Source organism: Podarcis raffonei, chromosome 3 (genome assembly GCF_027172205.1).
Source record: "Podarcis raffonei isolate rPodRaf1 chromosome 3, rPodRaf1.pri, whole genome shotgun sequence".
In the NCBI taxonomy this organism is placed as follows: domain Eukaryota; kingdom Metazoa; phylum Chordata; class Lepidosauria; order Squamata; family Lacertidae; genus Podarcis; species Podarcis raffonei.
In genome coordinates, this window is record NC_070604.1 from 5,189,581 (window position 1) to 5,261,050 (window position 71,470).

The 71,470-nt window shown below is 43.4% G+C and overlaps 3 protein-coding genes across 3 annotated transcripts in view; all 3 read left to right on the plus strand.

Annotated features, from left to right (window-relative positions):
* Positions 1-3,626: 3,626 nt before the first annotated feature.
* On the plus strand, positions 3,627-18,328 carry LOC128409893 (cytochrome P450 2K6-like). Its single transcript, XM_053380415.1, has 9 exons — positions 3,627-3,866; positions 4,776-4,938; positions 5,867-6,016; positions 6,937-7,097; positions 7,637-7,810; positions 10,387-10,534; positions 13,724-13,908; positions 16,628-16,769; positions 17,148-18,328. Exons 1-9 carry the CDS (start codon positions 3,684-3,686, stop codon positions 17,333-17,335), a joined length of 1,494 nt encoding a protein of 497 aa, XP_053236390.1. The 5' UTR covers positions 3,627-3,683; the 3' UTR covers positions 17,336-18,328.
* Positions 18,329-24,260: 5,932 nt separating this feature from the next.
* Positions 24,261-48,520, plus strand: LOC128409892 (cytochrome P450 2K6-like). The gene is made up of 9 exons (XM_053380414.1): positions 24,261-24,580; positions 26,530-26,692; positions 27,518-27,667; positions 28,056-28,216; positions 31,581-31,754; positions 40,587-40,734; positions 46,603-46,787; positions 47,140-47,281; positions 47,651-48,520. The coding sequence occupies exons 1-9, from the start codon at positions 24,398-24,400 to the stop codon at positions 47,836-47,838; spliced, it is 1,494 nt and encodes a 497-aa protein (XP_053236389.1). The 5' UTR covers positions 24,261-24,397; the 3' UTR covers positions 47,839-48,520.
* Positions 48,521-55,804: 7,284 nt separating this feature from the next.
* Positions 55,805-71,470, plus strand: part of LOC128409902 (cytochrome P450 2K6-like) — a 21,081-nt gene continuing 5,415 nt past the window's right edge. Inside the window, exons 1-6 of the mRNA XM_053380428.1 lie at positions 55,805-56,067; positions 57,918-58,080; positions 60,256-60,405; positions 60,928-61,088; positions 61,499-61,672; positions 62,752-62,899. Coding sequence (XP_053236403.1) covers positions 55,885-56,067; positions 57,918-58,080; positions 60,256-60,405; positions 60,928-61,088; positions 61,499-61,672; positions 62,752-62,899 — 979 coding nt within the window. The 5' untranslated portion in view covers positions 55,805-55,884. The remainder of the gene's footprint in view (positions 56,068-57,917; positions 58,081-60,255; positions 60,406-60,927; positions 61,089-61,498; positions 61,673-62,751; positions 62,900-71,470) is intronic.

A 71,470-nucleotide genomic window follows, 5' to 3' on the forward strand; every position in this document is an offset into this window, starting at 1 on the left:
CTCTGCTGATCATTAGCAAGATTTCAGTTGGGTATCATGGCAATGACTCACAGGCTCCTTTCAGAAGAAGGGTGGAATGTGATTTTTGTGGTTTGGTTTGGTTTGGTTTGGTTTAGCAAGCCTGTCCAGCCACACAGAAAAGCATGAGGGACAGATTGAGCCCTGGAAGTAAAAAGACAGGTTTGTTGTATGATACAGATGCATATTTTAGAAAGGGGCAAATAACTCCAAATGGCTCAAAAAGAGAACCAAGCAAGATGCTACAGAAAAATGCAGATTCCACTGAAGGGAATGTGAACAGGAGTGAACATGGACCACTGGTACCAAACTGTATGGGAAACAGTCTTACTCTAAAAGCTAACCAGCAAACGGAAACTCTCACAGCGACAAATAAAAGAGGATGCCTTCACCCCGGTGTGGCTCACCTTTATTCTACACACAGCCCAACAAGACAACAACGGGAACCCACCAACAAATGAAACCTACTGAGTCAGTAGAAAAAGAACCTACCCACATGATGCTGCCACAAAAACTACCCCCCTTCTCCCCCCCCGGCTTTCCCCCTCAACCTTTTACTGTGTACAACAGCTAGGGTTGCCATAGTTCCAAAAGTGAACATCTGGGGGGGCAAAGTTTTGTGCAAAATTGTTGAGCTTTTCCTGAGGGGAAATTGCCAAAAATGACACTGCTGGCACAGGTTGCCATATGTTGGGATTTTCCTGGACATTTCAGTGTTTTTCACCCGGACGCTGTTTCCAATGGCTATGTCCGGGAAATTCTGGACGTATGGCAACCCTAGCAGCACTGAAGCTTTGCATCGAATACAGCTGATCTGTAAAAAGGACTTTATAATCCGAAAATGGAGACAATGTTTGTACTTCTGTAACCCAAGAAAACCTTTAAGAAAAAAATTAAAAAGAAAAAGAAAAATGCAGATTCTACTCCATCACATCATTGAGCTGGTTGATGTGGCAACATCTTTGTGAGGGGTTCAATGGGAGAAATTCAGGAAATACTGGTGCACTTTCTTTTTTTCTTTTTAATTAATTTTTATTAAAGATTTTCTTGTTTTAAAAAAGTACATACCGTATTTTCCGGCGTATAAGACGACTGGGCATATAAGACGACCCCCCAACTTTTCCAGTTAAAAAATAGAGTTTGGGATATACTTGGCGTATAAGACGACCCCTCTTCCAACGCACACCAAATAAAAATTTAAAAAACAGTCTCCAGTCTGGCTCAGAAATCCGCTCCACTTCCCAGCGGCCGGGGGCTTCTGGGGCCAATTTTCAAGCGTATTTCTACTTCATCTAGAGAGCTTGGTGTCCTCTGATTTAATTTGCTGTCGTTTTATCCTTTGGTGGGGAGTTACTGCAGGAGCTGCTGCTGTAGCCGGCGTATAAGACGACCCCTGACTTTTGAGAAGATTTTCCAGGGTTAAAAAGTAGTCTTATACACCAGAAAATACAGTATCTTGTCTCTTTTTTCAGGTTGTACAGTCTTTCTTACAAATCAGTTACATTTGTTGTGAGACATTAGTGTTGACTACAGTATAAGGTTGGGGAAGAAGTGAGGGCAGAGGAGGTGTGGGGTGGTGAGGCTTATATTCTTCTGTATAGTGTATGTGTGGGGTTTCCTGTCAGTGTCAACTGAGCAGGTTCTCTATTAATTTATTACATTTCCTTGGTAGTGAGAGGGATTGGGGGAGACCAGGGCGTGGTTGATTCTCTGTGGTTGGTTGCAGTGGGGTTTGTTTGCATTTGTTTGGGGGGGGGATTGTTGGGTTAGGTAAGCCAGATTGATCCGTATGCTGTCAGTGGATTCTTGTTATTGTTGGGCTGTGTATGTGATAAAGGGGAACCATACTGGGGTGAAGGCATCCTCTTCAATTTGTCCCTGTGTCAGTTTCAGTTTACAGTGGAACCTCTGGTTACAAACACCTTGGGTTACAAACACTTTGGGTTACAGACTCCACTAACCCGGAAGTAGTTCCTCGGGTTAAGAACGTTACCTCAGGATGAGAACAGAAATCGCGCGCCAGCAGCGCGGCGGCAGCGGGAGGCCCCATTAGCTAAAGTGGTACCTCAGGTTAAGAACAGTTTCAGGTTAAGAACGGACCTCCAGAACGAATTAAGTTCGTAACCAGAGTACCACTGTATTAGTTAGCTTTTTTAGGAAAGCCATTTCCCATACAATTTGATACTATTGGTTCATGTTTACTCCTTACAGGTCTCTCCAGTGTCTGGCTATAAGGCTTCTGGCTGCTGAGAGTAGGTGGGTTATAAGCTCTGTATAATGTGAGTGGCCATTATGATCTTGGAAGATGTTCAGTAGGGCCAGTTCTGGGGTGAGTTCTAATATCTGTTTAGTTATTTTGCATATCTCTTGTAGGACTGCTGTCTAGTAGGGTTGGATTGGAGGGCATTCCCACCACATGTGGAGGTATGTGCTTGTGGAGGTGCAGCCTCTCCAACATCTTGGTGAGGTTCCTGGGTGTATCAGTGCCAGTTTCCATGGTGTGAAGTACCACCTGTATTGTAGGTGAGTTCCAGAGTTCCATTCTTTTGGCTGATATGGTCTTAAAGGGAGGTTTAGACCATATTCTAGTGCATTGGGTAGTGTTAATTTCATAGCCTATGTTGTGCTCCCATTGTTCTTTGATTGCGTCAAGGGGTTTGTGGGATTTTGGAGCAATATTTTGTATATTGTGGTTACCATCCCTTTGTTGTGTCCCTCTGCTGCCAGAAGAAAGTTTTCGAAGGAGGTCAAGGGCCTAATAGCTGCTAATTTTACTGCTGGGTTGTTTAAGAAGGCATGTAGTTGTTGGTGTGTTAGCCAAGGTATTTAGGTGTCCCCTAGTTTGTCTTGGATTTCATGTCTTGGTATGGGTTTGTTGTTTTCATAGAAGTCTCTTAGACAGTGTAGGCCTTTGGCTTGTCAGGTTTTCATCTGGAGGTTTTTTCTTCTTTTCTGTTGGGCTCTGGAGGCCGCCAGGCCTTGGAACTCTGCTGGGCTGTTGATGAGATCCTTCAGGTCCCAGTGGGAAGGCCACTGGGGAGACTGGAAGGTGCAGCCTCCCTGGTTGTCGTGTTGGGCCCCGTGCTAACCTACTGGTCACAGCAGCGGCAGTGGCCGAGTTGGCAGTGTGGGCACCAGCCAGGCAGCGCCATTGGTGCTTGTGGTCCTCAGAGGCTCCATACTGCTGTGGCGCTTGCCATCTTGCCTCACTGGAAGTCCACACTGGTGCACTTTCAAACATCCGTCCCTAAATGCAGTTCAACTATTACTCCAAAGAATTTCACAATGCTGCCCTTTACTCCCATTATAACAGATTAATTTTACAGATAATCCTGAGTGACAGGTCTGCGGCCAGATTCAAGAGGGTTTGAATCTGTTCTGGAAAGCATTAGTTTGTGGAAGTGGGCAGTACCCCCTTGAGTAAATATTAAACTGCAAGGCAAATCATCCAAGATACAGCTTTGAATAGTTGTGGAGGAGAAGAAAAAATTAAGAGACAAAGCAGGACACTTTCAGTTTTAGTGGGTGGTTTAATGACTCGCTAGAGACAGTACCTAGCATAATATATATGCTGCTCAATGCAATTGCAATACATTGTCCTCGACCAAACTGCACTGTAGCTTTCATTATAACCACTACCCCAAATAATTGCTTGCTGAAACGAAATGGATTGGATGGAGCCGATTCCAGCGTTGTTCCTCTTTATCCTTATGGTTTACTTTGTTTTGAAACTGGGCGCTTTCTGGAACAAGAGCTCCCAAAATCTTCCACCAGGACCGAGGCCTTTACCTCTCATTGGGAATCTCCACATCATTGATCGCAAGAGGCCTTACAGAACCATGTTAAAGGTAAAGATTCCAGTTCTTCCCATGGCAAGGCTAAAGGATACTGGGGCAGCCCAATCAGATGAGCGGAGTAGAAAATTAGTATTATTATTATTAATAATAACATCAATAATAGAATACATTTTGTTCTTTTAGAGCCTATAAATCTTATCTCCCCTTTGTGTGCTATAGAACCTCCTCTTACCTTTCCCAGTAAATAGTCATAGGAGCTAGTTGCAATTTATAACTGGTAATTTGAACAAGATGACTGGGGGTGCCTGGTGTCGAATCACGTTTGACTCTGCCTCCATTTTCAAGGATGTAAAAGTGCCGGTGCAAAGCTTGCCCAGCCCAACCTCCTTCTTGAGCCTATCTTTCTAAACTAGGTTTGAGAGGTGCCATTAAAGGTATAATCACTTTTATCCTTACAACTGCCTATTTTGTTCTGGTTTCCTGATCATTCCTAGCAAATATTTGTGCTGCTGCACCACAACTGAACTGGGTGAAAGGGCTGAGCTGCTGTATTTGCTGCCACAGCTATTAGTAGCAAATGTCTTTAATGCCATTGAGGAATAGTCAATGCTCTTTTAGCTTTACCATTATGTTATTTGGATTCTGTTTTGCATGGTGATTTACAAAGATACAAAAAGGGAATTCATTCCACAAAATTACTATTCTTAAGTCGTATGTTTTCAGCTCGGTCCAAGGCACAATGACATGGAAGTAATTTCTACAGAGTTCAATAGTAGTTATTGAAAAAAAGCTGAAAAAAAATAGTAAAACTTTGCTACTAGATTCTGTGGAATGTATAAAAGAGTCTTTTCTCTTAGGTAAATGTGCAAGCTAATGCAGTCAGTTCTGTCAGAGATTATTTACATTAATATATTCTTTGGGTATACTCTGTTTCCCATTTTTTCTTCTGTTGAATTCCAGTTGTCAAAGCAATATGGCCCTGTCTTCAGCATCCAAATGGGACCCCAGAAAACTGTGGTGTTGGCAGGATATGAGACAGTAAAGGAGGCTCTGGTTAATCAGGCGGACGCATTTGCAGACAGGCCCATCGTTCCATTATTTCAAGGGCTTGCACAAGACTTCGGTGAGGCACTTCCCTTTTTATTGAAACTGGTAATGTGAATTGTGAATAATTGTCAGGCTTCAGGGAATTCGCTTCCTCCCCCCATGGCAGTAGATAAGCAGAACAAAGGAAACAGAGTCTTCTTACCAGTTAGAATTCTTCAATAATCACAGCAAGGGAGAACAAATGCCTCCCGCTAGAATGGAGGTGCTCCCAATTAAGGATCCCCCCTCCCCCTGCCATCCCTATCCATCCACATCACTTCTACATCTCATACCCTGAGCATGTAGTTGCTGTGCTTTCTGTTCGGAGACTTTCTGAGCCCTCCTAGATCGAGGGGAGGAGGATGTTATCCAACGACTGTGAATGTGTAAACCCTCTCTCTTCCAGTGTTTCTTCTCCTAGCTCCATCCAGTATTTCCCAGCTTTTGCCTTCTCAGCTAGGCCCCTCTGCAAACCACCGATCTAAATCTATACTGTCCTCCTGCTCCTGGGGAGATTCAGGGTGAGGGGGAAGAGTCAGCTCCCACCATGCCTCCTCATTGTAGTTCTCCTCAGCATGATACCTGCCAATAATTGTCCCATGGAAAAGTAATGCCACACACCGAGTGGAAACTGACTAACCATTTTCTGGTCCAGCCTATACAGAGAGGAAACATGAAGGAGGCATAATGTCCGCCCATGGATTACAAAGTATCAAGCTGAGTGCCGCTGGGATCCCTGACATGTACAAACAATCCTCTACTCTGTCCTCTCTATCTATGTGTTCTCAGGTCATGCTCTGATGGCACATCTACCAGCTACTTTGTCAAAGCTCAGAAGTCTGAGTCTGAATGGGAGAATAGCTGGGACCCATTCTCAGTTCCGTGGAAGAAATGCAGAACATAATTTATTGATATTTTTGTACAATGGCCATGCAGACATGAAACCTTTCTTCTCATCTCTTCAGGTATAGTTCTGTCTAATGGTGAGAACTGGAAAGTGATGCGGCGGTTTGCTGTAAGCACATTACGGGACTACGGAATGGGAAAGAGGTCCATCGAGGATAGAATTGTTGAGGAATGCAGTGTCCTGATAAAGAAATTTGAATCTTACGAAGGTGGGTTGTTTTCCTCTGATGCATAGCTACACTACCATAGTATCGTGTTACATATTCCTAACTTCCAGAAGCACAGATCCCAGTGTGCCTCCAGGGGTGAAGTCAAACCACTGCATAAGCATAGCACTTTAAAGGTGCTTAGAGTGTTGTGTTCCACAGGGCTCATCCACATATCCTCTTCTCCTGTTGCTTTCCCTTGGGAAAAACCACGCTGTTGAGCAATTTGGGCTTTCTCCAGTTGCCATTGGTTCTGATCTACTGCTAAAGAGTGGTTTTCCCCTTGGAAAGGAATGGGGAAGGGGGAGAAATGCTTCAACCATACCTAGAAAAAACAAAAAAAAATTTCCCTTCCAGTAGCACCTTAAAGACCAACTAAGTTAGTTCTTGGTATGAGCTTTCGTGTGCATGCACACTTCTTCAGTTTTCTTCAGCATCTGAAGAAGTGTGCATGCACACGAAAGCTCATACCAAGAACTAACTTAGTTGGTCTTTAAGGTGCTACTGGAAGGAAAAAAAATTTTTTGTTTTGACTATGGCAGACCAACACGGCTACCTATCTGTAACATACCTAGAAAGCGTGTGTGAAGTGGAAGTGTGGATGAGCCCATACTTATCGCTAACTCCAGAACTACAGTTCCCAGGGTTGGTTCCTTGTGGAGACGTAATCGGTCTGTTCCTGTAGTGTGTAAATTATACTCCAATAGCTGCTGTGACTTCCAAGCCCCTTTAAGCATTTCTTAGCCCAGCTCTGGCCACATCCAGCAGCACTTAGGATCAGTTTCTTTGATAAAGGAGGTCTACACATAGGTAAGCTGCCAGTAGGGATTTAAGGCAACAAAGAGCAGACTTAAAAACAATGCCCTTTCCATACTTGGAATTTCAACAGAATATTTTTGTTTAACTGTCATATTCATGTATAGGAAACCCGACTGAGACCACCACAATTATGAATGCAGCTGTTGCCAATATAATAGTGTCCATACTACTAGGCAAGCGATTTGATTATGAAGATCCCACATACATAAGACTTCTGAAGTTGGTCAATGAAAATATCCGGCTTTTCGGAAGCTCTTCAGTCACGGTATTCTATTTTTCCATTTAAAACAAACAAACAGTTGATGCAAAGTATAACAGTATATGCAAAGTGGGCAGGGCAACCTGTTTATTGTATATTGTTCAGGTTTCACCACAAAACACAGAATATTGGTCTCTTGAGAAACTTGGTGATGATTCAAAATATTTAGAAAACTCACATGGCACAGACATCCCATAACTATAATAAAGTCTCTTTTGCGCACACCCTTTCTTGTCTCACTGCCATCGGGACTCCAAGGACAAGGAAAAACAAGTGATAGTTGGTTCCATGATGGCTCAGAAGGGGCCTCCAAGGGCAGATCTCCCTCTCTGAAGGCGAACCTCCAGAGGAGAACTGCCATAGCCTACTATTCTGGGCTTGCACATAAATTATGCTATGCTGAGTTACCCCATCCCCCATTCCAAATGCCATTCAAGAGCTTTGTGTTGTATTTGGGCAATCATGCTTTGAGAGACCCAGCTGAGAGAACTGTACTGAGCTTTCCTAATGTCTCTTTTCCTTTTTTCACATGTTTATCCTTTCAGCTGTATAACATGTTTCCTGCTCTTGGTTTTCTTCTGGGGGCTCCTAAGACTTTCAATCAAAACAGAGATGAGCTGTTTGCCTTCATAAATGCCACCTTCATAAAACACCTCAGAGATCTGGATGAAAATGACCAGAGGAGCTTTATTGACTCATTTCTTATCCAACAACAAGAGGTAATGGAGTCTTTTAAGTTGGCCCAGAATAAGCGTTGACATTTTCAATTCGTGTTTGCAAGTGAATGCATAAGAAGTAGTCAGGAAGTCTTATTGCAGAAGGGACCAACATGGCATACTTCCTACCGTTTCCCAATAGTCAGCCATTGTTAATGTGTTACAGAAGTTGCCTCTGCAGGGGCAAAGGTTGGGTGCTCACCAACATTTCTGAGAAAAATCCCCTGATCAAGAAAACAGGCCCAATGGGCGTATATGAATTTCCAGGGGTTGAATTATGTCAGACTGACCATCAGATGCTGGAGCTTCTGCCAAGAGAGATAATTATGCAGTGATAAGAGGTAATGGTTGCCAGACTCCCTTTTGATACAAGGGGGATGGGAAAATGCCTCATGTGCTGAGAAGAAGGCGTTTTTCACACTGGAGGAGATAGGAAACTTTGAGGGTGGGGAGGCATCTCAGAGCAAGGAAAAAACATTGGCCCATGCACTGACCAATCAGCCTTAAATTATGGCTTCATTTCTTTTAAGCATTACTAAGATTGGAAATTAATATGAATTGGAGTTTCTGTTTACCAATTAATTAGTACCCAGAAAAGGAAACAGGTGGTTGGGTGACGACAGAGTTCTAAATAACAGGTTGGAAATTATTTTTAAAGGGTTGGAAAAGTTATAAGATATATAGGTCTGAATTTGCTTTTAATTTTCAATCTACACTGTCTGTAGGGTTAAGGTATAAGTGATAAAGAGCTTAGAATTATAATCCTCCCCCCTTCTTTTTGTTTTCTCTTTTAAAAAATTCTCCTCTTTTTTGGTTTCTAGCTTGTCCTGCTGCAAATACATGGCAGTCTGAGGCTGAGCCTCTTTTAGATAGGCAGGGAGGCCATTTGGGAGAGTAGGTGTTTGTACAATGGGGGAAAATGGTAGAAAGTAGAATTATTGGGTGCTAAGATCCAATTTTGGGGCAAATACTGTTTCATGAGAGAACTCTAGCAGAGATTTAAAAATCACAAAATATGCAGCAAAGTAATAGTGGAAATATAAGTTGTTGAAAAGCATCTTTTAACATACGTATCAAATAAAGGTTCTAAACAGCTAAGAAGTTTTAATGTTATTTCACTCTTCTTTTGATCCTCTGCCTCACTTGTGAATCTGCTGGTTGTAATGTGAAACTGCATGGCTGCGCCTTTGTGAGAGAGAAATGCTAGGAATGTATCCCTGATAAGCAAGGACTGTGTGGATCTTAGAAAAGTGCTCAGTATGGCGAATATCCTGAAAAACACACCACTGTTGGTTGGTGCCGTACGGCAACTATTGAATGAAAAATTGGAAGAACTCCTTCTTCTCTTCACTCCCCTCTGACTCCCAGCAGGACAGGCAGCTATTACAACCAGCAACTCTATTTGTGTTACAGGTGTTGAAAAGTGAGGCTGAAGGTAGTTGCTATCTCCAAAATATGGAGGGCACCACATTGTCTATCTCAGTTTAATGAAACAGTTCCAGATGAATATGTGGTATTTCTGAGTCATTTTTCCAGTTTAAACTATGAGTAAATACATTAAAGATCTTATGAGATGTTCAGCTGAGAACGATATATGTCAGCAAAAAGCAACACTTTATGGGAACCCTGATTTCAGATCTCCACAAGTGTTCACCAGAAATGCTGACTTCCATGTATGTAATCATATAATACTGTTGCAGGTTTATGGGGTCAGTCTGCATGATGCCTGAGTACGTTCCAAATTGTGGGGATCTTGTACCCAGTAAGGGTTAATTATAATGGAATTGAATCTATTATTGAATCAGTCAGACAAGTTTCTTTGTGAGATGAGGGCCATATACGTGTCATGTAAATACTACCACTAGTTCATTTGTCTAAACCAGGCATAGGCAAAGTCCGCCCCTCCAGATGTTTGGGACTACAATTTCCATCATCCCTAGCTAACAGGACCAGTGGTCAGGGATGATGGGAATTGTAGTCCCAAACATCTGGAGGGCTGGACTTTGCCTATGCCTGGTCTAAACCAGGGGTTATCAACCTGGTCCCTACCATCCACTAGTGGGCGTTTCAGCATTCTAGGTGGACGGTAGGGGTTCTACAGCACAAGCTGAATCCTCCTTTCATTGAACACTGGTGGGCGGTAAGAAAATTTTACCATCAGGAAAGATGCATTAGTGGGCAGTAGTTATAAAAAGGTTGACTACCACAGGTCTAAACAAAGGCATTTGGCTGAAGAGTTAAGCACCACTATGAGTATCAAAGAAGAAGGAGCTGGATTGCCAAGCTTCCCCAACCTCCTCTCTTAGCTGGTAGATGGAGAGCAACAGCTGTGACTATGCAGAAGCAAGACATTTTGGGGTCTTGATGCTGAGCACCTCCATCTTAGGCTCGGGTTGTATATATGTGTAAATAAACCCTACACCATCATCATCGCATAGTCTGGAAACCTGGAATCTCTCACTGCTCAGCAAGCAGCAATACTTTGATCATCAGGCCCTGTCAGGTATTCATTTTTATCTCTGCATATGAAATTTTCTCACTCCATTCGTTTTAACCCATTCATACTCTTTGCAACCCAGGAGGAGAAGAAGAACAAGACGAATGGATACTTCCACAACGAAAACTTAAAAACTGTTGTGGCCAACTTAATAGCTGCTGGCATGGAGACCATTTCTACCACACTGCGCTGGGGACTGTTTCTAATGATGAAATATCCTGAAATTCAGAGTGAGTGCTTTTAATTGGATTGGCTCCCATTATTCTGAGATATCTTAATTCCAGTTATATGTAACTATTAGAGAGAGAAAATGTTTATAATTTGCATATGTGTGTGTGTGTGTGTGTGTGTGTGTGTATGTATAACAACTATTGTTCAGTCATAAGTTTAACATTTCAACCTGGACTGCCTTCTCCCTCTTTCTGTGGTACTTTACATTTCATATTCTTGCATACTCCAAATTATCTCAACATATTATTTTAGATATATATTCCTGTATATATCCCATATATACTTTGAGACTGCAGGTTTTTACATTAATCCTGCCAACGTCTTAATCTGTTTGCAGTTTGTTTGTGAATATTTAATAAACCATTTCCATTCCTTTCTTCTTCTTCTTTTTTAAAAAAGTTATCTTCTGGTTTTTTAAACATCTTAAACATCTTTTTTATTTTATTATATATCATTTCCCAGTAAGTTTTAACCTTATTACAAGGCCACCACATATGAAAAACGGTACCTTCTTTCTCTTTAGATTTCCAGCACATGTTCAATTTGGGTTTATACATTTAGCCAATCTACTACGTGTTAAGTACCATCTATATAACGCTTTCTCTTAAAGTATAACATTATGTAAATTTTATATCCATGTTCAATAGACTTTCCCATCCATCCATTTCTATATTATTACCAATAACTATTGTTCAGAGTATCATTGAAGATTTCACTTGTTCATCCTTTGTCTCCCATTCCAATAATATCTTATACATTTTAGATATCGCTTTAACATTACAGTTTAACAGGTCTCTTTCTAAGTGTGATGTTTCATCCCCAACCCCCTGCTATATATCCTTTTAAAATACTTCATTCAAATGTTGATATTGTAATCATGTTGTTAACATCTCTGATAAATCATTATTTTAATTTCAATTCTCCACCTTCTCCACTTAAATTTGTATGTTGCCCAATTTTCCATCATGTTTTTCTTTTTCACCGCTATGGGTTCTAAAGGTGAAAGCCATAGTGGTGTTTTGGTCCCCAACAGGTTTTTATACTGATCCCATACTCTATAATTCCCCCCCCCCCAATTATATGGTTTGCATTTTTAAAATTAATTTTAATTGAATTTCTGTTTTATAATAGTTAATATTATGATTGTATGGTTTGTAAAACCTTTATGCACTTTCACCTTTTCATACCACAAATAAATGTGCCAACCAAAAATGATATCATGACCTTCCAAATCTAAAATATGTGGATTCTTCAATAACAACCATTCCTTCAACCAGTACAGACAAGGTGCTTCATAATATTACCTCTTTTAATACAGTTTTCAACCCATTAGCTAATTTGTCTGCAAACAGTTTAGAATCTTTATTCAACAACAAAATAGGTTGATAGCTCTTAACCAGCTTTGGATCTCTATTTTGCTTATGAATCAAAGTTATGCATGCACTCTTCCAGGATTTGGGTAACTTTCCTGCATTCAAAGATGTATTCATAATATCTTTTAAACGATGTATTAAGTAATCCTTTATTTTTTTATATTATATTGATGAAAGTCCATAAGGTCAGGGTGCCTTCCCTAATTTACCGTTTAAAATTGCTTGCTGTAATTCCATCATTGTGACAGGTCCATTAACAAATGACATTTTATCTTTTGGTATCTTAGGTAGTCTGCTGTCTTCTAAATATCTACCCACTTCTTCTAAATTACCTCATATTAGCTCAATATAGTTCTGTATAAAAACCTCACAAATTGATTTCTTATTTCTTTCAGATTTTGCACAACTCTACCTCCTACATTTATTCTATTAATGCAGGTTTTTTTCTTTTTTATTCTTTATTTGCCAAGTTAATAGTTTTCATGGCTTGTTAGCCTGTTGAAATTGTTTCTGTTTAAATATTTAATTTTCCAGTATTTCTTCGTTTATTATAATTGAATATTGCATTTGCAACATATTGATATCCTGTTTCACTATCTCTTTTCAATGGGAATTTATTAATTCTTTCCCTTTCCCTTTTATTTCTTGTAAAATTTCTTGTTTTTTCTGCTCTCTAATATTTCTTTGCCATGCACGTTGCTATGTAACCCCCACCACCACCACATTACTACTTTACTGGCATCCCATACCACCTTTGAATCTATCTCTTGGTTCAAATTAATTTCAAAATAAGCCTATAATTTTTTTGTCCCCTTTTTCTAATATTACTTGATCATTTAATAAATTTTCATTTAGTCTCCATCTCATCGGGAAACTTGTCCCTGTTCTTAATTCCACTATTATAGAGTTGTAGTCTCATAATGTTCTTGATAGAATTTCTGCCCTCTTTACTTTAGTATACAAATCTTTAGAAGCCTCCTGTCCCAATCTAGGGAGGCTACACCATTCATACCGCCCATCAAAATAATCTTTTCATTCAAATTTTCAAATAATATTTCTTCTAGCCTCTTTTAAAAATCTGGTTTTTTTCCTCATTAGGTGCATACACACCAATTAATAATACTTTTTCTCCATGTGATGGTATCTAAGTTATCAATATTCTTCCTTGTTGGTCTTTGAATAATTGTTTTGGGTCCAACCCTGGTTTTATACACATTACAACTCCTCTCTTTTTTGTTACATCAGAAGTTACAAAGTCCTTTCCCAACCTTTTATTTAAGTTTTATTTATCCAAGTTTAACTTCTTTACATGTTCAATTTTATTCCCTTTAGTCTTATTATTTAGCCTATTTACATTCCAAGTTAGAATTTTCAAAGCCATCTTGTTCCATATTTATTTCTCTTTCGCCTCCACCTCAGTTGAATCTTCCTCTTCCTGTCCAAATGCTCTTTCTCTAGCTAACTTTCCACCATATTTTCTCCAAAATCTGTATGGCTCAGTAGGATCACGAAATATTTGGTTTTTACCATTATATGTAAAAGATACCACTTCAGGATATTCCCAGCAGTGATATTTTAATAATCATCCTGGATGCATATCTCTCCATCAGTATATCAAGTTATTGGCTAAAATGTTTGTCCTATTTAAAAAATACCCGTGTCACATTCTAGAGATTAAGTATGTGAGCCTAGGGAATTGGAGAACCAGTTTATTCCAGTTCTATGCTGGAGAGATTAGTATTTTGAGAGACAAAAGCCGAATCAAAGAGATAATCTTGGCAGAAAAATTAATGCTTTTCTTTTAATTTCCCCCAGTAAAGGTCCAAGAAGAAATTGCAAAGGTTGTTGGATCTTCCCAGCCAAGGATTGAACACCGAACAAAAATGCCTTATACAGATGCTGTGGTCCATGAGATCCAGAGGTTTGCCAATATTAACCCAACCAACCTGCCACATGCCACGGCTACAGATGTTACCCTTAATGGCTACTTCATTCCAAAGGTGATCCATTTCATTGAACTGCTGCCCACTAGTTACAATATATTTTAAGGCTTTCCTGGGAGTAAGCCCCTTGGACTTCAGTGTGGCTGACATCTGTGCAGACTTGTATAGGATTGCACTGTAAGCAAGCAACCTACCCTTTGGAAACTATCAGGCATCAGCTTCAACCCATTAAACACATCTCAGTGGGAAGGAGCACAAGGTTGGAAAAGAAACCTTTTCTGGTGGGAGATAATAATAATAATAATAATAATAATAATAATAATAATAATAATAATAATAATAAAAATAAAAATAAAAATAAAAATAAAAATAAAAATAAAAATAAAATTATTTCTACCCCGCCCATCTGGCTGGGTTTCCCCAGCCACTCTGGGCGGCTTCCATAGAAACCAAATATACACTAAAATATCATAGATTAAAAACTTCCCTGAATAGGGCTGCCTTCAGATGTCTTCTGAATGTCAGGTAGTTGTTTATCGCTTTGACATCTGATGGGAGGGTGTTCCACAGGGTGGGCGCCACTACCGAGAAGGCCCTCTGCCTGGTTCCCTGTAGCTTTGCTTCTCGCAATGAGGGAACCGCCAGAAGGCCCTCAGTGCTAGACCTCAGTGTCTGGGCAGAACGATGGGGGTGGAGACACTCCTTCAGGTATACTGGGCCGAGGCCGTTTCGGGCTTTAAAGGTCAACACCAGCACTTTGAATTGTGCTCAGAAACGTACTGGGAGCCAATGTAGGTCTTTCAAGACCGGTGTTATGTGGTCTCGGTGGCCACCCCCAGTCACCAGTCTAGCTGCTGCATTCTGGATTAGTTGTAGTTTCCGAGTCACCTTCAAAGGTAGCCCCACGTAGAGCGCATTGCAGTAGTCCAAGCGGGAGATAACTAGAGCATGCACCACTCTGGCAAGACAGTCTGCTGGCAGTCTGCGGGCGGGCAGGGTCTCAGCCTGTGTAGCAGATGGAGCTGGTAGACAGCTGCCCTGGACAAAGAATAGACCTGTGCCTTCATGGGCAGCTGTGAGTCCAAAATGACTCCCAGGCTGCGCACATGGTCCTTCAGGGGCACAGTTACCCTATTCAGGACCAGGGAGTCCTCCACACCAGCCCGCCCCCTGTCCCCCCAAAACAGTACTTCTGTCTTGTCAGGATTCAACTTCAATCCATTAGCCGCCATCCATCCTCCAACCGCCTCCACGCACTCACACAGGACCTTCACCGCCTTCACTGGTTCTGATTTGAAAGAGAGGTAGAGCTGGGTATCATCTGCATATTGATGGACACCCAGTCCAAACCCCCTGATGATCTCTCCCAGCGGCTTCATATAGATGTTAAAAAGCATGGGGGAGAGGACGGAACCCTGAGGCACCCCACAAGTGAGGGCCCAGGGGTCTGAACACGCATCCCCCAACACCACTTTCTGAACACAGCCCAGGAGGAAGGAGCGAAACCACTGTATAACAGTGCCCCCAGCTCCCAGCCCCTCTAGACGGTCCAGAAGGTCGATTGTATCAAAGGCCGCTGAGAGATCTAGCAGAACTAGGAAACAACTCTCACCTTTGTCCCTAGCTCGCCGGAGATCATTAACCAGTGCGACCAAGGCAGTTTCAGTCCCATGATGAGGCCTGAATCCTGATTGGAAGGGATCCAAATGGTCCGCATCCTCCAGGCGTGCCTGAAGTTGTTCAGCAACCACGCGCTCAATCACCTTGCCCAAGAATGGAAGATTTGAGACTGGGCGATAGTTGGCCATACTGGCCGGGTCTAAAGATGGTTTTTTAAGAAGCAGTTTAATGACCGCCTCTTTCAGCGGATCTGGGAATGTTCCCTCACAGACCTGGGTTGCTGTGCGTAAGAGAAACCTGGTGGGCAAGTAGCGGCAAGAACAGGCCCATCTGCTTCCTCCAACCAGGTCTCTGTCACACATGCCAAGTCAAATCCTCCATCCACAATCAGGTCGTGGATGGCAGTGGTTTTATTCATCATTGACCTGGCATTACCCAGCAACCCCTTCAGGTCATGTGGGTTTCCCCTGTTGATTCCAGTATCCATCCGGTCAAGGCCAGACCCGGAGGCAGGGATAGTCCTCAAACAACGACTAAACCTGCCTCCTCGGTAATGACATGGTCTGGTCTTAGCGTAACTCCGCCTCCTGCCCATGATCACCAAGATCGGAGGTCCCAGTGCTTCCCCCCCTGTGGAACTTGTCCCAGCCATCGTGTTGGCTGGGGCCCCACTCCCAGGCAGCCCTGATCCCGCCCCTTAAAAACAAAACACAAACTATACAGAACCAATAAAAGAACAAAAAACAAGAACAGAACAATTATACTAAAATTAATCCCCAACCAAATATCCATCCCACCCACCCACCCCCAACAAAGGAAAAAGGGAAATAAAGAAATAAAAATTTAAATTGCCACCGACTGCTTGAGGACATTTTAAAACACATAAACCACTGGGAACAGGGAAGCAATGGCAGAACACTTCCCACACTTCCCCAAAAGTTTGTTCCAAATAAGGGCTTGGGCCAGTTGAAAAAGGCCCTGGAAGAGCAGGCCCTGCAGTCCTCCCCACTGCCGATTGTCCATGACTTATATGTTAAAGTTTTTCGAACTAAAGACATTTCTCAGAGGAACTCAAATCTCATTTCTCCTGCACTGAATATTTATTGTACTAGAGACATATGTTTATTTTTAAATAACTCTTGCTTTGCCTTTGCAGGGGACATACATCATAACATTGCTGTCCTCTGTGCTGCATGATGAATCTCAATGGGAGAAACCACATAAATTCTATCCTGAGCATTTTCTCAACTCTGAAGGAAAATTCATAAAGAGAGATGCTTTCATGCCTTTCTCTGCAGGTAACTTTTTTTTTTACTTTTGTGTATACCTGCATAGTGTGTGCTTAGTCAATGGGATTTTTACATGCTGGGATGTAACCTATTGTGTAAAGGTAAGAATCACATCAGTTGCTGTGGCCATTTCTGGCACCAGATCTGGCCACCATTGGTGTGCGGCCCCTGGAATGCTGCTCACCAGGGAATGTGGCCCTCAGGCTGAGAAAGGTTTTCCACCCCTGGTTTTCAGCATTGCAGGATGGCTCGTATTGGCAGCTCATAATTCTTTTAAGATGGGCACCGTGAGCTGTTATTTTATCTCTGCATTTTAATCTGCTTTAAAGTATTTGTGATGATGCTATTGAGCAACTGCTAAACCCTGCTGCCTGTGTGTCCTTACAGGTCGGAGAGCATGTTTAGGTGAGACTCTTGCCAAAATGGAGCTCTTCCTCTTCTTCACAAGTCTGCTGCAGAGATTCACCTTCCAGCCACCCCCTGGAACATCTCAAGAAGACCTGGATCTTACTCCTGCTGTTGGGGTTATAACACCACCCATGCCCCACCAGCTCTGCGCTCTACCACATTCCTAAGGTTCACAAGTTCCTGGCTTGCTTATCCTACCTGTATGTGCAATGCGAGCCTTTTTTTAAACACTCCTATTCAACAGGGGTGTTTTGATTGAGTAGCCTAGTGGTGGAATTGGTGCATGCTTTGTCACAAACCTGAAGTGTTCCCCTTTACCTGCCATACTGCCGAATCCCGTGAAACTAGCATTGGAGCATCTCTTACTTAAAACCTGGCCCTGAGTTCTTATGACACTTGGGGCATAGAGATCAACCAACAAATCTGGTTGCATGTATTCCCATGTTAAGGTATACCTTCAAATATCTTGAAGCATCATATTCCCAGGTAGAATGCAGAGAATTGTGACCAAGACGATAAAGGGTCTGGAAACCATGCCTTATGCTGAAGTTGAGGAAGTTGGGTATATTAGCTTCTGTGGCTCCAATGTAGTCAAGTCAAGTAACCTTTATTGGCATTACATAAGAACATTCAGAATACATTCAGAATAGATAGGCCAGTGTGATCTCGTTGCCACCCCAATGGCATAGTCACCCACCAAAGGGCAGAAGAGGTGAGCAATCCGCCTCATCTCTGTGGGTTTCCAGCAAGGGCAGGATCCTGTAGCATACTTCCGAAACAAAAAATCAAATAGAGGAACTTAGCTACTGTCTTGGTGAGCTCCTGGTCTCTCCCCTGTAATAAGAAGCGCATAACCTCCGTCCTCTGGTTTCCATGTTGGAATACATAGATGGTCTAGAAACTGTTGGCGGAGATCATCATACATTTTACATTTAAGGGCCATGTGAGCTAGAGTTTCCACCAGGTGGGCATCGCATGGGCAGATCCTATCTCCTTCTGCCAAACCTGCAAACCTACCCCAAGGGAGGTTAGAAGGATTAGAATTGAACCTAGCCAGTGAAAAGGCCCTTCTTTCTTGCGCATTAAATGAAAATTGTAAATAATTAAGATTAAATTCCTGCACCCAAGAGAGTTGAAAATAAAGAGGGGAGCATGTTTTTCCCCCAACTGAGATTAGTTGCTGGCGATCCCACAGCCTAGTTTTTAACATGGTCTTTGCAACTGGGAAAGCCACAGAGACCAGGAGATCCTCTGAAAGCCCGAGTTGCCGTATCTTTGTGCAAAACAGTTGTAGCCCTGCGGAAGGGAAGGAGTCAGACAGAACTTCACTGAGTAATGTATCTTTGTCTGAAAAACAGATGCTTAGCCAGCATAAAAGAAAACTTGTCCAGGCAACTGTCTCTAGCTTATGTTGGCCTCCCTCAAAACACAGGGCTGCGTAAGGTACGCATCGTGGGACAGCGAAGATCTTAAATAGAAAGGCTGCCTGCACTCTTTCCGCTGACTGGGAAAACCCTGACATCCAGATTGGAATTCCATAGAGCAGTTGAGCTCTGGCTTTAGCATTAAAAGCCTTGAGGGCTGAAGGGATGTGTTGGTTACCTCTTGTTGCAAAGAAGCGCAATATGGCCCGCATGGACAGCTTGCTGGCGTTTACTGCCCCTGTGCAGTGTGAAGACCACTGGAGCCTGTGATGGAAAGTGATCCCCAAGTAGTTGAATTCAAATATCTCCTGGATGTGTTTCCCACCAAAAAACCCAAGTATATCTCTTATGAGAATTCCTGAAAACCATTATTTTGCTTTTGTCAAAATTCATACTCATTTTCATACTAGACAGTCAATACAGGCACTTAACAAATGCTTTAAGCCAATTCTAGCCCATCACCTCCTGGCAAATAGAAGGGGAAGAAATGGAGGCAGTTAGAGATTTTATTTTTTGGGGCTCCGTGATCACTGCAGATGGAGACAGCAGTTACGAAATTAAAAGACACCTGCTCCTCGGGAGAAAGGCGATGGCAAACCTAGACAGCATCTTAAAAAGCAGAGACATCACCTTGCCAACAAAGGTCCGTATATTTAAAGCCATGGTTTTCCCAGTAGTGATGTATGGAAGTGCGAGCTGGACCATCAAGAAGGCTGATCGCCGAAGAATTGATGCTTTTGAATTATGGTGTTGGAGGAGACTCTTGAGAGTCCCATGGATTGCAAGAAGATCAAACGTATCCATTCTTAAGGAAATCAGCCCTGAGTGCTCACTGGAAGGACAGATTGAAGTTGAGGCTCCAATACTTTGGCCACCTCATGAGAAGAGAAGACTCCCTGGAAAAGACCCTGAAGTTGGGAAAGATGGAGGGCACAAGGAGAAGGGGACGACAGAGGACAAGATGGTTGGACAGTGTTCTCGAAGCTACAAACATGAGCCTGACCAAACTGCGGGAGGCGGTGGAAGACAGGAGTGCCTGGTGTGCTCTGGTCCATGGGGTCACGAAGAGTCGGACACGACTAAACGACTAAACAACAACAACAACAGTCTGTGAGAGCAGAATCATATCATGTGCATATAGGAGAATGGGAATTTTTGATGCATTGAGTTTTGGGCTGTGAGCATCCACCAGTTTTAGTAATGGGGCAAGGTCATTTAAGAAGAGATTAAAAAGAGAGGGAGCAAGAACACATCCCTGTTTCACACCTCAATTTATAGCAACAGGGTCTGACACCTCATCCCCTGGAGTTATTATTATACGACAGGTATTATTTGAGTAAAGCTTTTTAATCAGGTAAAGTAACCTGGGGTCTAAGCCCAGTGTCTCCAGTTTGGACCATAACAGTCCTCTGTCGACTGAGTCAAAAGCAGCCTTAAGATCTAAAAAGGCCACAAATAGTCCTTCTTTATGGTGTCGCATGTACTTGGTGGCTAAATGGGATAACACTATACAGATACGTAAAGTGGATTTCCCTGGCCTAAACCCTGCCTGCTCTGGGCCTATGATGTTGTTTAGGTCAAGCCACACAGTTAATTTGGATAATAGATGTTTTGCATACAATTCCCCAATATTTGACAATAGGCTTATTGGTCGATAGTTGGAAGGTAACTTTTTGTCCTGCTTTTTAAAGATTGGGATAATTATGTAATTCTGCCATGAATTAGGCAGAATTCCAGTTTTGTCCACCACAGTGAATAGTTCCGCTAGTATCGGAGCTCACCAGTCTGGCTTGGCTTTAACTAGTTCAGACAGGATGGCTCCAATGTATTTGGATCCTGTAGAAGACAAGGCTATACAATTCTGTATATAACTACCCCATTGGCAGACATAAAGACATACCCACCCACAGATTTATAGTTTTTTACACCCCCAGCCCATTCAGTGTCCATGTAACCTACCAGTTCAGGATCACTGTAAGTTGGCAACTTTAATTTACAGTTCATTATACCATTTAGATGTCTGACAACTCTCTTGATAGCTGTCCAGTCGTGTTCAGTAGGAACTTTCACTTTTCTGCTTAGAATAATCACTGCATTTGGTATAACCAACCTGCATGTCATGGTCAGGTATAAAAGTATTGCTGATCTGTAGTTGTTGTTGTCAGGCAATGGCTTTGTTTCCTCCTGGTTCTTTAAAAAGTCTGTAGTAATAGATGGGTTTGCCTTTGGCATCTCCATGCTGTCAATTAGTTAAGTGACTTTCTGTTTCTGGCTTAGAATAAAACAGCCATCTTCTCTCTGTATCTGGACTAGCTACTGCTCTGAGAGGGAAGAGGGAGCTAATCCCTTTCACATTGGAGTCAGTGGAAGTCACCAGGTGCTCACCAGGAAATAGAAAAAATGCCCGCTTTGAATCTCTCTTCTCTCTTAAGAAAATCTAGCCACACCCACTATAATACTTTGAATTTTGTCTTCACTGGGCCCCATAACCTTTGTAGGAATGGATTTAGGCACTATGAGAGGATGTACGGTTTAGTTATTGTCCTTCCTTCTTCACATTGTTGCATGTCATATGCTCTAATGTATACAAAGATATAGCCTAATGCCATCATGTTAAACAGTTTCAAGATGAAAATGAATAAAAACTATGCTAAAAAGAAAAATATGTGTGAGTGTTTCAATGGGAGAAAGTTCAGGAAATACTGGACACAATGCAGTCATACCTAATTAAAGTGGAATAATTTTATCTGCAAATGATTTCACAATGCTGCTCTCTACTCCGAGTGTAACAAACAAACTAAGTTTACAGGTAATCCTGAATTATGAGTTCTCCGCCTTCAAGAGCATTTGGATCTGTTCTGGAACATAGCTGTCAACTTGCAGATTTGAAAATAAGGGACCAGCAGCCTTGAAAATAAGGGATCAGCAGCCAAAATAAGGGATTTTAGTCAACCAGCAGCCAAACAAAGCCTCAAGCGGTGGTTCCCACAGCGCAGCAACCCAGCCAAGGGGATGCAGCAAGGAAAACCACCGTCACCTCTCCGCTGGGAAGCGCTGAGCAAAGGCGAGTCTCCAGGCAACGCGGCCGATTTGATCGGCACAAAGCATGCAAGCTACACCCCCCAGTCGTTCTTAGACTCCTTATTGGGTGAGCAACGCAGCCAAGCAACACAGTTGGAGCCTCCCTCCTCCCTGGCCGGCAGGGAGGGAGGGAAAGGAGCTACTTCCTTTGAAACCCGGGAAATTTAAGGGACATCATCAATAAGGGACAACAGCTGGACACAGCGCTGGAATAAGGGACTTTCCCACCAAATAAGGGACGGTTGACAGCTATGTTCTGGGAAGCATTAGTTTCTGCAAGTAAGCACCACTCACTTGAGTATACATTAAACTGAAATGCAAATCATCCAATGTACAGCATTGAATAGTTGTGAAGAAAAAAAAAATTAGAGGGATGGTTTAATGATTCGCTAGAAACATTATGTAAGGCTGCTCATTGCAGTTGGTAGACACTGTTGTTGACCAAACTGCACTGTAGCTTTGTTGTTTTTGAAGAAGTCTTTTATACAGTGTTAGCCTTTGGGTCGCCAGGTTTTTATATGGAGGTCTTTGGTATTTTTCTGTTTGGCTCCGGAGGCCTCCAAGTCTTGGAGCTCTGCTCAGGGGCGGAGCAAGGGGGTGCATTGGGGGCGGGCCACACCGGGTGACATCCTGAGGGAGGGTGACACTCTGCATGCGTATCCCCACCTGTGACTCCCAAGCCTACGCCTGTCAGGGCCGCTGGCAAAGTGGCAAAGCTCCCCCCTTCCCCCGGCTCACTGTAGGCTTGGGAGTCATGGGCGGGTTGCCCTGTCATCCAGGACAGGCTTTGCTCCACAGATCGCCTGCTTGCCTGAGGCAACTGATCAAAGTCTGTATTCTTGATCAAGGCTTATATTTTTTGATCAAGGTTGTATCTTAAAAATTAGCTTAAATTCACAAATGTTTCTTTCGAGGCAGGAAACCAATAGGCAGCTGGCAAGCTCTTGGGCAGAGGGCCCCTCTGGTTTATTGCGGTCATAAAAAGGCTGAGGTCACTGACCCTACATATTACAGAATACAATCAAGCTGCAATTAAGTTGGTAAATAGTAGGAATTATTGTGCCTCCCATTAGAGACTTGAGCCACATTTTCATAAGGTTAAAAGGGCAAATAGAAACAGCAGCTGGACTAGGCAAAGCAGCTCTCTGAAACTGCTTTGAAGCTTTAGAGAACTTAGAATTTAGCTTAGCTTTTACTAAGTTCCCTTTCTTCTAAAAAAACTATATATGTTATGAAATATATTGGCTTAAATGTAATTATGCAAAGGATTTAGAATGTAAGAAATGTTAGATTCTTATGTTAGATTCTTATTTCATAGAATCATAGAATCATAAAGTTGGAAGAGACCACAAGGGCCATCGAGTCCAAACCCCTGCCGAGCAGGAAACACCATCAGAGCACTCCTGACATATGGTTGTCGAGTCTCTGCTTAAAGACCTCCAAAGAAGGAGATCTTTCATAGATGGTGTGTGAGGAGATGAACCCAAGATCTCTGTTTAAGATAAAATTAGAACCATTAGCCATCTGTTTTGCAGGGAATAGGGCAAGAGGGGCCAAAGGTTATCTGGTAATTAAGGTGCCTGGTCGAGGTAAATGTAAGATATATGACTACTTATTTGCCATTTATAAATAGAAGAAAATATAGCTCTCTGTCTCCCATAAAAGGTAACAGGAAATGGGTGTATCTTTTATGATTGGTTCTAGCAAACAGCCAATAGGAATTTCAACCAGGCTGATTGGATAGAGGCAGCCAAAGGAGGAGCAAGGGGGCTGGGCTGAGGGAATATAAGTGCTGGCCATCAGGGCTGGAAGGGCAGAGCTTTGGTAACCATATACCACTGTGCCTCTCATTTATTTGTCTGACAAATAAAATATTATTTTAATTTCTCTATTGCTGCGTTGAATATTTCATTCCAGCTAAGTGTTAACCACAAGCAGGGTGCTACATGCCCGCTTGGTGCTTCGCTTCCTTCCTGCTTGGGCTGTGAGGGGCGGGCCAGGGTGGGGCGTCGCTGGGCCACGAGAAGCGCCCCCTCCCATCCACCCACCAGCTGGTGGCCGGCCTCCTTCCCTCGCCCCTTCCTGGCTCTTCTGCACACACGGAGCAAGAACCACCCCCTCGCGCCTGTAAAACAGGCTCTCTCTAACATTCCAGAGAAACCAAAAAGAAAAGTCACTGTTTTGAGCTCGTCCCTTTTATGGATACAACGATTAGTTTTAGCTACAACCATTGGGGATTGCACCAGCAGGGTAGAAAAATGCATTTGCAATGCTTTGTTCTGATGCGTGGCCTCGCCTTTAATGAAATAATGCGCCCCCCCTGCCAGCCATGGTGGCGATGCTGGGACCAGCCAGGCAGCGCCATTGGTGCTTGTGGTCCTCAGGAGCTCCATGCTGCTGTGGCGCTTGCCATCCTGCCTCTCCAGAAGTCCATACTGCTGCACTTTCAGAAATCCATCCCTGAATGCAGTTCAATGATTACTCCAAAGAATTTCACAATGCTGCCCTTTACTCCCCTTATAACAGATTAATATTACACAAAATCTGGGTGACAGGTCTGCATCCAGGTTCAAGAGAGTTTAATAATGGTTTAATGATTAGCTTGAGACAGTACCTAGCATAATATATATGCTGCTCACTGCAGTTGCAAGACATTGTCCTCGACCAAACTGCACTGTAGCTTTCATTATAACCACTGCAAAAAAAATTGCTTGCTGAAACAAAATGGATTGGATGGAGCCGATTCCAGCATTGTTCCTCTTTATCCTTATGATTTCCTTTGTTTTGAAACTGGGCACTTTCTGGAACAAGAGCTCCCAAAATCTTCCACCAGGACCAAGGCCTTTACCTCTCATTGGGAATCTCCACATCATGGATCGCAAGAGGCCTCACAGAACCATGTTAAAGGTAAAGATTCCAGTTCTTCCCATGGCAAGGCTAAAGGATACTGGGGCAGCCCAATCAGATGAGCGGAGTAGAAAATTAGTATTATTATTATTAATATCAATAATGCATTACATTTTGTTCTTTTAGAGCCTATAAATCTCATCTCCCCTTTGTGTGCTACAGAACCGCCTCTTATCTTTCCCAATCATAGGACCTGGTTGCATTTTATAACTGGTAATTTGAATAAGGTGTCTGGTGTCTAATCCCGTTTGACTCTGCCTCCATTTTCAAGGGTGCAAAAGTGCCAATGCAAACCTTGCCCAGCCCAGCCTCCTCCTTCAGCCTATCTTTCTAAACTAGATTTGAGAGGTGCCATTAAAGGTATAATCACTTTTATCCTTACAACTGCCTAATTTGTTCTGGTTTTCTTATTATGCCTAGCAAATATTTGTTCTGCCCCAACTGAATAATAATAATAACTAGAGCCAGGGCTTTCTCGGCTGCGGCTCCAATCTGGTGGAACGCTCTGTCACAAGAGACTAGGGCCCTGTGTGACCTGACATCTTTCCGCAGGGCCTGCAAGACAGAGTTGTTCCACCAGGCCTTTGGTCAGGGCACAGCCTGACTCCCTCCTCTGGCAACCTGCACAGAATTTTGCTTAACGGTTGCCATTAATTTGATTTTAATTAATTTTTATAATGAAATGTTTTTAGAATGTTGGATTATTTGATTGTTTGATTATTTGATTGTTGTTAGCCGCCCTGAGCCCGGCTTCGGCTGGGGAGGGCGGGATATAAATAAAATTTATTATTGTTGTTGTTGTTGTTGTTGTTTTGTTGTTGTTGTTGTTGTTATTATTTATACCCTGCCCATCTGGCTGGGTTTCCCCGGCCACCCAACAGACTAAGAATATGATAAAACATCAAACGTTAAAAACCTCCCTTAAAAGGACTGCCTTCAGGTGTCTTCTAAAAATCAGATAGTTGTTTATTGCCTTGACATCTGATGGGATGGCGTTCCACAGGGCAGGTGCCACTACTGAGAAGGCACTGTCTGGTCCCCTGTAACCTCACTTCTCACAGTGAGGGAACCACCATAAGGCCCTGAGCCCTGGACCTGAGTGTCCAGGCTGAACAGGAGTATGTGGAGACGCTCCTTCAGGTATACAGGTGACCTTTAAAGGTCAGCATCAACACTTTGAATAGTGCTTGGAAATGTACTGGGACCCAACGTAGGTCTTTCAGAACCAGTGGTATATTGTCTCGGCAGCCACTCCCAGTCACCAGTGTAGCTACTGCATTCTGGATTTGTTGCAGTTTCCGGGTCACCTTCAAAAGTAGTCCCACATAGAGCACATTGCAGTAGTACAAGCAGGAGATAACTAGAGCATGCACCTCTCTGGCAAGACAGTCTGCTGGCAGATAGGGTCTCAGCCTGCGTACCAGACAGCTGCGTTGACACAGAATTGACCTGCGCCTCCATGGACAGCTGTGAGTCCAAAATGACTCCAAGGCTGCACACCTGGTCCTTCAGGGGCACAGTTACACCATTCAGGACCAGGAGTCCTCCACACCTGCCTGCCTCCTGTCCCCCCAAAACAGTACTTCTGTCTTGTCAGGATTCAACCGCCATCTGTCAGCCACCATCCATCCTCCAACCGCCCCCCGACACTCACACAGGACTTTCACCACCTTCAATGGTTTTTATTTAAAAGACAGGTAGAGCTGGATTATCTCAGTCTCATGATGAGGCTTGAATCCCAAATGGAAGGGATCCGAATGGTCTGCATCCTCTAGACGTTCCTGGAGTTGTTCAGCAACCACCCGCTCAATCACCTTGCCCAAGAATGGAAGATTTGAGACTGGGTGGTAGTTAATGCAGTCTTGGTTCTGTCAGAGAGGATTTTCATTAATATATTCTTTGGGTATGCCAGAACTCTGTTTCTCACTTTTTCTTCTGTTGAATTCCAGCTGTCAAAGCAGTATGGCCCTGTCTTGGGCATCCAAATGGGACCCCAGAAAACTGTGGTGTTGACAGGATATGAGACAGTAAAGGAGGCTCTGGTTAATCAGGCGGACGCATTTGCTGACAGGCCCATCGTTCCATTATTTCAAGAGGTTGCAGAAGGCTTTGGTGAGGCACCTCCCTTTCTATTGGAACTGGTAATGCTTGCAAACACACACTGCTCCCACCAGGTGAACACAATCTGTTCCCAAGAAATGGTTTGTAAGAGGAGTGTTTGCAAAGCAAGTCATCGAAATCCATTGTTTCCTGTGGGGGAAAATCCTTGTGAATTTTTCAACCCACCTCAGTGCCTTTGACATTGACAGAGTATCTGCAGGCATTAGGCTGAGAATGTGTCACAAAAAGTGTAACCTGTGGATTTCTGCAGATCAAGCTAAAATGTTAAAAAGACTGGACCAGGTCAGCCTTTTTTGGTCTTGACTTTCAGTGGATAAGTGGCGCTCTGTTGAATAAACAAAAATGGAGACCAGTTAAAGCAAACCTTTCCCATTCCCGCTTTCTTCCCAACAGTCATATTGTAGAGCTGGGGGAGAATGAGACAGGAGGATTGTGAATAATAGTCACACAGCACAGTAATGCCACACACCAAGGGGAAACTGACTGACCATTTTCTGCCCCAGCCTATATAGAGACGAAAAATGAAGGAGGCATAATGGAATACAAAGTAACAAGCAGAGTTCTGATGGGATCCCTGACATGTAAAAACCAACCTTCACTCTAGCCTACACTTTTTAATGGAAAATATTGATCAATGGGTTCTCAGGTCATGCTCTGATGACACAGCTGCCAGCTACTTTGTCAAAGCTCAGAAGTCTGAATGGGAGAATAGCTGGGATCCATTCTCAGCTCCATGGAAGAAATGCAGAACACAATTTATTGATATTTTTGTACAATGGCCATGCAGACATGAAACCTTTCCTCCTGTCTCATCAGGTGTAATTTTTTCTAATGGTGAAAACTGGAAAGTGATGCGGCGGTTTGCTTTAAGCACATTACGGGACTACGGAATGGGAAAGAGGACCATAGAGGATAGAATTCTTGAGGAATGCAGTGTCCTGATAAAGAAATTTGAATCTTATGAAGGTGAGTTGGTGTTTTCCTCTGGTGCATAGCTATACTAGCATAGTTTAATGGTGCCAAGACTATTGTGTTACATATTCCTAACTTCCAGAAGCACAGCTCCCAGGGTTCCCTGCAATTCGTCTGTTCCTGTAACGTGCAGATTGTACTGCAATAACTCCTGTGACTTCCAAGCATTTCTTAGCCCAGCTATGGCCACATCCAGCAGCACTTAGGATCAGTTTGTTTGTTAAATGAGGTCTACACATAGGGAAGCTGCCACTAGGGATTTAAGGCAACAAAGAACAGACTTAGCATGTCCATTCTAGGAATGTTGTACCCGTCTCTTATGTGTTTTACATCCCACATTTTAAACAGAATATTTTTGCTTAACTGTCATATTTATGTATAGGAAACCCATTTGAGACCACCACAATTATGAATGCAGCGGTTGCTAATATAATAGTGGCCATACTACTAGACAAGCGATTTGACTATGAAGATCCCACATACGTAAGACTTCTGAAGTTGGTCAATGAAAATGTCCGGCTCGCTGGAAGCTTTTCAGTCACGGTAATCTATTTTTTACAATTAAAACAAACAAACAGTTGATTATAACAAACCCAGTTGATTATAACAAACAAACCCAGTCACTCGGCTGGGTGAGTACTGCAGGGCCTGCTCCCTTCCAGGGCCTTTTCCAACTGGCCCAGGGGGCGTGGCCCAGGCCCTTATTTGGAACAAACTTTTGGGGAAGTGTGGGAAGTGTTCTGCCATTGCTTCCCTGTTCCAGGTGGTTAATGTGCTTTAAAATGTCCTCAAGCAGTCGATGGCAATTTAAATTTTTATTTCTTTATTTCCCTTTTTCCTTTGTTGGGGGTGGGTGGGTGGGATGGATATTTGGTTGGGGATTAATTTTAGTATAATTGTTCTGTTCTTGTTTTTTGTTCTTTTATTGGTTCTGTATAGTTTGTGTTTTGTTTTTAAGGGGCGGGATCAGGGCTGCCTGGGAGTGGGGCCCCAGCCAACACGATGGCTGGGACAAGTTCCACAGGGGGGGAAGCACTGGGACATCTGATCTCGGTGATCATGGGCAGGAGGCGGAGTTACGCTAAGACCAGACCGTGTTATTACCGAGGAGGCAGGTTTAGTCGTTGTTTGAAGACTATCCCTGCCTCCGGGTCTGGCCTTGACCGGATGGATACTGGAATCAACAGGGGAAACCCACATGACCTGAAGGTGTTGCTGTGTAATGCCAGGTCAATGATGAACAAAACCACTGCCATCCACGACCTGATTGTGGATGGAGGATTTGACCTGGCATGTGTGACAGAGACCTGGTTGGAGGAAGCAGATGGACCTGTCCTTGCCGCTGCTTGCCCACCAGGTTTCTCTTACGCACAGCAACCCAGGTCATGTGGGCAGGGAGGGGGGGGTGCAGTGATTTTTAGGAAGTCACCAGCTTGCACCAGGCGTCCTACTGGAAAGATCCAGTTTTCTGAGTGCATGTTCTGGAAGTTGGGGAATAGGGGCAGTACAGGATTCCTTTTGGTGTACCGACCTCCCCGCTGCACCAAGGATTCCCTGCCCGAGCTGCTTCAGGTCATGGCGGATTTTCTCCTGGAGACACCTAATTTGGTTGTCCTAGGGGATTTTAACATCCATGCCGACACGACTTACAAGGGGTAGCTCGAGACTTCGTGGAAAGCATGGCCTCCATGGGGCTGTCCCTGAATAAGTTTGGCCCAACTCATAGTCATGGACATGCCTTAGACCTGGTGTTCACCTCTAGTGACGTGGGTGATCTGACACTAAGTAAAAGTGAAACAAAAGAAGTGCCATGGTCAGATCACTTCCTGGTGCGACTGGACTACTCCGCGACCCTTCCCCTCTGCAGGGAGGTGGGACCTATTCGGATGGTCTGCCCCCACCACTTAATGGATCCAAATGGTTTCCAGAGAGTGGTAGGGGATGTTTTATCCCATGTTGATGGCCTTTCAGCTGATTCCCTGGTGGCCCGCTGGAATGCGGAGTTAACCAGGGCTATTGACTGTCTGGCTCCGAAGCGCCCTCTCCGATTGCATGGGAACAACTCCAGGCATGCCTGGAGGATGCGGACCATTTGGATCCCTTCCAATCGGGATTCAGGCCTCATCATGGGACTGAAACTGCCTTGGTCGCACTGGTTGATGATCTCCGGCGAGCTAGGGACAAAGGTGAGAGTTGTTTCCTAGTTCTGCTGGATCTCTCAGCGGCCTTTGATACAATCGACCATAACATCCTTCTGGACCGTCTAGAGGTGCTGGGAGCTGGGGGCACTGTTATACAGTGGTTTCGCTCCTTCCTCCTGGGCCGTGTTCAGAAAGTGGGGGGGGGGATGAGTGTTCAGACCCCTGGGCCCTCACTTGTGGGGTGCCTCAGGGTTCCGTCCTCTCCCCCATGCTTTTTAACATCTATATGAAGCCACTGGGAGAGATCATCAGGGGGTTTGGACTGGGTGTCCATCAATATACAGATGATACCCAGCTCTACCTCTCTTTCAAATCAGAACCAGTGAAGGCGGTGAAGGTCCTGTGTGAGTGCCTGGAGGCGGTTGGAGGATGGATGGCGGCTAATGGATTGAACTTGAATCCTGACAAGACAGAAGTACTGTTTTCGGGGGACAGGGGGCGGGCTGGTGTGGAGGACTCCCTGGTCCTGAATAGGGTAACTGTGCCCCTGAAGGACCATGTGCGCAGCCTGGGAGTCATTTTGGACTCACAGCTGTCCATGGAGGCGCAGGTCAATTCTGTATCCAGGGCAGCTGACTACCAACTCCACCTGGTACGCAGGCTGAGACCCTACCTGCCCGCGGACTGTCTCGCCAGAGTGGTGCATGCGCTCTACGTTGGGCTACCTTTGAAGGTGACTCGGAAACTACAACTAATCCAGAATGCAGCAGCTAGACTGGTGACTGGGGGCGGCCGCCGAGACCACATAACATCGGTCTTGAAAGACCTACATTGGCTCCCAGTACGTTTCCGAGCACAATTCAAAGTGCTGGTGTTGACCTTTAAAGCCCGAAACGGCCTCGGCCCAGTATACCTGAAGGAGCGTCTCCACCCCCATCGTTCTGCCCGGCCGCTGAGGTCCAGCGCCGAGGGCCTTCTGGCAGTTCCCTCATTGCGAGAAGCAAAGCTACAGGGAACCAGGCAGAGGGCCTTCTCGGTAGTGGTGCCCGCCCTGTGGAACACCCTCCCATCAGATGTCAAAGAAATAAACAATTATTGGACTTTTAGAAGACATCTGAAGGCAGCCCTGTTCAGGGAAGTTTTTAATCTATGATATTTTACTGTATATTTGGTTTCTATGGAAGCCGCCCAGAGTGGCTGGGGAAACCCAGCCAGATGGGCGGGGTACAAATAATAAATTATTTATTATTATTATTATTATTATTATTATTATTATTATTATTATTATTATAACAGTGTATGCAAAGTGGGCAGGGCTACCTGTTTATTGTATATTGTTCAGGGTTCACTACAAAACATAGAATATCTTGAGAAACCTGGTGCTAATTCAAAATATTTAGAAAACTCACACGGTACAGTCATCCTGTAACTACAAAAAAAGTCTCTTTTGCACAGACGCTTTCTGGCCTCACTGCCATCTGGTCTCCAAGGACAAGGAAGAAGAATTCCATGATGGCTCAGAAGGGGCCTCCAAAGGCAGATCTCCCTCTCTGAAGGCAAACCTCCAGAGTAGAACTGCCATAACCTATTATTCCAGGGTTGCACATAAATTATGCTATGCTGAGATAGCCCACCCCCTATTCCAAATGGCATTCAAGAGTTTTGTTTTGTATTTGGGCAGTCATTCTCTGAGAGACCCAGCTGAGAGTACAATACTGAGTTTTTCTAATGTCTCTTTTTCTTTTTTCACATTTTTATCCTTTCAGCTGTATAACATGTTTCCTGCTCTTGGTTTTCTTTTGGGGGCTCGTAAGACTATCATTCAAAACAGAGATGAACTGTTTGCCTTCATAAATGCCACCTTCATAAAACACCTCAGAGATCTGGATGAAAATGACCAGAGGAGCTTTATTGACTCATTTCTTATCCAACAGCAAGAGGTAATGGAGTCTTTTAATTTGGCCCAGAATAAGTGTTGCCATTTTCAATTCATGTTTTAAGGGCGTATTCGCAAGTGAATGCGTAAGTTGTAGTCAGCAAGTCTCACTTCAGAAGGGACCAACCTGGCATACTTCCTCCCCTTTCCCAATAGTCAACCATTGTTAATGTCTTACAGAAGTTGCCTCTGCAGGGTGAATGGTTGCATGCTCAACAGCATTTCTGGGGGAAAAATCCCTGATCAGGAAAACATGTAATTATAGATAATTATGCAGTGATGAGAGGTAATCAGGTCATAAATATTGGTTGCCAGACTCCCTTTTGATACAAGGACGATGGGATAATGCCTCATGTGCTGAGAAGAAGGCGTTCTTCACACTGGAGGAGATAGGAAGCTTTGAGGGTGGGGAGGCATCTCAGAGCAAGGAAAAAACATTGGCCCATGCACTGACCAATCAGCCTTAAATTAGGGCTTCAGTTCTTTTAACCATTACTAAGACTGGAAATGAATATGAATTGGAGTTTCTGCTTATCAATTAATTAGCACCCAGAAAAGGAAACAGGTGGTTGGGTGATGACAGAGTTCTAAATAACAGGCTGGAAATTATTTCTAAAATCTTAAACTAATTACTGATGAGTTTGAAAAGTTAAAGCAGATATACAGGCCTGGTGTGCTGGTCCCATGGGTTACCCGAGAGGCGAGGTCCAAGTCCGGTCCGTGGTCAAAGGCGCAACATGGAGGCACTCCGTAGTAGCTGAAGCTGGGTGCAGGGCAGGGAATCAGGTGAAGTCAGGAACAGGCAAGCAGGGAGACAGGGCAGGTCATGAGCTCAGGCACGAAAGCAGGACAGGGGCCAGGCAGGAATTAGCAACCAACAATGTTGCTCCCACAAGTTGGGACTGCGGCTGGCCGGCTTTTATCTGCCCCGAGGCATAGGGCGGCCCCAATCCTCTGGTGACTCACCTCTCCTGGCCTGGAGGCGAGCACTCCTGCTGCAGGAACTTAGTTACTTCCTCCTCTCTGCCCTGAGCCTCTGCAGCTCAGGAGAGGCTGAAGGGTGACCGGACCCAGAGGCAACCTCAGTTTCCTCTGACAGGGCTGAGAGTGGAGCACCTGCAGGCAATGGGTCCTCCATCACCTCAGGAGCCAGAGCAGACTCAGCTGATGCCTGCACCTGAGGATCCAGCACAGGTGAGGACCCTTCAGGCTCAGGCCCCAGCCCCGGCTCAGCTGGTTCTGGAGGCGGGGAATCCTGTGCAGGCTGGGATCCCTCAGGTTCAGCATCCGAGTCCAAATCCCAGGCCATCACACTTGAATTTGCTTTTAACTTGCCTGTAAAACTGGCAAGTCTTTCCCGTGCTATCCTGTCTTTCCCGTGCTATCCTGACTGGGAAATAAAAGCGAATTCTATCTGCATCACAAGGGCAGCATAACGGAGACGCTCAAGTGTGTGTGGGGGGTGTCTCATAAATCAGGCAAAAATAACTACTCCTTCATTGCTTCTTGAAAATATATGAAAATGCCACAATGAACAGTTAGCACAGTTAAGAGATGAGATGTGCAGAAAGTTTGGAGAGATTTGATCAGAGATGCAATTGCAGATGAAATAATCTATAGAACCTGTGGGAAAAGACTTGGACTTTTCCCTGCCTAAATGGGGAAACAACAGCTTTACAGCTGTATGAAGGGATGAAACAACTAAAAGAAGCTGTTGTGAAAATCTGAATATTTTGAATAATAGTTATATACATAATTCACATATGCGGAAGACTACTTTTCTGTGACTTTTAATCATTGTTAGTTCTCTGTACGTTCTATTTGTATGTATGTTTTGTTTTTTGAAGTTATATATTTTGGATAAATGAAGATACCCTCAGGAAGGAGATGGACCAAAGATGAAAGGATCTGTGTGAGATGCAGAGAGGATCCCTCAGGGTGGGAAGCTGAGGAAAGAGGTGGGAACTGGGAGGGTTCACTCTTCTGGGTCTGGAATAAGGGTTAAGGTATAAATAATAAAGATCTTAGAATTATTATCCTCTTTTTTTCTCTCTTCTTTTTTGGTTTCTAGTTTGTCCTGCTGCAAATTCACAGCAGTCTGAGACTGAGCCACTTTTAGATGGCCATTTGGGAGAGCAGTTGTACAATGGGGGGGGAATGCTAGAAAGGAGAATTATTGGGTGCTAAGATCCAAGTTTTGGGCAAGTACTGTTTCGTGAGAGAACTACAGCATAGATTTAAAAAGGACAAAATATGCAGCAAAGTAATAGTGGAAATATAAGTTGTTGAAAAGCATCTTTTAGCATATGTACCAAATAAAGGTTCTAAACAGCTAAGAAGTTTTAATGTTATTTCACTCTGCTTTTGATCCTCTGCCTCACTTGTGATTCTGCTGGTTGTAATGTGAAACTGCATGGCTGCGCCTTTTTGAGAGAGAAATGCTAGGAATGTATCCCTGATAAGCAAGGACTGTGTGGATCTTAGAAAAAGTGCTCAGTTTGGCTCAGTGTGGATCTTAGAAAAAGTGCTCAGTATGGTGAAAATCTTGAAAAACTCCCCACTGCTGGTTGGTGTCATACGACAACTATTGAATGAACTCCCCTCTGACTCCCAGCGGGACAGGCAGCTATTACAACCAGCAACTCTATCGGTGTTACTCTTCCTGTTAGAAAGTGTGGCTGAAAAGACTTCCGGGTCAGCGCCAACGACGAATGGTGGAGTTCCTCTGACTGGAGGAACGGGCTCCGTGGAAATTGGGTCTTCCCGTCGCGGCGAAGGCGGGGACCCACTAGAAATCCCAGGCGGAGAAGCCTGGGAATGTGGGGTTCGGCAGAGCACCAAGAGCGCCTCCCCTACTCGCGAGGAAACCCCTTTTCGGGGCTCCGGAGTGAAGTGGGGTGAGCAGCGCGGTGCCGCGATCCGATTGCTATTTCCACGGAGGGAAGCCGCACAGCCATCACCGGAGAGCGCTGACTTTTTCCTGATGACAATTGGACTCTAAATCAAGTACCCGTGAGTAAAAATGGAAAATTGGATTAAGAAATCTGCAAAATTTGTGAATTAGGCAACGAAGCGGGAAGGTTTAAACAGGAAGTCCGCTTTCCACTTTTTGTATATAGACTGAAGCAAAGACCTTGCAATCTAATAGCCTGGAAAACTGTTTTAAAGTTGGAAATTTCCTGCATCCACAACCAATAAAACCCCCTTGGAAGCAGGAGAAAAGGGGGGGGGGATTTGACTGTTCAATCCTGCAGGAGGAGAATAAAGGAATTTAAGTTTCCATCGTCCCAAACCTGGGGACGGGGTGTCTGGACAGAAATTGTTTGAGACATCCATTGATTGAAAGTGGAGCATTTTGACAGATAGTTAAAAAAAGAAGAAGAGAAAAGAAATAAATTAACTTCAACGCTACTTTCTGCATCTCTGCATTTTAAAGAAACAAAGTATTTGAAAACCGAAAGTAATCTCCTTTGTTGGATACATTTTAAAAATTGGATACAAATAGAAATTGTGTCCCCTCGAGGGAGCCTGTCAGTTTGCTGTTGCAGCTTACTTGGAGACCTTACAGCTGTGAGATTGGGATCATGGGACCAGCCATTTGACCTTGAACAGAAATGTGTTGGAAGGAAGGTTTGGTATCTGCCCTTGGCATAACAAATGCCTTGCTGGAGCAGCTGCATGAGAAAATGAACTTGATCAATGAAAAGTTGGACCTGATGAATGCTGTAGCCAGTGAATATGATTTAACAGGAAATAAGGATAAAGAAGCTATACAGCGACCAATTCAGGAATTTGGTTGACAGGGCAAGTCCAAGGCCAGATGAGGAAGGAAGAGGCTGCGATTACACCTCAAACAACACAAGTGGAGAGATCCAAAGTCCTGCAGGAGCAAAAGCCACTGCACTGGAAGATTGAACTTGGAGAGTGTCTGGAAGTTTTTGGAGTCAAGGAAGCTCTCAACTCTAGTGGGACTATGAAACAGGTGGACAACTATCTTCTGGATAACTATTTTTTGGATTACAAATCAAATCAAATCAAATATCTTTAATACGGTCAGTGACCAGAAAGCAATTTATAAAAATATGACATTAAAAGTAGTATTGTGCTACTAATAACAGTAGAAATATGGCCAATTCACAAAAATGGTGCTTATATTTATGACCAGGTTTCGACTTTTAAGATTTTAAAAATTCAATTCAGGTGTCACTACTGTTTATTATCGTTCCTTCGATGCTTACAATTTGAACTCCGTTGTTGTCATCATTGCTCGTCTTATTCTTGTTGTAATGTAACAGTACTTTGCCACGGACCTGTTAATTTCGGGCTCTTTGTCAGCTAAGAGGTGTCTGATATAGGTGTCATCTGTACTACGAGGTATTTTCCTCAGAATCAGTTCAATCAGCTCTTTTCTTGAGTCTCGATATAATGGGCAGTATAAGATGACATGCCCAATGGTTTCGATTTCGTTGCTGTTACAGGGACATAATCTTTGTTCGATCGGTATTTTATTGTATCTTCCCTGTAGAAGAGCTGAAGGGAGAGCGTTAAAGCAGGCCCTGGAAAATGCCCATCGGTGTTTAGCGTTGTCTAGAACTTTGAGATAGTTTGCTAGATGGGGCCTTTGGGGATTGTATAGAAGTTTATAAGTTATCGGAAGTTGATTAAAGTCATTTTGGGCTTCAATGTCCCTGAGTCTTTCTTTGATTATGTTCTTGGCCCTTCCCCTTTCTAAACTTAATAAATACTCTGGGGAGAGACCATACGTGGCCAGTTTTCTGAGAGTGCCCTTCAACCAACTAGATTGGAATTTGTCAAGAAGCATCAGGGAAAGTAGTCCAACCGGCGAGTTGTTAAGTCTTAGCCAAGTGCATAAGGTTCTTATCCATACTTTGGCTTTAATGCTGTATAAGCCCGCTTCCAGTCGTAGGGCGGTGTTTGGGACGCATTTAGGTGTTTGCAGGAGTGATCCTCCCCGCTCCTCTTTCAACAATTCCGCCTCCTTATGTAAACCCCTAAGCTGTCATCAGCCACCATAAAAGCCCAGAACCCAAGACAAATTGGATCAAATGTCCATTTTGCTGCTACAGCCCATTTATAACATACCCATTCTTTTTATTCCTATCAAGCCTGAATTGACAGCGGATGAAAACGGATAAGGTGGCGCTGGCTCCCCTCCCTGCAAAGACTGGCGACGGAGGTAGCAGCCAAGATGGCGACGGAGGTAGCAGCCTAATCAGAGCCTCCGACTTCAACTAAGCGTTTTTATTAGTTTTTATCAGTTTTAGCCTCTTCAAGACCTCAAAACTGCACCTTAAGGACCTTAAAGACTATTGGCTGTCTGTCTTGTCGCCTCGTTTTAATTAGTTTATTCTTTTATTCTTTTATTGTTTTACCGTCGCACTGTTTACTGATACTTCTACACTGACTTACAACCTTGGAGCTCCCGGACGACGGATTGGCTTGAAATACAGCCAAAGAAGTAGAGGAAACTGCTGAACTCCATTGAGCCTAACTTCGATAAGATAAGTCCAAGAACTCCCCCATGAATACCCTCCCGCCCCAAGTTAAGGCTTAAAGAGGGAAAGGTAGGGAGGCTCCCTGATCCAACAGCCTGGATTACAAAGATGATGACGGGGAGTGGGACTGTGGGGAATGGGCTAGCCTGATGAAGGAAAATGGAAATTATTACCGGATGGAATCCTCTGGAGACCCACTCCCCAAGGAGAAAGGGGAGAAATTACGAAAGAAACCAACAAAAGACAAAGAAACACGTAAGCACAAACAAGAACAAGAAAATCTGCAGAAGGGGCCTAGAAGAGACTTAAGGGCCTCGGACATAAGATCACCAGATTGATGGACTGGATGTAATGGTTAGAAAGGACTGACATAACCCGAGACCAGGAAGAAGGGACGTTGGATAAAAATTAGAGATATTAAGAAAAAATTCTTTTTATTTTTGGAATTAGTGCAACATTAATGAAATATCAGGGAACATGTTGGAAAGGAACTAAATTGGCTCTAGTAAAAAAAAGATTTAAGGAGTTATGTATGAATACGGTTTAAATTTTGAAATTTTGAAAATTTAAGGTTTTTAAGACAAGATAAGGTTAAAGAAATTAAGGTAAACTGAATAACAGAACTTATTAAAAGACGGAAAAGTTATGTTAAATTAATAAATAAGATAGATTGTTAAGATAAATTATTTGAATTAAAATTGAGAAATATGGGAAGAATTTGCTGGAATAATGAATTAAATTAGAATACAAAAAGGGAGGTGTGAGGAGGTTCAAGAAATAAGCAAATGAAAAGATGCTATTTGAGATTTGCAGTTTTCTTTTCTTGGGTTTTTCTTTTTATCTTATTTTTTTTGCTGTATTTTTCTGTTTGTATTTTTTCTTTTTTCTCTTTTTTCATATTTGCATTCATGAAATTTTGAATAAATATCATTTTTTTAAAAAAAATAGAAAGTGTGGCTGAAGGGAGTTGCAATCTCAAAAATATGGAGGGCACCACATTGTCTATATCAGTTTAATGAAACAGTTGCAGATGAATATGTGGTATTTCTGTGTCATTTTTCCAGTTTAGACTATGAGTAAATACATTAAAGACTATGAGTAAATGCATTAAAGTAGTTCAACTGAGAACCATATATGTCAGCAGAAAGCAACACTTTATGGTAACCCTGATTTCAGATCTCCACAAGTGTTCACCAGAAATTCTGCCTTCCATGTATGCAATCATAATACTGTTGCAGGTTTGTGGGGTCAGTCTGCATGATGCCTGAGCACGTTCCAGCTTGTGGAGACCTTGTACCCAGTAAGGGTTAATTCTAATGGAGGAATCTATTGTTGAATCAGTCAGACAAGTTTCTTTGTGAGATGAGGGCCATATACCGGTACTTGTCATCTAAATACTGCCGCTAGTTCCTTTGTCTAAACAAAGGCTGTTGGCTAAGGAGTTAAGCACCACGATTCGCATCAGAGAAGGAGGAGCTGGATTGCCAAGCTTCCCCGACCTCCTCTCTTAGCTGGTAGATGGTGAACAACAGCTGTGATTATCGAGAAGCAAGACATTTTGGGGTCTTGATGCTGAGCCCCTCTATCTTATGCTTGGGTTGTATATATGTGTAAATAAACCCTATATCGGACTTCCTGTTTCTTGCCAAGGGATATGGCTGCTTCCCATGAGATAGGACACCCAGTTGTGCCAGAAATTCAAGACTAATATGAGGGTAATTTGTCCTGCTGACCCCTCCAGGGGATGAGGGGGCTGTCTCACCCACAGATCGTCTGATATCTGTCACCCACAACAAGATGTCGGGGCAGAGGACGCTGGGTGCTGGACCCTGGCACAGAAGAACTCTCTGGATTCAATCTCTTGAGCAGGGACACCTGTTTTTAAAATTACTAAGATTCAGACCAAAAACGGGCGTTTCCTGGATGGAGGAAATGAAAGAAAAATCTGCTAAATTATACAGTCGCTTGGGCTGAAGTGGCTTGGGCTGAAGTGGAGATAAGATGGCGGCGGTTGCTGCACACTTACAAAAAGAAGAATCCTCCTTCCCCAGAGAGGCTGGAAATATTTTCTCGATTATAAAAAGGGGTGTATTTTACATAAAAATGCATTTGCTTGCATGAATATATTTTTACAAATGGTTTGAAGAGAGAGTGACAGCAAATTTTGGGTGCCTGCTGGTTTTTCCTAGGGCCCGGGAAAACTGGTAGGAGGACAAGGAGTGCATAGAAGAGCTGGAACAATTTCTATATAACTTACTGTTTATGGAGCACACCCTCACCAAATTGCATTTACTGGACACATTCAAAACATCAGTTCATCAAAAGAGAACAAAGAGAAAACAGGGCCGTTATTCTTAACTTTGGATGGAAGCCCAGGACTTTCAGCAGAGGGAGGTGCCACCAAGAGAGAACTATCTTTTAAAATAATCTAACAAGATTGGGAGTCACATACCAGCAAATGATTGATTGAGAAGACAAGGACAGTTAATCAGAATTTGGAAACTGGAAATTAACAAGAAAGCAGAAAACAAATAAATATATTATCTCTGAAACCCAGGACATGAGGAATCCCACTGTAATGGTTCTAGGGGTTGCTCCTGCGTAAGTTGCCGCCACTCCTGGCTAGGTTACCTGGTTGAACCCTTTCTGTCTGGACAGCCCTTCACTTCATGGCTGTTTCAGTCGCTGGCAGAATCCGTCAGTGGGCGTTTCTTGAACTTCTTCCAGCAAAGAAGTTCTTTGACGCCAAGTCTCCTCCTACTCTCCCTGCGCGGAAGTCTTCTGCGCAGGGAGGGTGTGGGCAGCAGAGCACCCGTGCTCTCTCCACTGGTCTCCAGTGAAGAGTCCTGGAGCCTCCTCTCCGATTCCCCCATCTGCCCCCCTTCCCCACTGGTGTTACGCTGATTTCCTTCCCCAGCAGATGGGCTGCCTCTCTGCCTGCTGGGACCCTCTCCGGCATCCCTCTGGAGCCTTCCCTCCGCCTCTGGCTCCGATGGCAGTTCCCTGACGTCCACCTTTAAAATTTCTTTGAATTTGGAATATATAATTGGTAATATTGTATATTATTTCATTTGATTTGTTAATAATTGGAAGGTTTTTATTGGAAAATTAATAAACATTATTTTAAAATAAATAAATAAACCCTATGTCATCATGATGGCATAGTCTGGAAAACCTGGCATCGCTCACTACTTAGCGTCTGGGGTGCTGTGCAATGATACTTTGGATCATCGGGTCCAGTCAGGTATTGATTTTTATCTTTGCACATGAAATTTTCTCACTACATTCGTTTTAATCAGTTCATACTCTTTGCAACCCAGGAGGAGAAGAAGAAGAAGATGAATGCATATTTCCACAACGAAAACTTAAAAACCGTTGTGGCCAACTTATTTGCTGCTGGCATGGAGACCACGTCTACCACACTGCGCTGGGGACTGTTACTAATGATGAAATATCCTGAAATTCAGAGTGAGTGCTTTTCATTGGGTTGGCTCCCATTATTCTGAGATATCTTAATTCCAGTTATATGTAACTATTAGAGAGAGAAAATATTTATAATTTGCATACACAAACACACACACACACACACACACAATTGTTCAGTCATAAGTTTTACATTTCAACCGGGACTCCCTTCTCCCTCTTTCTGTGGTTCGTTACATTTCGTTTCATATTCCTGCATACTCCAGATTATCTCAACATATTATTTTAGATATATATTCCGGTATATATCCTATAGATATATTGAAACTGCTGGTTTTTTATTAATCCTGCCAATGTCTTAGTATGTTTACAGTTTGTTTGTAAATTCGTAATGAACCATTTCCATTGCTTTCTAAAAATAAGAATAATCTTGTTCTCCCAGTAAGTTTTGCCATTTCTGCGTAGTCCATTAATTTCTATATCCATTCTTCTCTTGTCGGAACCTCTTCATCGTTCCGTTTTTGAGCAAATTTTAATCTTGCAGCAGTGGCTGCATAAATAAATAAATTTGTATAAATTTATATAAATTGCATACATGAATAAATTTCTAAATATTCTATACTAAATAAATTTCTAGGTAGTTCTGATCTCATAATTTCCAAAAGAAAAGCTTATGGCTTTTTAAACATCTTAAACATCTTTTTCAGTTCATCATATATCATTTCCCAGTAAACATATGAAAAATAGTACTTTATTTCTCTTTACGTTTCCAGCACATATTCAGTTTGGATTTATACATTTTAGCCAATTTACTAGGTGTCAGGTACCATCTATGTAACATTTTCATATAGTTGTCTCTTAAACAATAACATTCTGCAAATTTTATATCCACATTTGATAAACTTTCCCATGCCTCCATTTCTATATTTTTACTAATATCTATTGCCCAGTGTATCATTGAAGATTTCACTTGTTCGTCCTTTGTCTCCCATTCCAATAAGATCTTATACATTTTAGATATCACTTTAACATTACAGTTTAACAGGTCTCTTTCTAGTTGTGATTTTCGTTCCCCAACTGCCCGCTTCATATCCCTTTTAAAGACTTCATTCAAATGATGATATTGTAACCATGTTGTTAATATCTCTGATAAATCTTTTTAAAAATTTAATTTACCGGTAAATTCTCCAAAAGTGAAAGCCATAGTGGTGTTTTGGTCTCCAAAAGGATTTTATACTTGTCCCATACTCTATACATTTTTTTCCTGATTATATGGTTTGTAAAACCTTTATGTACTTTCACATTTTCATATCTCAAGTAAGCGGGCCAACCAAAAATATTATCATGAGCTTCCCAATCTGAAATATGTGCATTATTCAATAACAATCATTCCCTCAAACAGCATAGACAAGGTGCTTCATTATAGAATCTCATATGCGGCAGGAAAAAACCTCCTTTCTCTTTCATCTGTCAATTTTTTTATGTTTTATTCTTATTTTTCCTTGTCAGATATATTTAGAAATATATTTTTGCCATTTGTTAAAACAATTTGTCGTCCTGATCACTGGTATTGATTGAAGCATTCCATGACCTTTTAAAATGTGGTTTTTTTGTAGGGGGGTTATTGGGTGGTTGTTTTTATTTTGATTATGTATTTTGTGGTTTTCTATTTTGATTTTATTCTGTGAATAATAAGGATAAACAAAAAGAATATTGTCAGTAATACATTCATTTTAATGGTTGAAGTAATGAAAGTTTCATTCTCCTCCATATTTGCAAATTTATTTTAATATCCTCCCAAGTTTTTAAATAATTATCCTTATACAAATTTATATTCTTTTTTCTTTTTCTTTTTTAAGATATTTATTGAAATTTTCAAAAAAATAAAAACAAAACATAAAGGGAAAAAAAACAATTAAACACACATACAACTTACATTTCTTACTGTCAATGACCAATTTCCTTGACTTCCCCGCACCTCCCCTTCTTGTATTCCAGTTCCAATTTTTAGCTCAGCAAGTTCTTGTCCCCAAACTTTACCTTATTTTCTCTAATTCATTTTAGTTAACCAATTTTAACTTATAAACCTCAATCTTTATACATCAATACTTATTCTTCAAAATCTTTTTCTAGGTTCACCCCCTCAATTTAATTAACCAATTTTAACTTATAAACCTCAATCTTTATACGTCAATACTTATTCTTAAAAGTCTTTTTCTAAGGTCGGCCCCAATTCCCTTCCCCGAAATCCCCATTTTTATGTTAGTGGCAAAACCAAATTAATTAAAACAGAATATAGTTATACACCCTTTGGATTCCCAAAGCCCCACCACCCCCTTTCCCGGTTTCGAACCCCAACAAAAAGTCCATCAGCCCATCTGCAGTCAGCCTGGCGACCTCACGTCCGAGGCTCTCAATTCTCTCTCAATTCCTCTCTGCCGGTTTTTTTGATAGTCCTTTATATTAAACTCCGAATCTCGAAGGAGCTCTGTCCCAATAAGGTCCATGTTTCTTCCAGCCAGGCCTCCGTATTTAAAAATGGAGCCAAAATCTTGTTTCCTACTTCTCTTAAGTCCAAATGTCCCAAAAGCTCCAGTTTCCACTTTAGCCAAGTTTGTATTCCATAGGTCTTCAGATCTCCACATAGGGAGATCTCTCCATTCTCCATTCTTCAATTCAAACCAAATTTTCATCATCCTGATCTTATTTTCCTTTATATCCATCTTAACCGGCCTCTGGCTCTCCTCAATCATCTGTGGCATTATAGCTCCTCCTTCTTTTTCCTTCGAATCATCATGTTCCTCTTTCATCACATTCTCGGATTTCTCAAATTTCTTTTCATATTCAGCTGCAAAAAATTTTAAGTCAACTGCAAAACTTTCCTGTTCAACTGCAAAAACTTGAGTCAAGTCCCTCCCAGGCTCAGCAACTTTATTTACTGTTCCATTCAATATTATCACATTTGTTGCCAAAACATCACTCTGTTCTTGCAACTTTCCCAAGAGAAAAAAAGTCTTCTCCAGTTCAGCCAGTATTTTTCCACTTACAGCCATTTTTGTAATGTCCTAAACCCCCTCTAGAGGGATTCTAGTTTCTTAATCTCTTCCAGTTCCAACCCAAAAGTCAAATTAGCCTTTTCTTCTTTATTTTTAACAATTTGTTACCAAATTGTAACGAGTATAACCAGCAAAGACAGCAGAAACAAAGTTCTCCTTTTTTCCCAACTTTGACAGCTAGTTTGACAGCTGTCAAAGTCTTTATGTCTCTTCCGCAGGCTCTCTCACCGATCGCTCCCGGGTCTTGGGGGAGGGGTGAATTCCGTTCTCAATGTTAGCTCTTATCCTCCAGCACAATCACTTAAATTGCCCCAACGTAGAGTTAATTGCTTTTCTCCACAAAGAAGAAAGGTATTCTCACAACCTTAGTAATAAAATCCTTGCTTTACGATGTTTACAAGGCGGGTACTTCCTCTTTACACCTTACCCGGTCGTGCCTAATTCCCAAGGAAAATTTCCCTTTTACGTCCAATTTCCGTGTTACTCACGGGTTGTTGCTTTTAATCCAAATGTTCAGAGAAAGAAGTCAGCGCTCTCCGTCCATGGCATGCGGCTTCACTCAGCAGGGGAAGCAGTCGACTCACAGCACCGCACCGCTCTCCGTCCCCCGTTCCGGAGCCTTTAAAAAGGCTCCTTTGCGGGTCGGGGGGGCGCAAATGGTGCCCGCCGAGTCACCAGGTCCACAGGCTTCAGCGCCTGTGGTTTCTGAGGGTCCCCGCGTCGCCGCCGCGGCAGGACCCGACCCCTGCTGAGCCGATTCCCTCCGGAGCTCGGAGGGAATCCGCCATTAGGCGATGGCGCTAACCCGGAAGTCCCATACAAATTTATATTCTTGCTCTTAACCACACACCCAAATATTTAATCTTCTTTTCACTCTTTAAGATGGATAAACTTTGTAATTTATTTTTACCCTCATCATTCATATTTTTTACCAGGAGTTTGGTTTTATCTTTATAAATTTTAAGACCTGCTATTTCTAAAAAATAAAATAAAAAAATCTTTTCCAATGCCATTGGGATTGACTCTATTGGTTCCTCGACAAATATCACCACATTATCTGCAAAAGCTATTATATTATATTATATTATTATATTATATTATATTATATTATTATATTATATTATATTATATTATATTATATTATATTATATTATATTATATTATTATTCATATTGTCTCTTTCCCGCTTTTATTCCCACTTTTTTTTTTATTACATCTTATTCTTTGTGCCAAAACTTCTAAAACTGTTATAAACAATGAAGGTGATAGTGGGCAACCATGTCTAGTTCCTTTAGTTATTTCACAATTCTCAGTCAATACATTACTTACTGATGAATCAGTATATATTGCCTTAACTCCTTTTATAAAACTGTCTCCACAAACCATATATTCCAAAGCCTTAAACATATAAAGTCCCAGGAAACATTGGCAAATGCTTTCTCAGAGTCTAAATGCTTTCTCTTTTAATACAGTTTTCAACCTATTAGCTAACATGTCTGCAAACAGTTTCTAATCATTATCCAACATCGAAATAAGTCGATAGCTCTTAACCAGCTTTGGATCTCTATTTTGCTTATGAATCAGTTATGTATACACTCTTCTGGGATTTGGGTAACTCTCCTGTATTCAAAGTTATAGTCATAATATCTTTTAAAGGTTGCATTCGGTAATCTTGTAATTTTTTAATAATATATGCTGAAACTCCATCAGGTCCAGGTGCCTTCCGTAATTTTGCCTGTAAAATTACTTGCTGTAAAATCATCATTGTGACAGGTCTATTCAGAAATGACATTTCAACTTTTGTTATCTTAAGCATTCTGTTGTCTTCTAAATATTTACCCATTTCCTCTACGTTACCTCATTTGCTGTATAAAAGCTCATGAATTGATCTATTATTTTTTTCAGATTTTCCACAACTCTACCTCCTACATTTATTCTATCAATGCAGTTTTTTCTTCTTTCTTCTTTATTTGCCAAGCTACTAGTTTTCCTGTTTCTTGGAGGCATATAACTTCCAAGTTTAACTTCTTTACAACATGATCAATTTTATTCATTTAGTCTTATTATTTTGCTTATTTACATTCCCATTTAGAATTTTCAAAGCCATCTTGTTCCATAGTTATTTCTCTTTCGCCTCCACCTCGGTTGAATCTTCCTCTTCCTGTCCAAATGCTCTTTCCCCAGCTAACTTTCCACCATATTTTCTCCAAAATTTGTATGGCTCGGTAGGCCCACGAAATATTTGGTTTTTACCATTATATGTAAAAGATACCACTTCAGGATATTCCCAGCAGTGATAATGTAATAAGCATCCTGGATGAATTGCCCTACATCAGTATATCAGGTTATTGGCTAAAATGTTTTTCCTGTTTAAAAAATACCTGTGTCACATTCTAGAGACTAAGTATGTGAGTATATTCCCTATTTATTTGTCTTTTGCCTCTACCTCTGTTGAATCTTCCTCTTCCTTCCTCCAGCTTCCCTTCCAAATACTCTTTCTCCAGGAAACTCTTTCCCATATTTTCTCCAGAATTTGTCAGGGTCTGGAGGATCCCAAAATCTTTGTTTTTGACCTTTATATGTAAAAGATACCACTTCAGAGTATTCCCAGCAGTGATATTATAATAATCATCCTGGATGCATATCTCTCCCTCAGTATATCAGGTTATTGTCTTAATTGCTTGTTTGTTCTTCTTAAAAATACATTTGTTAAATTCTAGAGATTAAATTTGTGAGCCTATGTAACTGTAGAACGAGTTTGTGGCAGTTTTATGCTTCAGAGATTAATTTTTAAGAGACCTAAGTCACAGAGATAATCTGAGCAGAAAAATAAACATATTTCTTTTTGTTTCCCCAGTAAAAGTCCAAGAAGAAATTGCAAAGGTTGTTGGATCTTCTCAGCCAAGGATTGAACACCGAACAAAAATGCCTTATACGGATGCCGTGATCCATGAGATCCAGAGATTTGCTGATATCGTCCCAACCAACCTGCCACATGCCACGGCTACAGATGTCACCCTCAATGGCTACTTCATTCCAAAGGTGATCAGTTTTATTGAACTGCTGCCTACTATTTACAATATATTTTAAGGCTTTCCTGGGAGTAAGCGCCTTGGACTTCAGCGTGGCTGACATCTGTGCAGACTTGTATAGGATTGCACTGTAAGCTTTCAGTCTACCCTTCGGAAGGTTTCAGGCATCAGCTTCAACCCATTAAACAGATCTCAGTGGAAAGGAGCACAAGGTTGGAAAACAAACCATTTCTAGTGGGAGATCATGGTCAAACAAAAGACATTTCTCAGATGGACTCAAATCTCATTTCTCCTACACTAAATATTTATTGTACCAGAGGCATACACTTTATTTTAAAATGACTCTTGCTTTGCCTTTGCAGGGGACATACATTATACCGTTGCTGTCCTCTGTGCTGCATGATGAATCTCAATGGGAGAAACCACATAAATTCTATCCTGAGCATTTTCTCAACTCTGAAGGAAAATTCGTAAAGAGAGATGCTTTCATGCCTTTCTCTGCAGGTAACTTTTTCTTTTCTTTTGTGTATATCTGCATAGTGTGTGCTTAGTCAATGGGATTTTTACATGCATTGTGCAAAGGTAAGAATCACATCCGTTACTGTGGCCATTTCTGCCACTAGATCTGGCCACCATTGGTGTGCGGCCCCTGGAATGTTGCTCACCAGGGAATGTGGCCCTCAGACTGAGAAAGGTTTTCCACCCCTGGTTTTCAGCATTGCAGGATGGCTCGTATTGGGAGCTCATAATTCTTTTAAGATGGGCACTGTGAGCTGTTATTTTATCTCTGCATTTTAGTCTGCTTTAAAGGATTTGGGATGTTATTAAGCAACTGCTAAACCCAGTTTCTCTGCTGCCTATGTTTCCATACAGGTCGGAGAGCATGTTTAGGTGAGACTCTTGCCAAAACGGAGCTCTTCCTCTTCTTCACAAGTCTCCTGCAGAGATTCACCTTCCAGCCACCCCCTGGAACATCTCAGGAAGACCTGGACCTTACTCCTGCTATTGGGCTTACAACATCACCCATGCCCCACCAGCTCTGCGCTCTGCCACGTTTCTAAGACTCAAAGCTCCTGGCTTCCTTAGCTTACCTGTGTGTGCAATGCGAGCCTTTCTTAAAACACCCCTGTTCTGCAGGGGTATTTGGGTTGAGTAGCCTATGGGTGGAATTGGTCCGTGCTTTGTCACAAATCTTGCGTTCCCCTTTACCTGCCTTACTGCCGAATCCCATGAAACTAGCATTGGAGCATCTCTTACTTAAAACCTGGCCCAGAGTTCTTATGACACTTGGGGCATAGAGATCAATCAACAAATCTGGTTGCATGTATTCCCATGTTAACATATACTTTCAAAGATCTTGACGCATCATATTCCCAGGTGGATGTCCAGAGAATTGTGATGAAGACCAAAAAAGGTCTGGAAACCATGCCTTATGTGGAATGGTTGAGGAAGTTGGGTATGTTGACATCTGTGGCTGCAATGTATTCTGATTCTGAACTGTATTGGTTGATGTCAAACAATGGCTTTGTTTTCTCTGGGTTCTTTAAAAACTCTGTAATAATAGATCTGGCAACTGGGTTTGCTTTTGGCATCTCCATGCTGTCAATTAGTTCTGTGACTTTCTGCTTCTGGCTTAGAACAGGGACGTCCAACTCCCACGAGACTGCGATCTACTCAAGGGGGGGGGGGCGGACGGGACTGGAAGCCAAAGTTGTTCAGCTTCTTTTAGAGAGGAAAGTTCCATTTTGGAACTACCGTCCCATATCCTTACTAAATGTGGATTACAAAATTTTTGCTGATGTTTTGGCTAAGAGACTGAAAAAAGTATTGATTGAAGAGATTCATAAGGACCAAGCGGGCTTTCTTCCGGGAAGACATCTATCTGATAACCTGAGGAATATAACTGACATTTTGGAAAAGCTAGAAGTGAATATAAACACTAAATCAGTTCTGATATTTGTGGATGCGGAGAAAGCCTTTGACAATATTTCTTGGAGTTTTATGAAAAAGAACCTACAGGGTATGGGGTAGGCCATGGCTTTGAGAATGGTATAGGTGCAATATATTCTGAACAAAAGGCCAAATTAATTGTAAATAATGTGGTTACGGAACAATTTAAGATAGAAAAAGGGACACGACAGGGATGCCCAATTTCCCCTTTGCTTTTTATATCGGTCCTGGAGGTTTTGCTGAATATGATTAGAAGGGACCGGATGGTTAAAGGTATACAGGTCGGAGCTAAACAGTATAAATTGAGAGCATTTGCAGATGATCTAGTTTTGACACTACAGGAGCCAGAATCTAGTACTAAAAGAGTTTTAGAATTAATTCAAGAATTTGGTCAGGTTGCAGGGTTCAAATTGAACAAGTTAAAAACTAAGGTTCTTGAGAAAAACTTAACACTGATTGAAAGAGAGAAGTTTCAGAATGAAACAGGACTGACTGTGGTTAAGAAAGTGAAATACCTGGGGATTAATATGACAGCTAAAAATGGGAATTTGTTTAAAGATAATTATGAAAAATGTTGGGCTGAAGTGAAAAAAGATTTAGAAATTTGGTCAAATTTGAAGCTTTCCTTGTTGGGTCGAATAGCAGCTATAAAGATGAATGTATTGCCTAGAATGTTGTTTTTATTTCAAACATTGCAAATTTTGGACAAAATGGACTGTTTCAAGAAGTGGCAGAAAGACATTTCTAAATTTGTCTGGCAGGGCAAGAAGCCTAGAATAAAATTTAAGATATTAACTGATGTAAAGTAAAGGGGTGGATTTGCCCTGCCAGACTTCAAACTCTATTATGAATCAGCAGCATTCTGCTGGTTGAAAGACTGGCTGCTTCTGGAGAATACAGACATTTTGGATTTAGAAGGTTATAACAACGTTTCTGGGTGGCATGCATATCTGTGGTATGACAAGGTTAAAGCACACAAAGCATTTAAAAACCATATTGTCAGGAGAGCATTGTTTAATGTTTGGATTAGATATAAGGATTTATTGGAAAATAAAACCCCAAGGTGGTTGTCACCAATGGAGGCTAAGGCTCAGAAAAAACTCAATATGGAGGCCAAATGGCCAAAATATTGGGAAATTTTGGAGCAAGAAGGGGACAGACTGAAATTGCAGAGTTTTGAGAAATTAAAAGATAAAGTGCGAGACTGGCTTCACTATTATCAGATAATGGAGGCTTATAATTTGGATAAGAAAGTTGGCTTCCAGGTGGAAAAATCCAAATTGGAAACAGAACTGTTAGAACCCAAAACTAAGACTTTGTCAAAAATGTATAATTTGCTGTTGAAATGGAATACTCAGAATGAGACGGTTAAATCTGTAATGATTAAATGGGCACAAGACGTTGGACATAATATTATGTTTGCTGACTAGGAACAGTTATGGACCACAGGTATGAAGTTTACAGCATGTAATGCCTTAAGAGAGAATATTATGAAAATGATATACAGGTGGTACATGGCCCCAGTCAAGCTTGCAAAAATCTATCATTTGCCCGATAATAAATGTTGGAAATGTAAGGAAAATGAAGGTACATTCTTTCACCTTTGGTGGACGTGCCCTAGGATTAAGGCTTTCTGAGAAATGATATATAATGAATTGAAAAAGGTATTTAAATATACCTTCTTGAAGAAACCAGAGGCCTTTCTCTTGGGCATGGTCGGCCAATTGGTGTTAAAGAAGGACAGAACGTTTTTTATGTATGCCACAACAGCAGCAAGAATACTTATTGCAAACTATTGGAAGACGCAAGATTTACTCACTCTGGAAGATTGGCAGATGTAGTTGATTGACTGTATGGGATTGGCAGAAATGACTGGCAGAATCCGTGACCAGAGAGAAGAGTCAGCAGAAGAAGATTGGAAAAAATTTAAGGACTATTTACAGAAATATTGTAAAATTAAGGAATGTTGAATGATGTTGGATTGAAATTAAGTGGTTTCTAGCTGTAATGGTATAAAGGAATACGAAAAAATGGTTTTTTATAAGTAAAAATTTAAGGTTATAATAATCTAAGATGTTGGATAGAAAATAAGGTATTTTTATAAGCTGTAATGCTTTGAGATAAGGATTTGCTGAACAAATAATTTGAATTGGACTACAAGAAGGGGAGGTATGAGGAGGTCAGGGAAATACGTCATTGAAAATTAAGTATTGTGAACTATATGTGTTTTTAAATTTTGTTTGTTTGTTTTTTGTTTGTATAAAAATTGAAAATTTTAATAAATATCTTTTTTTTAAAAAAAGGAAAGTTCCATTTTGGGGGTTAAGGCCAAGGTTCTTGAGCCTTTTTTATGGAGAAAATCTCCATTATTAAGGGGAAAATGTCAGACTAGAGTAAAGGGGAGAGTGGATTAGTCATTCACCAAAAGATCGCTATGGAAACAATTTGCCTCACAGCAAAAACACCGTCTTCTGTTCCAGTGATCAGCTGAATATGGTGGGCGGGGAGAGGGAAAGGGCCAGCTGCTCTGAGGCAAAAACAAAGGAAAAGGAGCGATCGATCGACCAGAACCTCCCGGGTATCGATCAGTCGATCCCGATCAACCTGTTGGTTATCCCTGGAATAAAACAACCATCTTCCATCTTCTCTCTGTATCTGAATGAACTTTCTCTGAGAGTCTCTTGTCTCTTAAGAAAATCCATCCACATCCACTAAAATACTTTGAATTTTGTCTTCACTGGGTCCCATAACCTTTGTAGGAATGGATTTAGGCACCACGAGAAGATGCATTGCTTAGCTATTATCCTTCCTTGCTCATATTGTTGCATGTCATATGCTCTAATGCCACCATGTTGAACAGTTTCAAGATGGAAATGAATAAACACTATTCTAGAAAGAAAAATATGTGTGAGTGTTTCAATGGGAGAAAGTTCAGGAAATACTGAACCCTTTCAAACTAAATGCTGTCATCCCTAATTGAAGTTGAATAATTTCATCTGCAAATGATTTGACAATGCTGCTCTCTATTGATAATCCTGAGTTATGAGTTCGCCGTGCTCAAGAGCATTGTAATCTGTTCTGGAAAGCATTAGTTTGTGGAAGTGGGCACCACTCACTTGAGTAAACATTAAACTGAAAGGCATATCATCCAATGTACAGCTTTGAATAGTTGTGGAGAAGAAGAAAAATTGGAGGAATGGCTTAATGATTCACTAGAGACATTAGTGAATATGGGTGGCGCATTGCAGTTGGTAGACACTGTTGTTGACCAAACTGCTCTGTAGCTTTGTTGTTTTTGTAGAAGTCTTTTAGACCGTCTCGGCCTTTGGGTTGCCAGGTTTTTATCTGGAGGTTTCTGCTTTTTTTCTGTTTGGCTCCGGAGGCCTCCAAGCCTTGAAGCTCTACTCAGCTATCAGTAGGATGCTCCCAGTCCCAGCGGGGTCAAGGCCACTGGGGGGGGGGTTGGAGTTGTCGTGTTGGGAAACCCTGGTTACCCCCAAATCATGGTGGTGATGGCGGCCGGGTTGGCGGTGCAGGCACCAACCAGGCAGTGCCATTGATGCCTATGGTCCTCAGGAGCTCCATGCTGCTGTGGTGCTTGTCATCCTGCCTCTCCAGAAGTCCATACTCGTGCACTTTGAAACATCCATCCCTGAATGCAGTTCAATGATCACTCCAAAGAATTTCACAATGCTGCCCTTTACTCCCATTATAACAGATTAATTTAACAAATCATCTGGGTGACAGGTCTGCATCCAGGTTCAAGGGAGTTTGTTGTTGTTGTTGTTGTTTAGTCGTTTAGTCGTGTCCGACTCTTCGTGACCCCATGGACCAGAGCACGCCAGGCACCTCTGTCCTCCACTACCTCCCGCAGTTTGGTCAGACTCATGTTTGTGGCTTCGAGAACACTATCCAACCATCTCATCCTCTGTCGCCCCCTTCTCCTTGTGCCCTCCATCTTTCCCAGCATCAGTGTCTTCTCCAGGGAGTCTTCTCTTCTCATGAGGTGGCCAAAGTACTGGAGCCTCAGCTTCATGATCTGTCCTTCCAGTGAGCACTCAGGGCTGATTTCATTAAGAATGGATGCGTTTGATCTTCTTGCAGTCCATGGGACTCTCAAGAGTCTTCTCCAGCACCATAATTCAAAAGCATCAATTCTTCGGCGATCAGCCTTCTTTATGGTCCAGCTCTCACTTCCATACATCACTACTGGGAAAACCATGGCTTTAACTATACGGACCTTTGTTGGCAAGGTGATGTCTCTACTTCTCAAGATGCTGTCTAGGCCTGTCATTGCCCTTCTCCCAAGAAGCAGGCGTCTTTTAATTTCGTGGCTGCTGTCACCATCTGCAGTGATCATGGAGCCCAAGAAAGTAAAATCTCTCACTGCCTCCATTTCTTCCCCTTCTATTTGCCAGGAGGTGATGGGACCAGTGGCCATGATCTTCGTTTTTTTGATGTTGAGCCTCAGACCATATTTTGCACTCTCCTCTTTCACCCTCATTATAAGGTTCTTTAATTCCTCCTCACTTTCTGCCATCAAGGTTGTGTCATCTGCATATCTGAGGTTGTTGATATTTCTTCCGGCAATCTTAATTCCAGCTTGGGATTCATCCAGCCCAGCCTTTCGCATGATGTATTCTGCGTATAAATTAAATAAGCAGGGAGACAAAATACAGCCTTGTCGTACGCCTTTCCCAATTTTGAACCAATCAGTTGTTCCATATCCAGTTCTAACTGTAGCTTCTTGTCCCACATAGAGATTTCTCAGGAGACAGATGAGGTGATCAGGCACTCCCATTTCTTTAAGAACTTGCCATAGTTTGCTGTGGTCGACACAGTCAAAGGCTTTTGCATAGTCAATGAAGCAGAAGTAGATGTCTTTCTGGAACTCTCTAGCTTTCTCCATAATCCAGCGCATGTTTGCAATTTGGTCTCTGGTTCCTCTGCCTCTTCTAAATCCAGCTTGCACTTCTGGGAGTTCTTGATCCACATACTGTTTGAGCCTTCCTTGTAGAATTTTAAGCATAACCTTGCTAGCGTGTGAAATGAGTGCAATTGTGCGGTAGTTGGAGCATTCTTTGGCACTGCCCTTCTTTGGGATTGGGATGTAGACTGATCTTCTCCAATCTTCTGGCCACTGCTGAGTTTTCCAAATTTGCTGGCATATTGAGTGTAGCACCTTAACAGCATCATCTTTTAAAATTTTAAATAGTTCAGCTGGAATACCATCACTTCCACTGGCCTTGTTATTTGCAGTGCTTTCTAAGGCCCATTTGACTTCACTTTCCAGGATGTCTGGCTCAAGGTCAGCAACCACACTACCTGGGGTGTACGAGACATCCATATCATTCTGGTATAATTCCTCTGTGTATTCTTGCCACCTCTTCTTGATGTCTTCTGCTTCTGTTAGGTCCTTACCACTTTTGTCCTTTATTATGGTAATCTTTGTACGAAATGTTCCTTTCATATCTCCAATTTTCTTGAACAGATCTCTGGTTCTTCCTATTCTGTTGTTTTCCTCTATTTCTTTGCATTGCTCGTTTAAGAAGGCCTTCTTGTCTCTCCTTGCTATTCTTTGGAAATCTGCATTCAATTTCCTGTATCTTTCACTATCTCCCTCGCATTTTGCTTGCCTTCTCTCCTCCGCTATTTGTAAGGCCTCGTTGGACAGCCACTTTGCTTTCTTGCATTTCCTTTTCATTGGGATGGTTTTCGTTGCTGCCTCCTGTACAATGTTACGAGCCTCCATCCATAGTTCTTCAGGCACTCTGTCCACCAAATCTAAATCCTTAAACCTGTTCGTCACTTCCACTGTGTACTCATAAGGGATTTGACTTAGATTGTATCTTACCGGCCCAGTGGTTTTTCCTACTTTCTTCAGTTTAAGCTTGAATTTTGCTATAAGAAGCTGATGATCTGAGCCACAGTCAGCTCCAGGTCTTGTTTTTGCTGACTGTATAGAGCTTCTCCATCTTTGGCTGCAGAGAATATAATCAATCTGATTTCGATACTGCCCATCTGGTGATGTCCATGTGTAGAGTCGTCTCTTGTGTTGTTGGAAAAGCGTGTTTGTGATGACCAGCTTGTTCTCTTGACAGAACTCTATTAGCCTTTGCCCTGCTTCGTTTTGATCTCCAAGGCCAAACTTGCCAGTTGTTCCTTTTATCTCTTGATTCCCTACTTTAGCATTCCAATCCCCTATAATGAGAAGAACATCCTTCTTTGGTGTCACTTCTATAAGGTCTTGTAAGTCTTCATAGAATTGGTCTATTTCAGTTTCTTCAGCACCAGTGGTTGGTGCATAAACTTGGATTACTGTGATGTTAAAAGGTCTGCCTTGGATTCGTATCGAGATCATTCTATCATTTTTGAGATTGCATCCCAGTACAGCTTTCGCCACTCTTTTGTTGACTATGAGGGCCACTCCATTTCTTTTACGGGTTTCTTGCCCACAGTAGTAGATGTGACGGTCATCCGAACTGAATTCGCCCATTCCCGTCCATTTTAGTTCACTGATGCCCAGGATGTCAATATTTATTCTTGCCATCTCATTTTTGACCACCTCCAACTTACCCAGGTTCATGGTTCTTACATTCCAGGTTCCTATGCAGTATTTTTTCTTTACAGCATTGGACTTTCCTTTCGCTTCCAGGCATATCCACAACTGAGCGTCCTTTCGGCTTTGGCTCAGCCGCTTCATCAGCTCTGGATCTACTTGTACTTGTCCTCCGCTCTTCCCCAGTAGCATGTTGGACGCCTTCCGACCTGAGGGGCTCATCTTCCAGCGTCATAACTTTTATATGCCTGTTGTCTTTGTCCATGGAGTTTTCTTGGCAAGGATACTGGAGTGGCTTGCCGGTTCCTCCTCCAGGTGGATCACGTTTGGTCAAAACTCTCCACTATGACCTGTTCATCTTGTGTGCCCTGCTCGGCGTAGTTCATAGCTTCTCTGAGTTCTTCAAGCCCCTTCGCCACGGCAAGGCAGTGATCCATGAAGGGGCAAGGGAGTTTAATAATGGTTTAATGATTAGCTCAAGACAGTACCTAGCATAATATATATGCTGCTCAATGCAGTTGCAATACATTGTCCTTGACCAAACTCCACTGTGGCTTTCATTATAACCACTGCAAAAAAAATTGCTTGCTGAAACAAAATGGATTGGACGGAGCCGATTCCAGTGTTGTTCCTCTTTATCCTTATGGTTTACTTTGTTTTGAAACTGGGCACTTTCTGGAACAAGAGCTCCCAAAATCTTCCACCAGGACCGAGGCCTTTACCTCTCATTGGGAATCTCCACATCATGGATCGCAAGAGGCCTTACAGAACCATGTTAAAGGTAAAGATTCCAGTTCTTCCCATGGCAAGGCTAAAGGATACTGGGGCAGCCCAATCAGATGAGCGGAGTAGAATATTATTATTATTATTATTATTAATATCAATAATACATTACATTTTGTTCTTTTTGAACCTATAAATCTCATCTCCCCTTTGTGTGCTACAGAACCGCCTCTTATCTTTCCCAATCATAGGACCTGGTTGGAATTTATAACTGGTAATTTGAACAAGGTGTCTGGTGTCGAATCCCGTTTGACTCTGCCTCCATTTTCAAGGGTGCAAAAGTGCCAATGCAAACCTTGCCCAGCCCAGCCTCCTCCTTCAGCCTATCTTTCTAAACGAGATTTGAGAGGTGCCATTAAAGGTATAATCACTTTTATCCTCACAACTGCTTATTTTGTTCTGGTTTTCTGATTATTCCTAGCAAATATTTGTTCTGCCACAACTGAATAATAATAATAATTTATTATTTATACTTTGTCCATCTGGCTGGGTTTCCCCGGCCACCCAACAGACTAAGAACATAATAAAACATCAAACATTAAAAACTTCCCTTAAAAGGACTGCCTTCAGCTGTCTTCTAAAAATCAGCTAGTTGTTTATTGCTTTGACATCCGATGGGATGGCGTTCGACAGGGCAGGTGCCACTACCAAGAAGGCACTCTGTCCGGTCCCCTGTAACCTCACTTCTCACAGTGAGGGAACCACCATAAGGCCCTGAGCCCTGGACCTGAGTGTCCAGGCTGAACGGTGGGGATGGAGACGTTCCTTCAGGTATACTGGACCGAGGCCGTTTAGGGCTATAAAGTCAGCATGAACACTTTGAATAGTGCTTGGAAACGTACTGGGAGCCAACGTAGGTCGTTCAGGACCAGTGGTATATTGTCTCGGCAGCCACTCCCAGTCACCAGTGTAGCTACCGCATTCTGGATTTGTTGCAGTTTTCGGATCACCTTCAAAAGTAGTCCCACATAGAGCACATTGCAGTAGTACAAGCAGGAGATGACTAGAGCATTCTGGCAAGACAGTCTGCTGGCAGATAGGGTCTCAGCCTGCGTACCAGATGGAGCTGGTAGACAGCTGCCCTGGACGCAGAATTGACCTGTGCCTCCATGGACAGCTGTGAGTCCAAAATGAATCCCAGGCTGCACATCTGGTACTTCAGAGGCACAGTTAACCCATTCAGGACCAGGAGTCCTCCACACCTGCCTGCCTCCTGTCCCCCCAAAACAGTACTTCTGTCTTGTCAGGATTCAACCTCTATCTGTCAGCCACCATCCATCCTCCAACCGCCCTCTGACACTCACACAGGACCTTCACCGCCTTCAATGGTTTTTATTTAAAAGAGAGGTAGAGCTGGTTATTATCCACATACCCCACAAGTGAGAGCCCAGGGGCCTGAACACTCATCCCCCAACACCACTTTCTGGACACGGTCCAGGAAGAAGGAGCAAAACCACTGTATAACAGTGCCCCCAGCTCCCCTCTAGACGGTCCAGAAGGATGTCATGGTCGATGATATCAAAGGTCACAGAGATCCAGCAGAACTAGGAAACAGCTTTCACCTTTGTCCTTAGCCGGCCGGAGATAATCGAGCAGCACAACCAAGGCCGTTTCAGTCTCATGATGAGGCTTGAATCCCAAATGGAAGGGATCCAAATGGTCCGCATCCTCTAGACATTCCTGGAATTGTTCAGCAACCACCCTCTCAATCACCTTGCCCAAGAATGGAAGATTTGAGACTGGGTGGTAGTTAATGCAGTCTTGGTTCTGTCAGAGACGAATTGCATTAATATATTCTTTGGGTATGCCAGAACTCTGTTTCTCAATTTTTCTTCTGTTGAATTCCAGTTGTCCAAGCAATATGGCCCTGTCTTCAGCATCCAAATGGGACCCCGGAAAGCTGTGGTGTTGACAGGATATGAGACAGTAAAGGAGGCTCTGGTTAATCAGGCGGACGCATTTGCAGACAGGCCTACCTTTGCATTATTTCAAGAGCTTGCAGAAGGCTTTGGTGAGGCACCTCCCTTTCTACTGGAACTGGTAATGCCTGCAAACACACACTGGTCCCACCAGGTGAACACAATCTGTTCCCAAGAAATGGTTTGTAAGATGAGTGTTTGCGAAGCAAGTCATCAAAATCCTTTGTTTCCTGTGGGGGAAATCCTTGTGAATTTTTCTTTTCTTTTTTTCTCTTTTTTATAAATATTTTTTATTAGATTTTCCATTAAAAAAAAACATTTTTACAAGATTATACATCCATTTTTAACTTAAACCCTTTTTTTCCAGAACTTCCCTCAGCTTGTCTGATAATTTTCCGTTTGTTTTTTTATCCTCGTCTCACATTTCCCAATATTATATTGCACTCACATACTCTTAATCACATCATATTTTTTAAACAATATTTCTAACAGTAATTTCACAGAGCTTCTTGAAAGCCAACGAACGTTATTTGCTCATCACAGAAATTTTTAATATATTCTGTAAATTTCTTCCAGTCCTTGGAGAATCTCTGGTCACGTTGGTTCCTAATTCTCCCCGTCAATCTGTCCATTCTGCATATTCCATCAGTTTCATCCTCCATTCTTATTTCGTGGGCATCTCTTCCTGTTTCCATTTCTGTGCCAGCAAAATTCTGGCTGCTGTTACTGCATACAAAGCTAATTTCACATCTTTTTTACTAATTTCATTATCCAGTATTCCCAATAAGAAAACTTCTGGTTTTTTAACAAAAGTATATTTCAACATTTTCTTTAACTCATTATAGATCATCTCCCAGAAGCGTTTTACCTTCTTACATTCCCACCACATATGGTAAAATGTTCCTTCTGTCTCCTTACACTTCCAACATTTATTACACACTTTATACATTTTACCCAGTTTTACTGGTGTTATATACCATCTATATAACATCTTCATAACATTTTCCTTAATCATTGTATAAGCTGTAAACTTTAACCCATCCTTCCATAATTTAGTCCATTTCTCAAATTCAATATTATATCCGAAATCTCTAGCCCAACTAATCATTACAGATTTAACCTCTTCGTCCACAGTATTCCATTCCAACAATATTTTATACATTTTAGATAAAATTTTCACTTCATTGTTTAAGATTTCTTGTTGAAATCTAGATTCTTTTTCAGAATATCCCCTCTCTAAAAACTCTTGTTTAAACATTTCATTTAACTGAAAATAATGCAGCCAATCCTTAACATACTCTTTTACTTCTTCATATGGTTTCAATTTCCACTTATTTCCTTCCTTTTTTAATAGTTTCTCATATGTTATCCATCTCCCGCTCATGTTTATCTTTTTAATACTCATAACCTCTAATGGTGATAACCAATGTGGAATCTTTGGTTCTAATACATTTTTATACCTATTCCAAACTCCAATCAAAGATCCTCTAAAGATGTGGTTTTCAAACCCTTTATGTATTCTTTTTTTATCATACCATAAATACGCGTTCCAACCAAATCTATTATCATAGCCTTCTAAATCCAATAATTCAATCCTTGCCAATTTTTCAACCCACCTCAGTGCCTTTGACATTGACAGAGTATCTGCAGGCATTAGGCTGAGAATGTGTCACAAAAGGTGTCACCTGTGGATTTCTGAAGATCAAGCTAAAATGTTAAAAAGACTGGACCAGGTCAGCCTTTTTTGGTCTTGACTTTCAGTGGATAAGTGGTGCTCTGTTGAAGAAACAAAAATGGAGACCAGTTAAAGCAAACCTTTCCCATTCCCACATTCTTCCCAACAGTCATATTGTAGAGCTGGGGGAGAATGAGACAGAAGGATTGTGAAGAATAGTCACACAGCAAAGTAATGCCACACACCAAGGGGAAACTGACTGACCATTTTCTGCCCCAGACTATATAGAGACGAAAAATGAAGGAGGCATAATGGAATACAAAATAACAAGCAGAGTTCTGATGGGATCCCAGACATGTAAAAACCACCCTCCACTCTATCCTACACTTTGTAATGGAAAATATTGTTCAATGTGTTCTCAGGTCATGATCTGATGGCACAGCGGCCAGCTACTTTGTCAAAGCTCAGAAGTCTGAATGGGAGAATAGCTGGGATCCATTCTCAGCTCCATGGAAGAAATGCAGAACACAATTTATTGATATTTTTGTACAATGGCCATGCAGACATGAAACCTTTCCTCCCATCTCTTCAGGTGTGATTCTTTCCAATGGTGAAAACTGGAAAGTGATGCGGCGGTTTGTTGTAAGCACATTACGGGCCTACAGAATGGGAAAGAGGACCTTAGAGGACAGAATTGTTGAGGAATGCAGTGTCCTGATAAAGAAATTTGAATCTTACGAAGGTCGGTTGGTGTTTTCCTCTGGTGTATAGCTACACTACCATTGTTTAAAGGTGCCAAAACTATTGTGTTACATATTCCTAACTTCCAGAAGCTCAGATCCCAGGGTTCCCTGCAATTGGTCTGTTCCTGTAATGTGCAGATTGCACTGCAATAACTCCTGTGACTTCCAAGCATTTCTTAGCCCAGCTATGGCCACATCCAGCAGCACTTAGGATCAGTTTCTTTGATAAATGAGGTCTACTCATATCATAGATAAGCTGCCAGTAGGATTTAAGGCAACAAAGAACAGACTTAAAAACAATGCCCTTTCCATACTTTGAATTTCTGTGGGGATGTTCAGGGAGGCTTGTTTAATGATATCCCCCAACTTGCGTTAGCAGAGGAAACAGGAAGTTTTCTCCTGGCTGGTAGAAAGCATCCACTAGCATGTCCATTCTAGGAATGTTGTACTTCACTCCTATGTGTTTTACATCCCACATTTTTAAAAGAATATTTTTGTTTAACTGTCATATTTATGTATAGGAAACCCATTTGAGACCACCACAATTATGAATGCAGCTGTTGCCAATATAATAGTGGCCCTACTACTAGACAAGCGATTTGATTATGAAGATCCCACATACATAAGACTTCTGAAGTTGGTCAATGAAAGTGCCCTGCTTTTCGGAAGCTTCTCAGTCACGGTATTCTATTTTTTCCATTTAAAACAAACAGTTGATTGTAATAACAGTATTCACTGCAAAACACAGAATATTGATATCTTAAGAAACCTGGTGGTGATTCGAAATATTTAGAAAACTCACATGGCACAGTCATCCCATAACTGTAACAAAGTCTCTTTTGCACACACGCTTTCTTGCCTCACTGCCATCGGGACTCCAAGGACAAGGAAGAACAAGTGATAGTTGGTTCCATGATGGCTCAGAAGGGGCCTCCAAGGGCAGATCTCCCTCTCTGAAGGCAAACCTCAAGAGGAGAATTGCCATAGCCTCTGGGGTTGCACATAAATTATGCTCTGAGAGACCCAGCTGAGAGTACAATACTGAGTTTTTCTAATGTCTCTTTTTCTTTTTTCACATTTTTATCCTTTCAGCTGTATAACATGTTTCCTGCTCTTGGTTTTCTTTTGGGGGCTCGTAAGACTGTTATGCAAAACAGAGATGAAATGTTTGCCTTCATAAATGCCACCTTCATAAAACACCTCAGAGATCTGGATGAAAATGACCAGAGGAGCTTTATTGACTCATTTCTTATCCAACAGCAAGAGGTAATGGAGTCTTTTAAGTTGGCCCAGAATAAGCGTTGCCATTTTCAATTCATGTTTTGAGGGCGTATTCGCAAGTGAATGTATAAGTTGTAGTCAGGAAGTCTCACTTCAGAAGGGACCAACCTGGCATACTTCCTCCCCTTTCCCAATAGTCAGCCGTTGTTAATGTGTTACAGAAGTTGCCTCTGCAGGGTCAATGGTTGCATGCTCAACAGCATTTCTGGGGAAAAAAATCCCTGATCAAGAAAACATGTAATTATAGATCATTATGCAGTGATGAGAGGTAATCAGGTCATAAATATTGGTTGCCAGACTCCCTTTTGATACAAAGGACGATGGGATAATGCCTCATGTGCTCAGAAGAAGGCGTTCTTCACAGTGGAGGAGATAGGAAGCTTTGAGGGTGGGGAGGCATCTCAGAGCAAGGAAAAAACATTGGCCCATGCACTGACCAATCAGCCTTAAATTAGGGCTTCAGTTCTTTTAACCATTACTAAGACTGGAAATGAATATGAATTGGAGTTTCTGCTTATCAATTAATTAGCACCCAGAAAAGGAAAGAGGTGGTTGGGTGATGACAGAGTTCTAAATAACAGGCTGGAAATTATTTCTAAAATCTTAAACTAATTACTGATGAGTTTGAAAAGTTAAAGCAGATCTACAGGCCTGGAGTGCTGGTCGGGTGAAGTCAGGAACAGGCAAGCAGGGAGACAGGGCGGGTCATGAGCTCAGGCAGGAAAGCAGGACAGGGGCCAGGCAGGAACTAGCAACCAGCAATGTTGCTCCCGCAAGTTGGGACTGGGGCTGGCTGGCTTTTATCTGCCCCGAGGCATAGGGCGGCCCCGATCCTCTGGTGACTCGCCTCTCCTGGCCTGGAGGCGAGCACTCCTCCTGCAGGAACCCTATATCATCATGATGGCATAGTCTGGAAAACCTGGAATGTCTCACTACTTAGCGACTGGGGTGTTGTGCAATGATACTTTGGATCATCGGGTCCAGTCAGGTATTCATTATTATCTTTGCACATGAAATTTTCTCACTACATTCGTTTTAATCAGTTCATACTCTTTGCAACCCAGGAGGAGAAGAAGAAGAAGACGAATGCATATTTCCACAACAAAAACTTAAAAGCTGTTGTGGCCAACTTATTTGCTGCTGGCATGGAGACCACGTCTACCACACTGTGCTGGGGACTGTTACTAATGACGAAACATCCTGAAATTCAGAGTGAGTGCTTTTCATTGGGTTGGCTCCCATTATTCTGAGAAATCTTAATTCCAGTTATATGTAACTATTAGAGAAATGAAATATTTATAATTTGCACACACACACACACACACACACACACACAATTGTTCAGTCATAAGTTTTACATTTCAACCTGGACTCCCTCTTTCTGTGGTTCTTTACATTTCATTTCATATTCCTGCATACTCCAAATTATCTCAACATATTTGTCAGGGCTGCCCTAGGTCCCAGCTCACAAAGGACCAACGCTGCTTCGTTGTTAAGTATAAAAGTCTTTATTGAAGTTCAGTTTCACTTCCAGAGCCGCAGCGCGCAGCCCCACGTCTAAAGTGTCAGACCACTGATGCTCCGTCTGAGTCTCCTCCCCCCTGACACCAATTTAAGATCCTAGCCTTGCTCCACCTTCTCCGCTGCTCCTTCCTCCTCTGGGTCCGCCTGCCCGCCGGGGTTCCGCCCTTTCTAGCCTCTTCTCCCGCTGATTCCCCTGAGCCTTCTCCCTCCCTCCGGCGGGCTTTAGGAGCTGGTTCCCCATCCGGGTCTCCTGCTGTTCCGCGCGCCTGCACATTTGAACTTGGCGCGCGCCCAGCCAGCAGCTTTCCTCCTGACCGTTTCACTGCTGCTGCCACTGCTTCCCCCTTCGGGGGGGCTAGCTGCAACTGACCTCCCTTCCGTTCCCCCACTCTCCGATGGAGGCGTGGTCAGCCCTGACTCCCTCTCTGGAGGAGACGCTGGCCCTGACACATGTGACTCCTCCCCCCCACTATGCTCTGGTGGGGAAACTGGTCCCGATCCTCCACTGCTGCTTTGGGGTTCCCCTCTGGCTCCTTGTTTCTGGTGCGTCCCCCCTGGGACCCCCCTTGCCCTGACCATCGGTGCCCCCTTCTGGGAATCTTCTGATTCGCTGGAGAAGCTCATGGAATCTCTCGGGCCCCTGTCATACTCCCCTACGCTGCCCTCAGATTCTTCCCCTTCGCTCTCCCAATCCTCTCTCCCCAGTGCTCCTGCTCCTGATTCCCTGACATCCATCCCCCCCTCGAAGCCCCCCCTTCCCCCCTCCCCCTCTTCGGGTGTGGGTTCCGGGTGCTCCAGTCCTGTGGGTGTGAGTGCGGGATACCATTCTTCCCCCCTGGTGTGTAGCCGGTCCACTGGATCCGGCCCAACCGCAACGGGCTCGTCGACGTCGATTTCCTCTGCTTCCATCTCTCTGCTGATGTGCCCGAATCCAGGATCCTCCCCCAACACGTTCATGTCCTCCCCTCCCCCGGGTACCTCTGGTGAGACCGCTTGCAAAGGTCCCCGCAGCAGCTCCCTGTGCCACCCCACCTCCGGTTGAGTGTCCCACCAATAGGAGCGGTCTGTGGCAAACCCCGAGAGAGACCCCTCCGAGGAGCTAGTGTCCGGCGTCATCTCTTCAGCTGATGAAAAACCCTGGAACGTACTGGCTGACAGTGTGGGCGTGAAGAGCCAGTCGTCGAAAAACTCTGCCGGCATAGGTCTGTGTGGGAAGAGTGCATGGAACTCGTCTTTAAGATAGTGCTCCTCCACGGCATAGCACGGTACCCACCTGTTGGCACTGGCTGGGGTACCTTCCCTGGCGAGGAGGTATTCCACCCCCTCTTCCCCCCACCTCGAGTCCAAAATCTCCGTGACCTCGTTGAGTGGCGTCGCCCTCCGTGACCCCTCCCTCTTCGGAGATTCACTAAGTGTGTCTGGCGCGTTCCCTGTCGCCTGAAACCTGTGGGGTTCCCTGTAGGGTGTGAGCACTGACCTATGAAAGACTGGGTGCATTCTGGAGCCCTCCGGGAGTGTCAACCGGAAGGCCACTGGATTGATTTGTGCCGCGACCTGGTAAGGTCCCAGCTGCTTGTGCTTGAGCTTCCTCTTAGCTAGCGTCCTGGCCGGCACTGCCTGGGCTGCTAACCAGACCCAGTCCCCCACCTGGATGTCCTCCCCGACCCTCCTGTGCTTGTCTGCCTGCATTTTGTAGGCGTGTTTCGCCAGTTCCAATTGCCTTCGGAGTTGCTCGTGGACCTCCTGTAACTCTGCTGCTAAGTGCTCTGCTCCCCTTGGCTCCCCCTCCCCCTTCGTCTCTAACCCCGGGAAAGTTCTGGGATGCCGCCCATTATTGGCGAAGAACGGTGTCACTCCCGTAGACCCGTGCTTCGTGTTGTTGTAGGCAAACTCGGCCAGCGGTAGGTAGTCCACCCAGGTCGAGGGTTGTTGATTGGCGTAGCATCGCAGGTACTGCTGCATGATGGCGTTGACCCTCTCCGCTTGTCCGTTGGTCTGCGGGTGTCGTGCCGACGCTAAGTTGATCTTGACGTTCAGGATGCCCAGCAGCTTCTGCCAGAAGCTCGAGACGAATTGGCGACCCCGGTCGGACAGGATGGACCGCGGCAAGCCGTGAGCTTTGAACACGTGGTCTATGAACAGCTTGGCGGTCTGTTCCGCTGTGGCCACCTTCGCGCACGGAATAAAGTGCGCCATCTTGGTGAACATGTCTACGACCACGAGCACCGCTGTTTTGCCTCGCGAGCTGGGCAGATCTGTGACAAAGTCCAGGGCCACTCTCTCCCACGGTTCGAGCGGCGTCTGTAGGGGTTCTAGTAGACCCGCCGGCTTCCTGTGTACTGGCTTGGCCCTTTGGCAGGTGTCACACCTGGAGACGTAATCCGCGACTTCTCCCCTCACCTTGGGCCACCAAAAGTCTCTGGTTACTAATTCCGCCGTTTTGTCCTTGCCGAAGTGCCCAGCGCTGGGCGCGTCGTGTAGCTGCTGCAAGACTTTCGCGCGGAGGTCGTCTCCGGGCACGTAGAGAGCCCCTTTGCGGATGAGCAGTCCGTCTCGTATCTGGAACTCGTCGTCCTTCGCTGTGCCTTTTCGCACCTCCTCCATCTTGGATTGTGCGAACGAATCCGTCTGCAGCGCTCGACGCACCGCGTCCAGGTCCACGGCAGCTGAAGCGCACGCCCACGCTTTCGGTGCGAAAATGTGCTTGGCCGCCACCGGCGCCGCTTCCTCGAGATACTGCGGCTTCCTGGATAGTGCATCCGCCATGACGTTGTTGTCTCCCGGGATGTATTCTATCCGGAAATCGAAATCCGCAAAGAACTCCGCCCAGCGGATGTGTCTCTGGTTCAGGAACCGCGCCGTGCGCCAGTACTCCAGGTTCTTATGGTCCGTGCGGACTTGCACTGTGTGTCTGGCTCCAACGAGGAAGTGCCGCCACGCCTTGAAAGCTGCATGAATGGCCAGCAACTCCCTGTCCCAGATGGTGTAGTTCTGTTCCGCCTTGCTGAGTTTCCTGGAGTAGAATGCGCACGGCCTCCATTCCCCTTGCGGATCTTGCTGCAACAGGACGGCCCCCACCGCTCTGTCCGAGGCGTCCGTCTCAACCCTCATTGGTCTGCTGGGGTTTACATGTAGCAGCTGTTCTTCGGACGCGAAGAGACGCTTGAGTCTCCGAAAGGACTGCTCCGCCTGGTCCGTCCAGGTGAACTTCTTCTTCTTGGAGCTGAGGGTGTCCGTGATGGCCGCCGTCTCCTTCGCGAACCCTTTGATGAACTTGCGATAAAAGTTGGCGAAGCCGACGAACTTCTGGACCTCCTTCCGATTGCGCGGGCTCTTCCAGTCCAACACCGCGCGGACCTTGGCGCTGTCCATGGCGAGTCCCTTGTCGGACAGCTTGTAGCCCAGAAAATCCACCTCCGTCATGTCGAACTGGGACTTCTCTAATTTGGCGTAAAGTCTGTGCTCCCGTAGCCTCTGCAGGACCTCCTTGACGTCCCTCTCGTGAGCCTCCTGCGATTCCGAGAAGATCAGGATGTCGTCCAGGAAGCAGACGCACTTCTTGTAGAGGAGTCCCGCTAACACGTGATGCATGAAAGCTTGGAAGGTATGGGAGCCATTTTGCAGACCAAAAGGCATTACGCGATATTCATAGGTGCCTAAAGGTGTAAACATGGCTGTCTTCCACTCATCGCCCTCCCGCATGCGTATAAGGTTGTACGCCCCTCGTAGATCCAACTTGGTGAAGATCCGTCCCTTCCTCACCGTCGCGAGCAGGTCGTCGATCTTGGGCATGGGGAATGCTGCGGGCTTTGTTTTGGAATTTATGGTCCTATAATCAACTATGAGTCTCCGTTGGGGCGTGTCCTTCTTCTTCACGAAAAACACGGGACTGCCCCCCACTGCTTTAGATTCTTGGATGAACCCCCGCTTCAAGTTGTGATCTATGAACTCCCTGAGTTCTTGCAGTTCATCTTCAGACATGGAATACAGTTTCCCAGTCGGCAGCGTCGCTCCCGGCAGGAGGTCAATCTTGCAGTCGTAAGGCCTGTGGGGAGGCAGCTTATCCGCTTCCCTCTCGCAGAAGACCTCCAAAAACTCCTTGTACTTGTTGGGTACCGCTTGCACCATGCCTAGGTGTAGCTGCGGTTCATCCTCTTGCCCCTCCTCCTCCTGGCGGGTCTGGATGCAGTGTTCTGCGCAGTAGGAGGAGCAGAAGGTCAACTGCCGCTGGTACCATGCTAATGCCGGGCTGTGCCTATCCAGCCAACTCATACCCAACACTATGGGCGTGTCCGACAGGTGGGTGACGTTGAAGCTGATGACTTCGCGGTGGTTTCCAATTTGCATCACCATCGGTGGTGTTTGCTGTACCACCTCTCCTCCCAGTAGCTTCCTGCCATCGACCGTGACGACGTTTAGGGGCATCGTGGCTGGCATGAGTGCTATGCGATGTTGCTTGATAAAGTCCACTCCAATAAAGTCTGCGTTGCTCCCAGAGTCAATGGTTATTGGTACTTGCATGGTGTGCCCATTGGGCAACTGGAGCGATGCGGTGAGTTGCACCACTGGTTTGGGTGGGAGGGGGTCTGTGGGCTGTAAAATCTCTGGGGACTGCTTCACTGACTTGCCTGGTTGGGCCCCAGTGGCTCTGTTTCCAACCAGGCTTCTTCTTCCCCCTGCAGCTGTTTCGGCTGCTCACCTGTTCCCTTTACTGTTGCTGAGGCTGCAGTGTGCTTCTGGAGCCTCTGGGGACACTCTTTGGCCATGTGCTGTGCACTGTCGCAGATGTAACACTTCCTGGTCCCTCTAGGAGCCTTCCCCTTGACTGCTCCCGGTGTTTGGGCTCTGCTGGCAGTCTGAGCCCTGGCCCCACCAATCTCCATCGGCTCTTCTCCCCTTCCCAAAGGAGGCATGGACAGCGCCCGCCCCGCCTCTCTGGGAAAGAAAGGGGTTGTCCTGGCTGGGGTGCTTGCCTTACGTCCTTCCTCCCTGCTCCAAGGGCGTCCTTCCAGGCGCACACCAATTGCCAACGCTCTTTGGGCAACTTCTTGGGTACTTTGGGGTCGTTCCCCTCTTGCCAGCTCATCTTTCACCTCTCCACTTAGCCCCTCCCAGAACAGGTCTCTGACAGCAATAGAGTCCTTCTCCCAGCCCAGCACGTTCAGTAAGGCAAAAAAGCGCGAGTGATATTGCCTCACCGTCGCTTTCCCTTGCTGTAGTCCATGCATTTCCCTCCGAGCAATATCTACATCTACCGTAGATTTAAAGCAAGCGTCCATAGCTTTGATAAATGCATCGGAATCTTTGAGGGCGGGGTCTTTTTCGCGCCACAAATTCCGCAGCCACGCTTTTGCTTCCCCATGCAAATGAGTGATTATGAAGCCCACCTTCTCTTCCTCATCTCTAAAGTCTTTCCGAAGCAAATTGAGCGCGTAAACCACGTCAGCTCTGAAGTTAGGGTATTGCTGCAGGTTCCCATCAAAGTGGGCTACTAGGCTGCCCCCCCTCTTCCCGAGGCCAACTCCCTCCGGTTTGGGTCCTGGCAGCCCCTCTTTCCCCCAACGGTCCCACCTGGCCTGCAGATCCCGGCAGAGCGCTACTGCTTCTTCTTCTCTTTTCCTGGATGCTGCTACTTCTGCGTAAAGCGTCGTGACTGCTTCTTGCAGTTCTTTCACCTGGCTCTCTGTAGTCATCTTTGCCTATCTTCGTGAGCTCGCAAAACACCAAGTCTTGCCCCTCGCTGCACCAACTCACGCTGCGAGGTTTTTATTGGAGACGGAGCATACTGTCAGGGCTGCCCTAGGTCCCAGCTCACAAAGGACCAACGCTGCTTCGTTGTTAAGTATAAAAGTCTTTATTGAAGTTCAGTTTCACTTCCAGAGCCGCAGCGCGCAGCCCCACGTCTAAAGTGTCAGACCACTGATGCTCCGTCTGAGTCTCCTCCCCCCTGACACCAATTTAAGATCCTAGCCTTGCTCCACCTTCTCCGCTGCTCCTTCCTCCTCTGGGTCCGCCTGCCCGCCGGGGTTCCGCCCTTTCTAGCCTCTTCTCCCGCTGATTCCCCTGAGCCTTCTCCCTCCCTCCGGCGGGCTTTAGGAGCTGGTTCCCCATCCGGGTCTCCTGCTGTTCCGCGCGCCTGCACATTTGAACTTGGCGCGCGCGCCCAGCCAGCAGCTTTCCTCCTGACCGTTTCACTGCTGCTGCCACTGCTTCCCCCTTCGGGGGGGCTAGCTGCAACTGACCTCCCTTCCGTTCCCCCACTCTCCGATGGAGGCGTGGTCAGCCCTGACTCCCTCTCTGGAGGAGACGCTGGCCCTGACACATGTGACTCCTCCCCCCCACTATGCTCTGGTGGGGAAACTGGTCCCGATCCTCCACTGCTGCTTTGGGGTTCCCCTCTGGCTCCTTGTTTCTGGTGCGTCCCCCCTGGGACCCCCCTTGCCCTGACCATCGGCGCCCCCTTCTGGGAATCTTCTGATTCGCTGGAGAAGCTCATGGAATCTCTCGGGCCCCTGTCATACTCCCCTACGCTGCCCTCAGATTCTTCCCCTTCGCTCTCCCAATCCTCTCTCCCCAGTGCTCCTGCTCCTGATTCCCTGACAATATTCTTCTAGATATATATTCCCGTATATATCCAATAGATTTATTGAAACTGCGGGTTTTTACATTAATCCTGCCAATGTCTTAGTATATTTACAGTTTGTTTGTAAATACACAATAAACCATTTCCATTGCTTTCTAAATATAATAATAATCTTGTTCTCCCAGTAAGTTTTGCCATTTCTGCGTAGTCCATTAATTTCTGTATTCATTCTTCTCTTGTTGGGACCTCTTCTTCCTTCCATTTTTGGACAAATTACATTCTTGCAGCTGTGGTTGCATACATAAATGAATTTGTATAAATTTATATAAATGGCATACATAAATAAATTTCTAAATATTCTATACTAAATAAATTTCTAGGTAGTTCTGATCTCATAATTTCCAAAAGAAAAGCTTATGGTTTTTTAAACATCTTAAACATCTTTTTTAGTTCATCATATATCATTTCCCAGTAAACTTTAACCTTATTACAAAACCAACACATATGAAAAATAGTAGCTTCTTTCTCTTTACATTTCCAGCACATATTCAGTTTGGATTTATACATTTTAGCCAATTTACTAGGTGTCAGGTACCATCTATGTAACATTTTCATATAGTTGTCTCTTAAACTATAAAATTCTGTAAATTTTATATCCACGTTTGATAAACTTTCCCATGCCTCCATTTCTATATTATTACTAATATCTATTGCCCAGTGTATCATTGAAGATTTCACTTGTTCGCCCTTTGTCTCCCATTCCAATAAGATCTTATACATTTTAGATATCACTTTAACATTACAGTTTAACAGGTCTCTTTCTAGTTGTGATGTTTGTTCCCCAACTGCCCGCTTCATATCCCTTTTAAAGACTTCATTCAAATGATGATATTGTAACCATGTTGGTAACATCTCTGATAAATCTTTTAAAAAAGTTAATTTACCGGTAAATTCTCCAAAAGTGAAAGCCATAGTGGTGTTTTGGTCTCCGAAAAGGTTTTGATACTTATCCCATACTCTACACATTTTTTTCCTGATTATATGGTTTGTAAAACTTTTATGTACTTTCACATTTTCATACCTCAAGTAAGCATGCCAACCAAAAATATTATCATGACCTTCCCAATCTGAAATATTTGAATTATTCAATAATCATTCCCTCAAACAACATAGACAAGGTGCTTCGTAATAGAATCTCATATGCAGCAGGAAAAAACCTCCTTTCTCTTTCATCTGTCAATTTTTTATGTTTTATTCTTATTTTTCCTTGCCAGATATATTTAGAAATATATGTTTGCCATTTGTTGAAACAATTTGTCATGCTGATCACTGGTATTGATTGAAGCATTCTATCACCTTTTAAAATGTGGTTTTTTTGTAGGGGCGTTATTGGCGGTTGTTTTTATTTTGATTATGTATTTTGTGGTTTTATATTTTGATTTTATTCTGTGAACCTCTGGATATAGGGTGGTATATACATTCACTAAATAATAATAATAATAATAAGGATAAACAAAAAGAATATTGTCAGTAATACATTCATTTTAACCGTTGAAGTAATGAAAGTTTCATTCTCCTCCATATTTGCAAATTTATTTTAACATCCTCCCACGTTTTTAAATAATTATCCTTAAACAAATTTATATTCTTGCTCTTAACCACACACCCAAATATTT

Coding starts and splice junctions, on each gene's coding strand:
- LOC128409893 (XM_053380415.1), top strand. CDS start 3,684: ATGGATTGGATGGAGCCGATTCCAGCGTTGTTCCTCTTTATCCTTATG. Junction 6,017..6,936: donor GAAATTTGAATCTTACGAAG/GTGGGTTGTTTT, acceptor ATTCATGTATAG/GAAACCCGACTGAGACCACC. Junction 16,770..17,147: donor TTTCATGCCTTTCTCTGCAG/GTAACTTTTTTT, acceptor GTGTCCTTACAG/GTCGGAGAGCATGTTTAGGT.
- LOC128409892 (XM_053380414.1), top strand. CDS start 24,398: ATGGATTGGATGGAGCCGATTCCAGCATTGTTCCTCTTTATCCTTATG. Junction 27,668..28,055: donor GAAATTTGAATCTTATGAAG/GTGAGTTGGTGT, acceptor ATTTATGTATAG/GAAACCCATTTGAGACCACC. Junction 40,735..46,602: donor GAAATATCCTGAAATTCAGA/GTGAGTGCTTTT, acceptor TTGTTTCCCCAG/TAAAAGTCCAAGAAGAAATT.